This window comes from Phacochoerus africanus, chromosome 14, assembly GCF_016906955.1.
Source record: "Phacochoerus africanus isolate WHEZ1 chromosome 14, ROS_Pafr_v1, whole genome shotgun sequence".
In the NCBI taxonomy this organism is placed as follows: Eukaryota; Metazoa; Chordata; class Mammalia; order Artiodactyla; family Suidae; genus Phacochoerus; species Phacochoerus africanus.
The window spans coordinates 58,059,636-58,131,724 of NC_062557.1; the positions used below are offsets into that span (position 1 = coordinate 58,059,636).

Consider the following 72,089-nt stretch of genomic DNA (forward strand, 5'->3'; position numbering starts at 1 on the left):
TTCCTAGAGTGTAGATCTATTTCTATTTTATTTTTTTTTTTTTGTCTTTTGTCTTATTTTGCTGTTGTTGTTGTTGTTGTTGCTATTTCTTGGGCCGCTCCCGCGGCATATGGAGGTTCCCAGGCTAGGGGTTGAATCGGAGCTGTAGCCACCGGCCTATGCCAGAGCCACAGCAACGCGGGATCTGAGCCGCGTCTGCAACCTCCACCACAGCTCACGGCAACGCCAGATCGTTAACCCACTGAGCAAGGGCAGGGACCGAACCCGCAACCTGATGGTTCCTAGTCGGATTCGTTAACCACTGCGCCACGACGGGAACTCCCTATTTCTATTTTATAAATAAATTCATTTATATCCTCTTTTTATATTTCACATATAAGGGATATCATACGATATTTGTCTTTCTCTGACTTACTTCACTTAGTACGATCATCTCTAGTTGCATCCATGTTGCTGCAAATGGCATTATTTCATTCTTTTTTATGGCCGAGTAATATTCCATTGTATATATGCACCACGTCTTCTTTATCCATTCATCTGTCCATGGACATTCAGGTTGCTGCCATGTCCTGGCTATTGTGAGTGGTGCTGCTGTGAACACTGGGGTGCATGTATCTTTTCAAATTAGAATCTTCTCCAGATGTATGCCTGATAGAGCCATTCTTCACCCAACAATGTCGGTGGCGGATCTTTACTCCCTTACTCCTTACGCACAATGTCATGTGTGACTACCTGGGTGGAGCTGAAACCAGCTGGTGTTGTCTAAACAACCCGACAGTGAGTGAAGATTGAGTGTCTGGTCTACACCAGCGGTTGCTTCTATGAGGGAAACAAAGCTTCTATGAGGCTCTGACTGAGGCCGCTGGACTCTGCTGGCTTCTTCCATGATGACAGAGTAAACAGATGAGTAAGCGTTTTGGGCACCCAAGGCCATGCACAGTCAGAACCAGAATCTGGGAGGAGTGCATTTCAAACATCTCAGCCTCAACTATGTGAAGAGAAGGAAAACCAAAGGCCTCTTGAGCCAACATCCATTCAACAGCTATTTAGTGAGCAGCTCCTCTGGGCCAGGAGCAGGCACTGTCACTTGGTCTCGTCTGTCTTCCTTAAATGCAGAAATAGCCACGAGAGCTGCTGGGCTGTTAGCAGCATCGGCAGAGGTTTGAAGAGCACGGGCCCACTGGGGTGACTCTCCTACCTGGGACCAACCCTCATCATGTGAACAAAGCCAGGGAGGCCTGCTGGGTACCACGAGACCACCTCGGCGGTGACCCCAACTGTGCCAGCCAGCCCAGCAGATACCCAGATGCACGAGCCACACCAGGCCAGAACAGCTGATTCTGGCCCAGACCAGAAGGAATGCCAAACAAAGCCCAGTCAGCCCTCAGAAGCATGAAAACCAACACTTTGTCATTTAAGTCACTAAGTCTGGGGGAGATTTCTTACACAGCAGAGGCTGCCTGCTACATTAAGACTCGTAGAGCTGTGCTCTGGCACCAAACAGAGCAGCTTCAACGTCCCCCGTGGTGGTGGACAGACTTGCTCACGCTCCTGGCCCTCCGGGGCCTGGAAAGCAGGCTTCAATCATTGCTTCTGAGGGAGGAGAATGGCCAGAGAGATGAGAAGATTCCTGAGGTTCTGTGGGAACCGCCTGACTCCACGGAGACTGGCCGTCGATTTCTGAGACCCTTGGGGGTCCATGGAGAAGCCTCCAGGTCACAGCCTGTGTGTCTGTGGGGTGTTCCGAGATGCAGCCAAGAGCAGGGCCCCCAGACTAACTGCGGGCACACCCCCACATGGGCCTCTCTATCCTATTCAAGTTAAATCCATCCCAGCCACTTCTGTGATCCTATCACCAAGCCATGTGGACGTGCCTCTGGGTGTGCCCTGGATGTCATGCCACATAAAACTGCCCTGAAACCTTCTAAGTTCCCACTCTTGGTTTCTCCTTGCTCGAAGCAGCCCTGTCACAGCATGGAACCTGGCACGGGTCCCTCCCACGGGCGCCCCACGCTTCCAGCAGCATCATCCCAAAGCCGCCTGGCCCCGCAGTTCCTACAGCCCCTGGCCTGGAACCACGAGCTTGACCTTGAACATTTTTCTTTGAACACCAGACCAAATGGCACGTCCTCCATTCCCAGCGCAAGGCCCATGGAACAGCAAACAACAGGAAAACGTTTACGAAGACCAGAACCCTTGCTTGGGAAGGGCACCGAGGAGTGAGAATAGCAGCTGCAAACCTGGAGCACCGCCTGGGCTAGAAAGAGTAGACGCACGCTGAAGCACGGTTCTGGCACCGAGTGTGAGCCACGGCCTTGATGGCAAGGCTGGTCCGAGCTGCCCCCAGAGCCCTGCCCTGCCCTGGGCGCTGGTCCAAGCCCTGCTGGGAGGGGCTCAGAGCTGGGGCGGCAGGAAACGCACCCCAGGCAGCAGAAGGATGCGGATGTGCCCCCGCCTTGAGCCACCCCTTTCTTGACAACTTGCAGACACCAGGACCATAAAGAGTGTCCCTTCCAGAAACTTCCGCCGGGTGCCTTAAGGGATGTCCCGCAAAGAATCTTCCTGATGGAGGACCTTGTGGCCTTAAGATCTTCCTCCACAGGTCAGAACACAGGCTGACATACCTTGCTTTGCTGTCTGGAAGTGGGGAAGATGAGGCCGGCAGCTGACTTGTCAAAAGACTATGAAGACGGTGTATGTACATGTATAACCAAGGCACTCCGCTCTACAGCAGAAATGGGCACCATGCTGTAAATCCACCATACTCTTATTTTAAAAATAGTCTTTAAAGAAAATCACCGTGAGGCCTGGGTAAGTACTCACACTGCTGACGCCATGGACACCAAATCTAGTTGTTGGGAATCTAATTACACTTCGCAGCATGTATTTTTTCTTTCCTTATTGGCGTCCTCCTCCTTCTAGGCTATAAGCCTGGCTTTCTGTTTTCTGATTCCTGATTGACTATAGTCCCTGGCATAAATTCACTACTTTATTAATATTTGTTGAACACACAGGCAAAAGTGGAGTTAGAGAAACACACAAATCTCGAAACCTCCGTGTATTTCTGGACTGTCTGCACATAGAGACTCCAAATTTATACACACCGTGATTCGGCTGTTAAACGTTGCTCTGAGTTGTACCTCATGTGTTTATTTGTTTGGGGTTTTTTGGGGGTTTTTTTTGTCTCTTTGCCATTTCTTGGGCCACTCTCGCGGCGTATGGAGGTTCCCAGGCTAGGGGTCCAAAGCGGAGCTGTAGCCGCCGGCCTACACCAGGGCCACAGCAACGCAGGATCCGAGCCACGTCTGTGACCTACACCACAGTTCACAGCAACACTGGATCCTTAACCCACTGAGCAAGGCCAGGGATCGAACCCACCACCTCATGGTTCCTAGTCGGATTCGCTAACCACTGGGCCAGGATGGGAACTCCCCACAGCTGATACGTTTTTAAGTTTCCATCCTAAGGCTTCATCTAGCTTCCACTCCATCACGTGGACTTTAAGACAGGTTTAAGGTACATAAAATCTGAAGCCGCAGAGTCACAGGATGTCTCCGGAATGCCTCCTGCAGTGATAAACCGCCTCTGAAGGTCACAACCACCTTCTCTGATGCTTCCTGACGTGCGCGCAAGAATCTGGAGACATTCCCTACCGCCAGGCAGGAAGCCTGCTTGCCTTATAATCTGATTAAAGACTTCGAGCCACGCAAATGAAGGCACACTATTGTTATTTTTCCCATTTTTTGTTTGTTTTACAGCCGCAGCTGCGGCACATGGGAGTTCCTGGCCTAGGAGCTGGCACATGGGAGCTGGAGCTGCCAGCCTGCACCACAGCCGCAGCCACGCTGGATCCGAGCCGCATCTGCGACCTACACCCACAGCTCATGGCAACGCCAGATCCTTAACCCACTGAGCGAGGCCAGGGATCGAACCTACGTCCTCACAAACACCATGTCAGGTTCTTAACCTGCTGAGCTACAACAGGAACGCCTAGTATTCCCATTTGAACATGAAGAACGTGAGATTTTGAGTCTAAGGAACCTCCCGGGTCCATTAGTAAGGAAACCAGAACCGGGCTCGCTTGCGGGAGCCACCAGCTCAGGCTCAGACTTCGGTTCCCCCAGGCCACTTTCATCTCCTCCACGGTGGCAGGTTGCTCTCACAGGGGACCCGCTGACACGAGCAGCCGCCTGGAACAGGCTCCAGGTTTTGTGTGAACTTACGAGGAGGCCTCTGATGAAAGGCGGCACGGTACGACCCTTCGGTCATGCTCCAAACATCTGAGGGGCCGAGCTGTGTTTACACAGACCTGGCTGTTCAGAGCTGCTTCCCGAGGGCTCTGGAGGGCTTCGTCTTTGCCAGAGAATGTTCCTGCAGTGTGTCTCGAGTGAGAGGGAAGCGTTGCCCCCCCCCCCCCCACACACACACACAGCAGGGGTGCAGCTGCCTGGTCCGTGGCCCTCCCAGGGGTGGGGGAACACAGCTTTCATCAGATGCTTAGAGCAGCCCCTTCACTGCACGGGCCTCCCTGCATATGGGTGGGGCCACCACAGCCAGGCAGGCACCCAGGATGTCCTCCCTGGTTTGTAGATGAGCCTGGAGGTGGGGATGCTGGATTCTGGGGCTCTTGTCTTGGCCACAAACTCCAGCCATGGGCTACTTCCGGTCTGAGCCCTGACCCTGCTCTCAGCACCTGTGACCTCAGGGCCGAGGGACAGAGTGAGAGCGAGGTGCTGCGGGGGGAGCACCCTCTGGATGCAGGAGATGGTGGGAGGACCCAAAGGCGTCCATCCCTGGACAGTCCCTTCGCGAACAGGGGACCTAAGCAACCTCTGTCTGTGAGTCTGGTTCCTTCTGACGGAACCCAAACCCAGTGGGAGGGGTGCTTGGAGACGAAGGAGGGATTTTGCCAAGGGAAGCAAACGCGAGAAGAGCTGAAATCCCTTCCCCAGGAGAGCAGACTTGGAGTGTCTGGGCTTTCTTCCTTTCTTCCTTCTTTCCTTCCTTCCTCACCCAACCCCCTAAGTTTCTTTTCCTCTTTTTTTTTTTTTTTTTTTTTTTGTCTTTTTAGGGCCGCACCTGCAGCATACGGAGGTTCCCAGGCTAGGGGTTGAATTGGAGCTGTAGCCGCCGGCCTACGCCAGAGCCACAGCAACACGGGATCTGAGCCACATCTGTGACCTACACCACAGCTCACGGCCTCTCTGGATCCTTCCCCCACAGAGCGAGGCCAGGGATGGAACCCACATCCTCCTGGATGCTAGTCGGGTTTGTTAACCGCTGAGTCACGACGGGAACTCCTTTTCCTCCTCTGTTGCGAAGGAGACATATTTCTTCGCGGTCCATGTCTTAGCCAGACTCACTGGCTGCCAACCCTTATCTCACCCGCCCCTAACTCGACTGCCCGCAACCCTCCCTCCTTCCGTAAACCTCCGACCACAGCCCGGTGCCTCTTCCCAAAGCACGACTCCACCCCCGATGCCTCCTTAGGGCTCGTCAGTGACTAGACTCCCTCCCAGGCACGTCCCCCCACCCCTCCCTGAACCCTCCATTCCAACCACCCGGAAAGCACACTCCCTTTCCACGCCCCTGTCCCTCCTGTTCCCTTTATACTTTTTGTCACAATTTGTCCTATTTATCTGTCTCCACTTCTAGATTTCATGCCCTGTATTAAGCTTCCCCAGATCCAAAAAAGACCAAAAAAGAGCCCCCGACCTCCATCTCTGCCTCCCAACACCCCTTCCTTTGTCTTTCCTGGATGGCCCTTCTCCCCGTCTTCTGTGGGCCATCTCCCACGACCCCTTGAGCACGAGGGCAGCCCCGTCCCCTCTTCACGTCACTGTGATGTGCCCAGTGCCTCGCCCGGCCTGTGAGGATGCTGCACAAGTGTGATCAGATCGGTTAATGTCGTCCCCCCAACCCCTCCAGTGATGCTGCCGCCACGTTCAGGTCCTTCCCTGCCGCCACCGTCTTCTGAGTCAGTCTCAGTCCGTTCCGGCGGCTATAACAAAGCCCCACAGACTGGGAGCTTATGTACGGCAGACACTGGTTCCTCGCGTCTTTCTGCCGTGTCCTCAAGGCAGAAGGGTCACTTTTATAAAAGACATGACTCCTCCTGGTGAGGGCTCTGCCTCCCAAAGGCCCCGCCTCCTAACACCATCACTTGGGGGGCAGAGGTCAACACATGAATTTGGGGGGGACACACACATTCAAACCATAGCAGCCAATGAACACGAGAGCCCGATAGGAAGACCATCCTTCTCTACGTTCCATAGTCTGGTTCACAGACGAGTGGACTTTCTCTCTCCTGCCTACGGAGTCCTTCTCTACCCCCTTCCAGGGTCCTTCCCCAGGGAGGAATGAGGATCACTGACTCGTGGAGCCATGAAGTTCATTCACAGCAGTGGGGTCCCGGGATTCAAGCCACTGCTCTTGGGCCACTCGCTCTTTCTGGTATTTTCAGCAGCTGCACAGAGCTGGCTAGTTACCCTCAGTCCTGAGCAAGAGTCAGTGGCTGAGTCAGGAATTCTCTTGAGGCCCTACCGCTGAGAATGTGGTTCCCAGATGTCGATCCTAGGGGAAGGGCCAGGAGAGAAGAGACCCCCATCTTGTCCTGAGCTTGAGAACCCGCTTCCAATTTTGCATCAGGATATTGTGTTCTTAATCGGCGCACCTAACATCCCATTAAAAGGGAAGCATGAGCTATTTACAACCGCCAAGACATGGAAGCAACCCGAGTATCCGTCAGCAGACGAACGGATAAAGAAGTATGGTACCTATACACGATGGAATCCTACTCAGCCGTGGAAAGAATAAAATCACGCCACGTGCGGCACCATGGACGGAACCGGAGATGATTGTACGAAGTGGAGTCATACGGAGAAAGGCAAAATATCCGGTGACATCTCTTATATGTGGAATCTAATTAGAAATGACACAAACTTATATACAAGACAGCAAGAGACGCACAGATTTTGAAAACCAACTTCCTCCCTCTGATGCGAAGAAGAGGGGCACATCCAGACTCTTGGATGAGCAGATACAAACACTCCTGTATTTACCGCAGATGCCCAACAAGGACCAGCGGTCTAGCTCGGGGATCTCTACTCACTCTTCTGTCGTAACCTACGAGGGAAAAGGAGCTGGAACAGCGCGGATACGTGTCCATGCAGACGCGCATCACTTTGCTGTGCACCTGAACCCAACGCAACACTGCAAGTCAACGACGCGCCCGTAAAACTTTTTTTAAAAAAAGGACACTTAAAAATGAAAATGTTTCTCTGTCGCTTAGAGAGATCTCTGTATACAACTCAACAGCAGGAGGAGAGATCGGCTCTTCATACGTCTCTACATGCCATAGTAATGAGTCAGAAGGTTAAAGAGGGGACCAGTTAAATAAGTGAGGTGTCTCTTTCAGTAAAGGGCCAAAAATAAACCTCTGAACCCCTTGCTGGTTGTTGACAAAGACCTGGTCTGATAGGCCAGGGTGTGAGCCCATTCTCTTCAGATCACAAATGCTGATCTTTTCAGATTATTCCCCTTGTCCTGAAAATTCAGGAGGTTTTTTTACATCATCTGTCCCTCGGGACACAGAGGTTTGCCCGTGTTGTTTTCACAGGTCAACTTTTATTTATTTTTTAATGAATATATATTCATCCTGCCCAAGGACGTCCACCCCATCTATTTAAGTACTTGATTTTATTTTCTCCTCAAAATTATTCTTTGATCAAATATGTCGTTTGGGGTGGTGGTCCCTCTCCTGTTGCTTTAAACTCCCTGTTCGCAGAAAGGAATCCATGGCTCAAAAGCGGTTTGTTAAGCATAAGAGGGTAAGGAAAGTAGTCATGTAAATACTACAGCTCAAGACAACATCATAAATATGATACAAATAGGAAAGAGGAATCTCATCGACGTGGGAGATGCACCACACGTAGCCTGTGTGTCAGGGATCCAATATAGAGGATGCATCTCTAGGTGCCAGAACAGTGATAGGCAATTAGATTTCCCGCAAACAACTCCAACTGGAGGGCTGAATAAAAAGTCTGAAGAGTGAATTTTTTAAATTGAGTGTCACTGGACCGAGGAATTTCTTTCTACTCTTCATGGATTTGCCCTGTCCAGAAAGTATGAAGATTCTGAGTCATTTTCCAACAGTGACCTTTTCTAATAAACCCGCTGAGCTTTTTTTTTTCCCCTAGAACCACAAAATATTGCGTTCCACTCTTCAATGGAATATTTCTATCTAAGGAGTCTAAAACTTCAAAGCCGTCTCCAAAACATAAACAGGTTTGAGTCAAACTCTTTTCTCAAAGTTTGTGAGCCCAATTGCATCGTTTTTGACACATTTCTGCTCCGAGAGGAAGTGGGATAAGCATGTGGAAGCCATCAGAGCCGTTCACTACCTATTTCCAGGGCTTGCCCTTCTGTGTGCCTGACAGCACTGCATCTCTCTGCTGCCTTTGAAGTCAGGCAAAGTGAAGTCATGGCCATGTGACCTGCTTCAGTCTGAGAAATGAGGGTGGAAAAACAACTTCAGAGCTCTCGCTCCCCCGCTGCCATGACAACCTGTCAATGCTCCAGAAGTGGCTGTTCCACTGGCTGGGATCCCAGAGTTAGGATGACATGCAGCAGAGCCCTCAGCTGCCCTCTGTTGGACATGAACTTCGCTGGGTGAGATCTGAGAGCCTTTTGTTACTACAGCATAACTTAACCCAACCTGACTGATAGATCATAATAGGCCTCATTCATCAGTGGATCCCAGTTGGATGGCGCAGAGTATTAAGAGCACATAATATGGGAAGAACAACATCATGAGGGGTGGGGGAAGGCTTTTGTGTGTTTTCGGTTTGCGGTTGGATGCAACCACAGAGGCACCGGCTTTTGAACGCACTCAGAACGTGAGTGACCTAGATTCAAGGAAGAAGAGGCTGGCGACCTTTTTCTGCTGGAAACTTATAGTGCAGAAGAAGAGGCATTTATCTTAGTGAACAATTATCGTGTGAGTCATGGTGAGGATAGGAAAATGTGTGTCGGGAATAGGGTACATGGAACAGCAGCCAGGTAGGCACTGAGGGAGCAGGTGCCATGAAAATAAATATCTGTCTTCTTAGGATCAATGCTATCCGTGCCAATCATGACGCAATAATGCAGGAAAGGCGCTCACACTGGAATTTAAAATCTGGTGGTGTCCATTTGGCACATGTCTTTTCAGCACATGGTGTGAAGGGATCAGCAGGAAATATAAGGTTTTCTTTTCCACACAGACTGTATTGGGTAAAAGGCACTCAAATGTGTATCTGAATTTTGGAATGAGCTCATGGTATTTTAAAAGCATTACTTCATGGCTCTGATAATATCACTTAGGGTCATTTCAGTGATGTAAGCGCTTTGTGCATGTGTGGAAACTGTCAACTATATATTTGGCAATTTAGGAGGATTCTTCAAGAGATGGACACTTGGTGCAAATGAATTAGTAGCAAAGAACTTGACTCTTTCCTAATATTTGATATTTTTTGTCAATTACCAGAGGAAGAGTGAGATGACATGTTATTGGGTAGACAGTGTTTTGAACCTGTAACCTTGGAGTGGCATAGCCAGTGGGGTTCACCACGTGTAGCCTGGGTGTCAGGGATCAGGAGCCTTGCCTTGAGCACAGAGGCAAAACCCAGCCCATCTTGTACAACAGCAGCGGCAACACCTCTGAACCCCTAGAGGTGAACGTTGGGACCCTCCCTTTTTCTCTGCTCTTAGAGGTCAGCAAATTGATTCTTCTCTTTGCTCACCCCTTTTTGACCCAATGGAGCTATTTTATTTCTTAGCATCCCCACAATACTCAGTACACCAGGGAGATGCTCTATAAAACTTTACACATAAACGCTGTAAGGGACCACCCAGCCATACCATAGAATAAAGAGCATGAAGATTCAGAGGATCTGAGCTTCTGTCCGGATTTGCCCTACTCTGGCTCTGGGACCCCGAACCACTAAATAGCTTCCCTGAGCTTTAGTGCCCTGAATGTTCACATGGAACCCTTGTCTGTGGTCAACAGCCACCTGTGGCTGTTTGCTACCGTTCTGGACAGAGAAGGTGCTACACATTTCCCTCATTCCTGAAAGTTCTACTGGACTTAAGCCCCGACAGCTAAAACACCACGAGAAGATGCTGTGCCTGGCAATAATGCCATAAAATAGTCTTTATGGGAAATGCCTAGAAAAGGAGCTTCACTGACAACAGAAACAGCCCATTAAGTGGAAGAGACAGCAAGTGTCTGCGGGAAGGACTCCAGGGCGGCGGAGGAATTAGATTAGCAGAGATGCAGACAAACAACTGAAAAACCTCATCCTGATCATCTTGTCGGAGCTCCCTGAGTCACAGGAAGGAAAAGCGGCCAGCAGCCCCGCCCCACATGAACGTCTCCAGCATTAAGCCAAAGCTACGAAGCAATGCCTCCAAGTACCGTGAGGCTTCAAATGGGACCTGGTGGTTTTCAGCTCTTTAAGCTTCTTCACTGATTTACGAAATTCAGCTTGAGTTGAAGAGGAAAAAAGATGGTTATTTCGCTCAGAGAAAAGAAGACTGGGGCAGGGGGCAATGGGGAGGAACCAGGTAAGAGACGGTAACTTTTCCCAACCGGCAGCCTCTCCTAGACAAGCCTCCGCTCAATTTCCTCTTCAATACATTCCCTCGATGTGTCACTATTCAGAGCCCCCTTGGCCAGGCTTTGTTTCGCCATCTGTACTATAAGCTCTTAAAAGACAATGACCAGTGTTCCTCCCTCCACGCGCCACACCACAACCAGAGCATCTTTTAGGAAATGAGAGGATAGCCCTCCAAGGGCTACCTATCACAAGCAGGATCACGGTCCAACTTCCACAGCCAAGCCTATCTACACGCTTTGAGGAGTCCGATGCAAAATGAAAATGCAGGGCTCCTTATAAAGAATTTCAAGATGGTGGCAAGAGAGCGTTGAACCAAGCATGAGCCATCCTGAGCCCAGGGCCCCAAGTGACTGCACAGCTCTCATGCCCAGGAGGCCAGTCCTGCCCATATCTGACTCTTGCGCGGAGCTCCTCAAATGTTCAGAATCTCTGAAAATGTGACACCCTCTACCTATGCTTGCAGGCTCCCCCACCCCCATCACATTGCACCCTGAGTTCTTAACTTTCAGACAGTCCCTTACAGGTCGCAACTCCAGGAAAGCCTTCCTAACACAACTTTGTAAGCCAACTACACTCCAATGAAATTTTCAAAGGGAAAGAACGCTTTTCAAGGTCCAATCCCTCCCACAAATTCTCATAATGATCTTAGTGCTTTATATGATGATCTAGTTACCAGTCTAATCCACTGGACTGCAAGCTCCATGAGGGCAGAGCCCGGGTCACTCTTGTCCCTCCCATTATCTCCAGAGTCCGATACAGCACGACCACATGGAAGGGACTCAGTGAGCATCAACTGACCGAGTGAATGAATCGAGAATGAACTGCACAGCAATGAGACCCTGCTGTGTGGCCCTGGGAACTATGTCTGGTCACTCATGATGGGGCATGATCACGTGAGAAAAAGAATGTATATATGTATGTGTAACTGGGTCACCACGCTGTACAACAGAAAATTGACAGAACACTGTAAACCACCTATAATGGAAAAAAATAAAAATCATTACATAAAACAAGAATGAATTGCAATTTTCCACATACAATATCTTCAAAGGATTGACCAGTGGAGACAGGAGGGGGTGACACTGGCGGAGGAGGCGTCACAGTTCCCAGTCCGAACCCCAGTTCCTCGCACGGTTTCACTCCACACATCTTGCTCTGCTCTCCACCAGGGATCCAACCAGCCGGCAAACAGGGACACAGAATGAAGCAGAGGTTTGGCTCACTTGCTACTGAACCATCCTGCCACTCCTTCGGGGCCTCAGTGTATCTGCTTTCTTGCCACTGGATTTGACCTTCTATCAGGAAACCGACCAACAGAGATGGTCCTTATTTCACCACCCATGGGTCTTTCTGCCTCACCCCTGAGCATTTGAGCTTTTCCCTGAGAGAGGAACAGTTTCCTCCTCTTATTGAAGGTTCGATAATAAACACATCTCAAAATGTCTCTCCTCAATAAGGTAATTCCTCATTCTGAGTATCAACCATCCAGGACCCCAAAGACTCTTGAAATTCTCCCTAGATAGCTCTCATTCTCTAACGCTGCTACTCCATAAGCTTAGCGCTCATTTTATTGATACATCCCAAGCCCCAGGCAGGCAAAGAAATGTATCCTGAGCGAAGGGTCTTAAAATCCACAAGATAAGACAGCAGAACCCAAACGAAGGTAAGAAAGGGAGGCACCTCGTTCTAAATTCTCTTTTCTCTCTAGAGGAAGTTAGCTATTTCTGTAGCTATAACTCCACTCAGACGACAACCCAAAATGCACACATACGGAAAAGAACCTATTTTAGTTACCTCACACCAGAATGCCCGTCAGTGTCACAAAACACAATCACTTCCCATTTGGGACTGAAGGCCCTTTAGAAGAAATAGCCTGTCAGAGACCCAGGCACACGAAGGATAATCCTACGGTCCGTCTCTAGCAATGGTTACTGCTGGCCAGATGCTAGAAGAGGGTGACTTCTAGGATCGAGTACCTCTGGCAACTGCTGGAGTTTTTTTTGTTTTGTTTTTTGTTTCTTCCATCTGACAAAACAGAATATACACTCAGATATTATTCTTAAATTCTACTTAAAGGCAGACTCAAAGAAGTTTAGATCTAGGACTTTGCAATACTTTGGTAAAATTAAATCATTGTGTTAATGAGACTGGTTGTTCAAATATCATACCCTCATGAATATCTACTGGGGAAAATAATACATTGGCTTTAAAATAATTTTCTTAAAAAAAAAAAAAAACAAAAACCCCACAGCCTTTGATAATGCCTAATTTCTTCTTCTTTTTTTTTTTTGTTGTTGTTGTTATTGCTATTTCTTGGGCCGCTCCTGCGGCATATGGAGGTTCCCAGGCTAGGAGTCGAATCGGAGCTGTAGCCACCGGCCTACGCCAGAGCCACAGCAACGCAGGATCCGAGCCGCGTCTGCAACCTACACCACAGCTCACGGCAACGCCAGATCGTTAACCCACTGAGCAAGGGCAGGGACCGAACCCGCAACCTCATGGTTCCTAGTCGGATTCGTTAACCACTGCGCCACGACGGGAACTCCTGATAATGCGTAATTTCTTCTAAACAGAGCTCCGACCTCATTCTACCACGATGCCCTCCGAGCTGCTCTGTGGACTTGGCGAGCTCTTAGAAAGTCTCTGCTAAAAGGAAAACACTGGCAGCAGAACGGAGGGCCTGTAAGCTCCCAGCAAGATGAGGGAACAGTAGGGTCCCGAGACAGTGAGCGACAGACCACAAAACCAAACCCTTCTGATGTTGGAAGAGAAAGATCTGGGCTGAGGGAGAATTCGGCACTGTGTAGAGCCAAGCTCACAGTATTCGTGCTGCCTCTTCTCCATCCTGGACCCCTAAAGACCGGACGAGCCTTTGGCCTCTAGACTCTCACCTGTCTGAACTCACACAGAAGCCTCAGGATCCTCCTTGACACCCCAAATAAGCACTAGTAAAGTCTGGTCCTCGAGGGAAAACAGACTTTCCATCTTTGGTGAGAGATGAGAGTTATCGCTTTTCCTCATGAACACATGAGTATTTAAAGCTCAGCGAGTACCTTCGAGGCCCTCTGCATAAAAGGCGGAGCTTGGCCATCTCGCCAGCGGTGGGGGGGGGGGGGTGGCACTGCGAGGAACAGGTGAAGGGCCAGGGCCAGAGGATGGACTGACCAGGAAAACTGGGGACTCAACCCCACCTCCTCCCACCCGGGTGCAGCCCTGCATCCAAAAGGAAGGAATCCATCCCCGTTTCAGTGCAAAACAAAAATTAGAACCTGGAGCCAGACCCCACCTCGGCTATTTACAGCCTGAACTCAGGACTCAGAATGCCCGGCGAGGTGTTTATGACAACACTCTCCAGGGACATAAATGGAAATTACTAAAATTATAGGTGACTTGGCTATTTAGGGGCCGTTACACACATTTCTAAATCCGAATGATGCTTGGGTGGGTGGAAGCCCTTGACATTTCAGCAGCCCTTCTGAAAGCCACGTAATATTAAAGATACTTTGAGCCAGAATATGTAAAGCCAGGTCACGTGTTGGCATTTGCAAACTTGTGATTCTTACACAAGATCACGCTCTGAGTCTTGGCTGTTCCTGGATCCCAGCGCTTCAACATTTGCCCTCGTGAAGTAGCTGCAGCATTTTAGACCAGAAGCCAAATGTTTATTTGTGGAATTTGGCCTTGCCCACAGTTTACCAAAATAACAAGAAAACTAGCCTTTTCCTCTGTCTGAACTGTTTTCTTCCTCTCACATTCTTGCAGTGCTGGGAATATATGTTTAAGCAAAAGGACTCCACACTCATATTCCTCAAAAAAAGTACGACAGAACTGTAGTTCACGGAAAAAGTCAGCAAGAGCTTCCCTGAAACATATAACAAATACGACATACGTGGAACTGGTGTTTATTCTTTCACTATTGTCTAAAAATGATGACAACCACCACCTGATTGCTCTAATTGCTAAGTGTTTTAGCGGCACCTATATATCTTTGTTTCCATTAGAAGCCAAGGGAGAATGATGAAACCTACAATTTGATTTCTAAAATGACATACTGAGACCACAGAAATAACCCAAGTACAAGCTTATCATGTTGATGTCACCTCTACCAGCATTCTGAGATGTTCTGTGAAGTTGACGAGCCAAGGTCTGCAGAAAAAAAAAAAGTTGTAAGAAACAAGGGAGAGAGAGACAAACGGGCTTGGGGTTAACACACAGTGGTTAGGACAGAGTCAAGCAGGAAAAGGTGCTAATAAGACAGGGAGGAAGGCGGGCAAGGTGCAAGGAGTGAGAAGGAGCAGAGAAAAGAGACACTTTCCTCTGATAAACCTATCTTCCCATTTCAGAGTTTCTAGTTCAAAGCATTCAAAGCTAGCCTGCTCTCTACATCATACCAAATTGCACTTAAGAAGCCAGGAAAGGAATGAGAAGAAATTAGAAGCAAAAAATCTCCTGGTGTAATTCTAAAGAAATAAATCATAAAGGAAACACTTACACATGTCACCCTTGGTACATTAAAAACCATAAGCAAAAAAAAAAAAAAAAAAACCCCACCAAAAACACCATGAGCAAAATGTAAAGGCAAGTGGCATATAAAGAAGATACATTCAGTTCAGAGAATGAAGCATCATGTAACTGGTATGCAGCAAACTCTCAAAAATGAATAAAAGATAAATACTGGAGGGGAAACAGGCCACTAACAAGGATAAGCGAGTGACAGAGAAATTCAAGGACCCAGTGGACAGTGCTCGAGACTTTCCGCAGGTGACATGTGAACGCAACAGGACCACTGTTAGGTAAAGAAAGAGAACACAGGGTCATCAAGACGCAGAAAGGCCCTCTCTTAGGCTGCTGGGCGTGCAAATACCGTACACTTTCACAAGGGCCATTTGACAATAGACCAGGAAAAGCCTTCTTTCAACATGAGCGTAACGTCTCATGTAAGGATTCCGTATCTAGGAACTTGCCTTAAGGAAGATATTAAAGATGTCTGCAAACCTTTGGCTAACAGTTGTCAAATCACGGCTATACTGTGATACAGAGGAGCCAGGCACAATAAAAATATCCAATAATGGGGAACTGGTCATAGAACGTTCTAGAACCTTGAGCGAAGGGACTATTAAAAAGTCATTACAGTGCAATGGTGAAAAGAGACTTAATGACATAGAAAGAGCACACATTTTCAACTGGAAAAAGCATAAATGAGTTGTGGGGAGCATGACACTGAGAACAGTGTCTCCCACATAATAAGTATCTTTATAAGAGCTACTTTATTCAAGATGCCATTTTTCAAAGGAAAATATGCACATAACACAGAAATAAAATAGCATCAAAGCATCTGGTTAGTTTAAGAGCATAGAGATTTTTGTTGTTGTTGTTGTTGGTCTTTTTGCCATTTCTTGGGCTGCTCCTGCAGCATATGGAGGTTCCCAGGCTAGGGGTTGAATTGGAGCCGCAGCCGCTGGCCTACACCAGAGCCACAGCAACGTGGGATCCGAGCTGCGCCTGGGACCCATACCACAGCTCATGGCAACGCCGGATCCTTAACCTACTGAGCAAGGCCAGGGATCGAACCCACAACCTCATGGTTCCCAGTCGGACTCGCCAACCACTGAGCCACGACAGGAATTCCAAGGAGTATGGAAGATTTTTATTTCCCTCGCTTGCTTGTCTGCAGTTTCTCTTTCATCTCAAAGTATTAGTTGATTTTCTACCTATGTTCCTTTCAAGTTCATAACATAGTGATTAAATTTTCATAGGTTAGACTCTGTGTAATGTTATCACAACATAATGGCTATATTTCCCTGTGCTGCACAATATAACCTTGATGCTTATTTATTTATTTGTCTTTTTACAGCCACACTTGCAGCACATGGAAGTTCTAGACTAGGGGTGGAATCGGAGCTACAGCTGAGGCCTATACCACAGTCATGGCGACACCAGATCCAAGCCGCACCTGTGACCTAGGCCATAGCTTGGCCACAACTCGGATCCCGTGTTGCTGTGGCGTAGGCCGGCAGCTGCAGCTCAAATTTGACCCCTAGCCTAGGAACTTCCATATGCCCCAGGTGCAACCCTAAAAAAGAAAAAAAAAACAGATAAATAAATAAATAATAAAAAATTATGTTGTGTGCTAATAGCTAATGAGATGGAAACCCATTTATAACATGCGAATAGGAAAAAGGAGATTACAAATCAGCAGTGTGGTCCCAAATACATCACTAATTATGTGTTTAAATAGCATTACAGGGGTTCCTGCCATGGCGCAGTGGAAACGAATCTGATTAGGAACCAGGAGGTTGCAGGTTCCATCCCTCCCTGGGCTTGCTCAGTGGGTTAAGGATCTGGTGTTGCCATGAGCTGTGGTGTAGGTTGCAGACACAGCGTGGATCCCGAGTTGCGTGGCTGTGGTGTAGGCCCGCAGCTGTAGCTCCAATTCGACCCCCAGCCTGGGAACCTCCAGATGCCACAGGTGTGGCCTTTTTTAAAAAGCCAAAAATAAATAAATAAATAAATACATTACATATTATACATATTCGTAAATAAAAACATTGTATGCTACCCACATGTGTAAATATATTTTATATATACATACATAGTCATGGAAAAAGGATTGAAAGCATATACCATAAAAAGCTGTCAAACTTCAGTGATTAATTCTGGGTGTTGTGATGATGAGTGATTTTCAATATTTCTGTGCGGGTGTGTTTTCTCTGTTTTCCAAAACACATACTATGCAAACGCTTTTCATTTTAATAACGAAAAAGTCATTTTAAAAATACCACTCACCCCTGAGATTAAACAGAACGTAGGCGATGTCCTATTTTTCTGGGCCACCAGTGTCCAGGCCTTTTTGTCAGTCTGGACCCCCACCACTCACAGGTGAAGCTGGCATGTTGCTCAGTTGTAACACTTGGCATTTCTTTGCTCCGTCTGTGCAGCCACGTCTCCAACTCAAACTCTCCTCGCTCGGCCACTGCCTTCACAACACCGTGTCCCTGCGCAGCGCAGTCCCTCACTCCCCCAACTCCTGAACCTGGGGCTGAAGTCCACCCCCCATTTCCAGGCGTTCACCCTATTTCTTCACACACACCCTGCGCTATGAATCACAGCCAAACCAGTCTACCTACTACTGTCCAAATGCGCTACTTTTCCACCTTCGTTTTTGCTCAGACTTCTCCGACTGCCACCTTCCCAGAAGCCTTGCCCCTCTGTCCTCGTTTTCCTTGGAGGCAGAGCCCAAAATTCACCCACCGCCCCCACCTCAAAGAAAAGACCTCTCTGCTTTCCAGCCCACTCATGTTACACAGAGAATAACAAGAATACAGGTAAGCTTGTTTACCTTATCTGTTATAGTGATTGTATCGCTCTAGCCCAGAAGCCTAGTACATCGTCGAGAATGAAGGTGTGGGAGCCAACAAAGGTTTTCCAAGACAGGACCCCAGCGCAAGTCTGCGAAGACGATCCTTTAATACGTGAATCCATCCCTCCGCCTTCCGGGAGGCGTGCGCATGCGCCCTGGTTCCGCCCTGCCCTGCAGCATCACCTGCGCTCCGGCCAGAGCCCTAGCAGAAGCCCACCAGCCGCACGGTGCTGGGGAAGCTCTTGCGCATGGTCATGCACTTCTCCTGGTCGATGTAGAGCGAGTTGGCTTTGACCGCCAGGTCGTGCTCCAGGGTGGCCTTGGTGTGGACCAGCGACTGCAGGGTGTCCTCCGCGTCCCTCAGGCGCTGCTGCAGGGTCTGGATGGTGTCGTCCACCTCATACACCTCGTTAACCAGGCTGCGTGGGGAAGAGGCAGGGGGCAGGTTAGCAGAGGGCACCCTGGTTATCGGCTCCCCCAGGGCCGAGGCTGGTTCCTGGATTCCCACTGGTCACACCACCCTGAGAACTATTTCACGCTGCAGAGTCGCAAAGGAAGCAGCGCCCGTGCGTGGTTCTCTCCCGCCACGGGGGCTCCTGTTCCCTGAGTCCAGGATCTAAAAGGCACCCACACCGAGTTTTCCTAAACACATTGCACATACACACACACCTACACCAAACACTGTATTTTAGAAAGAGGGGAAACTTTTAAACAGTTAATATATAGGAAAGTTGGAGGAAATTGAAACAGCTTGATTTTCATACATCCACTTTATCACCGAAAATTGTTTGGGAGAGGGGGACACCCAGCCTTATTCAGTGGCTAGAATTCAGCTCACCCTGTCACCAGTCTTGGGGATGGAACGGTTAGTTAATCGGCCACGACTCCAATCAGAATGCCCCTCCCCCCAGCAATGCGCCCAAGTTCCAGAGTAAAACTTGAAATGTCAAAAACCTAATAGAACATGAAAATATTGCATGAAATCAGCTACATAAACTACGACACAAGCCGCAGTTCTGATTGCGTTGGTGATGAAAAATGTGACACGTGTCCCATGAACAGAGACTGGGATTAAGGCATCATTTTTGTGAGAAAAATCTAGCATTTCCTTCTCAGATTATTTTAATCAATATTGCTTTCACTTTCACTTGACTATTAGTGAACCTCTCCTAAATGTCTATTGGGCATTTTGCATTTCTTCCATGAATTGATTCTTGCCATCTTTTGCTTATTTTTCTCCTGGGCTGTTACTAAGGATTTCAAATTTTGGCAAAGAGCTCTTTAAGTATTAGCCATGTTAAATATTTTGGTTAAGCTCGTGGCATATGTTTTTCCTAATTCACTTTTTAACTTTTAATTTTGTTTATGATATTTTTATTCATAAGATTTCAATTTTTAGTGAACTAAATCTGTCTCTTTTTTGTAATCCCTTCTCTTGTGTTTATGTTTTGAAACTCTCTTCCCAAAGAGGAAATAAGCAAGGACTCCTTTACCCTCTGATTTGGCCAAAAACATCCAACAGGTATGACCACATGGTTAATCAAGGGAAAGAATAGGAAACAGTTCATAAAAAGACAATAATAATGACAATAATAACTTATTTATCGACTACCTTACTTTATATATGTACATATATATAATTCTAGATATATATACAGTCAGTTAAAAACACCAACTCCAAATTCACCAAATTTTGACCAGTGATTCAAAGCTAAAATTTTCTTTATTTTGGGATTCATTTATCAGCAGACTGGGGATGCCTGAAATTAACCAAAATGTACAATAATGCAAAGGGAACAGTGACAAGGAATGCCCCTGGACATAGATGGCCCTCAAGACAGAAGAGGATTTCACAATCAGAGAAAAATATTCGGACCATGTTAGAATCATCATACCAAGGCCATTTTGTAGCTTCACGAGCTTTGCACCTGGAAACGCACCTGGAGAGGTCACCCAGCCCAGTTTCCTTGTTTTACAGACGGGGAAGCTGAGCCGGGGGAACTGATGAACTGCCTTCTCCACAGACTCACGGCCCACATGTGCTTACGCATCATGCAGGGTTGTCCAGGAAGCTAAGAAGGAAATCAGGAGTCTCGGCAGCGTAGTATCGGCCTGGGGTCTGTTTCCTGCCCCACGTGCTCAGCTCCCTGAGAGCAGAGCACAGAGACCCAGGAAGCTGGGCTCAGCGCTGGGCCCTTCAGGGGAGATCCTCTCATTTCTGCTTGTAATCCCCACAGGGATCCCAGTGAAATCGGAATTTCAGATAAACATGTCTTTTCTTTGAGTACAAGTATTTTTTTCCTTGTGGTAAAATACACCGGACACTTACTATCTGAACCATCGTTAAGAGAGCAGTTCAGTGGCATTAAGTGCATGCACATTTTTTGTGCAATCATCACCATACACCCGCAGAATCCTCTGCATCTTGCAAAATGGTTAGGGAATTATTATCATTATTATTTGCTTTTTAGGGCTGCACCCTCGGCATACGGAGGTTCCCGGGCTAGGGGTTAAATCAGAGCTGTAGCCACCAGCCTACGCCACAGCCACAGCCACACGGGATCCAAGTCACATCTGTGTCCTATGCCACAGCTCATGGCAACGCCAGATCCTTAACCCACTGAGCGAGGCCAGGGATCAATCCTGCGTCCTCATGGATGCTAGTCAGGTTCATTAACTGCTGAGCCACGACAGGAACTCCGATCTTGCAAAATGGAACCTCTGCTCCCATTCAGCATTAGCCCCCATCCCCTGGCAACCATCATTCTTCTTTCTGTCTCAATGAATCTGACCACTCCAGGGACCTCATACAAAGAGAACTGTGGTATTTGTCCCTTTGGGTCTGGCTTATTTCACTCAGCATAACGGCCTCAAGGTTCCATCCGTGTGTTAGCATGTGTCAAATTTCCTTTCTTTTTAGGGGTGAATAAGATTCACTATAAGTATTTCTATGTAGCATAAGCATTTTTCATATAACTATGCCTTGCAATATTTGGGATATGATTATATCCTAAAAAAAATTAATTGGTGTTTATCTGAAATTCAAATTTAACTAGCTGTTAATTTGCAAAATCTGGCAACTCCATCACAGGAGCCAATATAGTGCCAGGCCCAAAGTGGGCTCTCACAGAATGTGAATTTAAAATGGTCCCAAAGCAGCAGTTTTTGTACTCAAAACCCTCTGACCTCTGCTTTTCGTAAAGGATAAACTCTCTATGTATTTAAGGAGATTCTCCAAATAAATCAACAGTTGCTGGTGAAGGTTGGGAGTGGGGGCTGGAGAGCGAGGTGGGGGCAGAAAAGAGAGCTCGCATTTTGTAGAGATTTGCACTGTTTGGATTTGTGTTAAAACCAGAGTCTCTCTCTCCTACCAGTGAATTTAAACCAAGTGAAACATCTGCCACCAAAGGATAAAGGAACCATTTCTTCACTCTGTTGTCTTGTATTGAGTATCATGAGAGAACAAGAGGAAACCTCGCTCATGCCTGATGACAATGGATAAAGGAGCATCATGCAGGCAATACTTGTAAAAAGGAATTCGCTCTTGTCTCGGGGAAAGAAAGTCAGAATGCGGTGTTGCTTGAAAGCCTCAGGAAATAAAACCCACAGCAAGATGCCGATTCTGCTAACGGGCCTGGTGGCAACACTGGTTACCCCTCCACCGCAGGGAGAACTGAGGAAGATTTCTTTTCTTTTTTTTTTTTTTTTTTTTTTTTGCTTTTTAAGGCCACACCCTCGGAATATGAAGGTTCCCAGGCTAGGGGTCGAATCGGAGCTGCAGCTGCCGGCCTCCACCACAGCCACAATGTGGGATCTGAGCAGCGTCTGCGACCTACATCACAGCTTATGGCAATGCCGGATCCTCAACCCACTGAACGAAGCCAGGAATCGAACCCACAACCTCATGGTTCCTAGTCAGATTCGTTTCCACTGCGCCACAACGGGAACGCCAAGATTTCTATTTTTTTATTCCGTTTTCTATTTTTCTATCATGAGCATATCCAACCATTAAAGCCAGAAAGAAAACAATACATGGTTTCCAAAAAGGCAAAACCCGCTTTCTAGGGTCTTGAACTCTCTGACCCTTAGAGAGGTTTTCTGATGGGACTCGGCTGACGGACACCACAACGTCACACCAGGCCTGCTCTGCCAACCCGCCTTCTGGGCACACCCTCCCTGGTGGGTGTGCCAGTGCGGGGCTCACCCAGGATGGTCACCCCGGGCCACCTGCCTGGCCCATCTCAGGCCATATAACGTCATCCTTGTGGATGCTGAAACGGGAAGCCCTCGGATCACCCCTGACCTTGCACCTTCCTCGAGCCCCCACATGCCAGCACCGTGAGGCCCTGTTGTGCCTGTCTCCCCGCGCCTCTGCGTCCCTCCTCTCCGCTCTCCAGGGGTCCTCCTCCTCTGTCTCTGACCTCAGGGCCTTCGCCTTGCCGCCCCTCAGCCCAGGGTGTGCTTCTGCACTCTTCGCCCCACTGATTCCTGCCGTCTTCAAAACCCCGCTGCACAGACACCTCTCAGGGAAGTCCCTCCCGCAAGGCTGGGATGAGCTCCCTGCCCGAGGTCGTGGGTTCCAACAGCGCCAGCCCTTCTGCGGCCTTCCAGGTGCCTGTCGTGGCCTCTTTGCTGCATCTGCTCCACTGGCCATCAAGTGCAGGAAAGCAACATGCACAGCCCCTCCTGCAGCTGGCAGGTGCACAAAAGATGCTGGTGGATGGGGGCCAACGTCGTGGCCCAGGTGATGGAGGCCATGATGGAGGTGGGAGCGGCCTGGAAGTCCAAGTCCGCAGGGTTTCCCAAGATCCAGAAGCAGACCCCAGGCGGTGAGGAGGAAGCAGAGGCTAGAGGGAGCCAACTGCGGCCAGCTGGGGTGTGGGGGCACCACAACAGGCCCCCCAAAGGCACATGAAAGCAACAACCAGCCTTGAAAACATATCCACACCATGCATCTCCTATCGTCTTAGAACCCATTCTGTTTTCTTACTTCCAGCTGGGGAGGAAAGGAATTAAACGTAAGTGCCAGAGTCTCCTTTAGTCTGGCGTCGGTAAACACAACATCCGAGAACTGATCTAAAAGCACAGTTTGCGGCTGTTGTTTAGGTCAAGTTGGATTTAAGGCGTTTCTGGTTTGAAGATCCCAGAGTATAAAAGATCACTAGCAAAGAAACAGATCTTCCGACGGGCTGTAGGACACGGCTGGCGATGGGGCTTACGAGGGCCGGTGGTTGATAATCACGCCAGCCCACTCCCCAGCCCCCAGCCCTCCCTGAGCTGCTTCCACTGGCTTCAGAAGGAACCCTCAACCCAAAGGTAGGGACGGAGCCGGCGGATATGGGAGGCTTTACCCCTCGCAGCCAAGTGTTAGTCCAGGAGAAAGCTTACCCTGGGGGATCAGCTGAAAAAAATGCACATTAAAATAGCAATGTTTTTTTAAAGAAATTCAACACACTTAGCTTGCAGGTAGTTCGCATCCTTGTTTGGGATTGGCTTACGCACGCTATTGTATACGGAATGTCCAGCCAGGGGGGTCGGCTGTCCAGCACAGGGACTCTACCCAAGGGTCCATGATCATGAAAAAGGGTGGCCGTGAGTGTAAGTGTATCTGAAGCCCTCTGCTGCGCAGCAGACATGACCATGGCACTGTAAATCAACTCTACTTCAATAAAACTTGAAGAAAGAATGAAGGAAAATCAGTGTTTCTTCAAAAGAAATTCAAGCTACTCAGGAGGCAGGCAGTGGACAGCCTCGTTTCCCCGTGGCTGCAGGAAGGCAGCTCGAAGATACCGCCCCGGCCTCAGCTCTCACGGGCCAAAAGACATTTTTCCTCATCTGTCAAGGCCATGGTTCCCTCTCGGTTTCCTTACTCTTGGCAGATGGCAGAGGGCCGTTCTGCTGAAACAGCTCATTTGGGGGGAATTACAGAACTGAAAAACGGTCTGCATTCAAACACAAATAAAACATCCCTCGTTTTTAAAAATATACATATATATCAAGATTAGGTTAAGCAGAACCAGGTCTGACCTGCCGCCAAGGATGCCAAGACGGTTTAGAATTACGCTTGAAAGAGCCCGTTTGAAAACTTCAAATGAAAATAAAAGCCTCGAAATAAAAACAGCACCTTTGCTCTGCCCTCCCTCCCAAGTTTATGGCCCTTATTTTTCTGCCAAAAGTCTGCTTTCAGAATGATCGGTTGCAAAAATAATCCCCTCCCCTCCATAATAATCCTAAATTTCCGAGGCCGGTTCTCTGGGGCCGCATTTTTGGCAACGACATTTTAACACGAAATCTTTATGGAAACAAAAGTAGGTTTTGTCCCAAAGTCGGTAAAAGAGCGGAGGAAAGAGACACGCTGCAGAGGCGACAGGAAGTCGAGGAAAAGCCGGTTGTGCTCGGCTGTGAAGGGGAAACAAGAGTAAAACATCATTCAGCTTTCGGAAGCAGCCGTGAAATGCCTCACTGTCCCTGAGGGCAAGGTCACATCCAACCCCTCCTCTAAACCCTCTGGAAAGCAACCCTGTGTTGGTGGCTGATGGCAGTCGAAACCATTTCGTTCCTCCCATGTCTATTTCTGATGACTCTGCAGAAATGTCTCGAGAGTGAAACTTCAGCTCAGCTTCCCCTCATCATATTTGCTGAGAACCACAGGTCATGGCTCATCTAGCTGGCCAGAGGGGTGAGCGCTCACTACCAGCGCCCGGTGATAGACAGACGCTGCAGCCCGGCTGCCTCTGGGGTGGAGGGTGGCTTAGCCTCAGAGATGAGCTGTGTGACGTAGGGGTTCAGCGGAACCCCCTTTGGGAAACACGTGGCCTGCGTGCCCTCCTCTATGGCTGTGGGCTGGGTGACAGCTCCACTAGGAGAAAGGCAGCTACTGCAGGAAATAATGGCCAGGTGCATGTCCCCTAGAGCATCCGCCATGGACAACACGCACGCTCTCCGCGCAGGGCGTTTCGCAAGAGCGTCTCCACTGGGACCCCGGTTCACCCTCTGGGAGAGAGAGATGAGGAGCCAACACCTGCTGTGCTGGCTCCTCCCACACGAGGGCTGGGCAGGCCCGGTGAGCTCAGGGGCACTGCAGGGGGACGCCAACGACACATAGAGCGGGAGATGGGGCAGCAGACGCAAATCGCCGGTTTGGCTGAAGAGGGCTGGGCAGGGAGAGAGGCCAGCGTTCCAACGATGCCTCTCGTTCCCCCAGCAGCTGCCAGCTGGGCCCGTCACTCAGCCCGAGTCTGCCTCCCTTTCCTTATTTGTCAAATGAAGATGACGCGAGGTCACAGGATGAGATGGCGACACGGCCAGAGCGGCTGTCGTGACCACTGCCACCACCTGTGTCATCGTTTCCTCCTTCCTGGCCTCGGCAAGACCACCCTTTCCGACCTTCCGGGGAACCCGCAGCTTCAGCCCGCCGCGTGCTCCCTAGATAGGCGCTCGATGCCGTTTCGCCCCTAGGATATAAGGGAACTCTGTGCGGGACCAGGTAGAAAACGAGGCTCGTGGCATCTCCCCGCTGCACTGGTTCAAGTGCTGCCCCCCTTCCTTCCTCCAAGAGCTATATATTTGCTTTGCTTCTGCAGGAAGGGTTTAGGACCTAAGAATAGCAGTGATGAAATCCAGAACGAGGCAGGCAGGCAGGTACTGAGACACTGGAAAAGAAAACAGAATGGAGGTGGGGGGGACCCATTCCATAGAAGCCCGTCCTCAGAGGACTCTGCCAAGTGAAAATAATAAGAATGAAATACACCCAGTGTCCAGCGGATGAAGTGTGGTGGAGACGCTGGGTGAAGACCAGCTGTTTTCAAGGCCTACCGTGAACAAAACACACTGAAACGAGCCAAAATGAGCCATCGGGGTTTTGGGAACCCTGAGGATGCTCTCATCAGCAGAAGCAGGTACTGAAGCCCCAAAAGCAAACAGACGTGTCAGGGGAGTTGGTACTGAAAGCACCTTTTTCCCAAGAGAAGCACACAGCAGTTGACCCTTCTGCTGCTCCTGAGACAGGGGATCTGGAACCCTGGAGACCCCAGGGAGGTACCAAACAACCGGACGCCACCTTGACCCCCAGAGTGAGGCTCAGTGTCTAACACTGTTCCTGTGTGTAGTGGTTTTTTTTTTAAATTATTTTTACAGCCTCACCTGCAGCATATGGAGGTTCCCAGGCTAGGGGTCGAATTGGAGCTGCAGCCCCTGGCCTACACTACAGCCACAGCAAGCCCGGATCCAAGCCACATCTGCGGCCTACACAACACTGAATCCTCAACTCACTAAGCGAGGCTGGGGATCAAACCTGCATCCTCACAGAAACGGTCTCAACCTGCTGAGCCACAACGCGAACTCTTCCTTCTGTAATGGGGAACACAAAAGTGACACCTCGGCTGGGCCTAAGCGGACGGCTCAGGGCATTAAGTTCAGTCACAGCGTTGTGTAGCCATCACCACCTTCCACCTTGAGAACTTTTTCCCCTCCCGAGCTCAGGGTCCACTGAACCCCATCACGGGCACCCTAAAGGCGGCCCCAGTAGGGTGGCCATCGCCACGCCCCTCCGCAGCCCAGCGGCGGGGCAGACGCACCTGCGAAAGGAGCTCAGGGCCGAAGACTGGCTGGGGTTTTTCCAGAGAAGCCCGAGCTGCCTCTGCCGCCCCCCACCAATCACCGACACACACACCCGCAACCCCGCCACCCCGTCCTCCCACCCCCGGCCCGCCCCCTCACCGCAGCTGAGCCATGTCTCGGCACAGCTCTATGTTGGGTCTCCGCGTGCGCTCGTCCAGCCTGGTCTGCGCCACCTTCAGGAAGGCGGCCTTGTCCCTGATGGCCTTCTTGATGGATTCGATGGTCGTCTCCGTCTGGAAAATCTCCTGCAGGGTCTGCACAAGAAGGCACGCCCGAGGCTCTAGAGCTGTGCCCTGCTCCCAACCCCGTGCCACTGTGGCCCGGCCTCCCCCTCCGGACTGGGGCGCGGTTCTCTGAGGGCCTCCTCCTGCCAGCCCCATCCCCACACCTGCCCGCACCCCCGGAGAGCAGCTCCTCCGGACTCAGAGTGTGAGCCTGTTCACCACGGAAATGGGCCAACACTGCAGATCCCAGCTCTGCTTCCCCCCAGATCACCGGCTGTAAGATATTCACTGATCCACGTTTGCAAGTTAACTATGAGAAAACGGAGGCCAGGCACCTCGGGGGCCCCACATCCTCCCATATCATGGGTCCCTGCCTCTTCCCAACGACTCTTCTCACTAGCCTCAGGGAGACACTTTCCTGCTTGTGCAGGATTTGCCTTAGGTTCAAGCTTTGGGGTGTCTCCCTTGCAAGGTGGGAGCAGTGTCAACTTGGTAATCTCCATTTTATATTTGTTTTCCTTAAAGAGGGTCTCCCGGTTGCATTCACCTGGCTCCCTCCCAGGTTCCTCCTCCTCTGACAGGTGAGCCTGCCCCCCCCAATTCAGGATTCTGAAAGCCCTTCCTTCTCCTTCTCCTGTGACCTTGACCTCTGCACCCCCATGTCTCCACATTGCCCATTACTCTCCTCTTCCTCAGCCCCTTCCTGTGGCCTGGAGACGCTCCCAGCTACCACCCAAATTCTGAAACCTCATGCCTTTCTCACCACTCTCTCACCCAGTCCCACCCAGGACCTCTCCAGCTGGCATCTTCCCAGCCCCTCCTCTAGTTCACTGCCAAATGTATTCAGCAACAGTCTTGCCCATCCTCTCCTTGTCCCACCACCTAACCTCATGGCAGCCCCCATTGTCCTCTCTGGCCCGAGTTGCTCTCATGAAACTTAGAGTTAACAACGAGGCCTCTCCAGGGTCTCCCTTGCCTTGAAACCTGGGTCTTGCTTATTTCTCTGGCCAACTGCCGTCCTGATCCCTGATTTTCTCTCTAACTCCTTCTCCTCCTCACTCTGATACAGGTGCTGCCTTCCACCACTTTTGTGCTACTTCCTTCCTCCCCGCAGAGACCCCCTGTGACCACACAGCTGCAGCACCTGTGAAGGCTGGAACCCTTAAATCTCTTCCAAGCTTTCGACAACCTGCTGAACATCATTCACTGTACTTATCACCAGGGAACCTGCTCAAGGGCTCCCTAACCCACAGAGCCACCCCCATCTCTTGCCACTGGAAAGAACGGCTCCTTCTGCTAAACAAACTGGAACTGTTATCTGAGCTCCAAAGGGTTCTTTCTGCACTTTCCTGATGGAACTTAGCGTTTTCTATGTACATGTGATGATCTTCTACCTACACGCCCCGTCTTACACAAGGATGTAAGCGGGAGGGGTCAGCTGGTGTGTGTATACCCCAAAGTGCCTTGAATGTAGCTACTGTCAGCTGAATTCTATCCTCCCGCCAAAAGAAATTCATACATTGAAGTCCAGACCCCCCAGCACCTCAGCATGTGATTGCATTTGGAGGTAGGGCCTTTAAAGAAGTAATTAAGTTAAAATGAGGCGATGAGGGTTGGTCCTAACCCAATCTGCCTGGTGTCTTTATAAAAACAGGAGATTAGGAGATAGACATGCATGGGAAGGAGACCGAGGGAGGACACAGGGAGAAGGCAGCCGTCCACAAGCCAAGGGGAGAGGCCTCAGAAGAAACTAGCCCACTGGATAAATTTCTGTTGTTTCAGCCGCCCCATCTGCAGTGCTGTGTGACGGCAGCCTGAGCAACTAAAACCACAGCAAATAAAAATGCGTTGGACAGAGGGACCCATCAGATCAGCCTTCTAAACGGCCTTTAGGTGGTCTCTCTCTGCCGGGGGGAGGGGGTCTCTGGCCACTGACCATGTCTAGAGTCTGGTTCCCACCAGCTTTCCAAGATTCCTTCCCAGGACACACACGGTCCTGCCAGCCAGACCAGTCTCTCTATAGACCTGACCCAGCCTCTCACTGGCCACCTCCTGAGGCTTTGTTCCCGGCCTTCCATCTGAACATTCGCTTCTTCTTCCAAACACCGCCCCCGCAAACAATGTCTGTACTGGTTATCTGGCAAAACCACAATTTGTAATTTCCAATCATTTTTAATCGAGCAGGACCTCTTCACATGATGCACAACTTCTCCATAAATACGAGCTTCCTGGACACAAAAACTACAGTTTTTCCTTCTCTCTGTCCATCACAGAATGCTGGATGCTGTCTGGCCCAACAAATATTTGTTTCCCAAAGAAGCCTCCATGAAAAGGAAATAAATTACGGCCACCCAGGAAAACATGGCACCTGTAATCAGATACTTATCTCCTCAGAGCAACAGGGCCAACAGTGTAAAGTTCTTTAAAAAAGGAACAAAACACTCTATGCAGCATAATCCACAGAAGTAATAAGAACCCCTAGATCTATATTAAATAAAACAAGAGCTCTTCGTTTATCCCCAAACCCACGGATTCTGCCTAAATCCTTCATTTTATTGTCATTATAAAACACTTATACTTAGAGCCCTTTTAAAAGTTCCATATCAGGAACATTTTGAAAACCATCTAACAGTTTCCTGGTTTGGGCTTTGCATTCCAGAAAAAGGGCCTGAAATAATTTAACAGAAAACATCCCTACCATAGGTTCTAATAGTAAATTCACTTCCTAGTTACATCAATGATGCATTAAGCTTTAATCATAATATCTTTGCATCTATTAAATACTAGGAACCTTTCACGCCATCGTGCATTCGGTAGGCCAAAACCCAGTGGATTCCAACTTCATTTTGACACCTGGCTACCTGGCTAAGATAAATGGTGTGCTTTGTACTGGTTTTAGTTGGTCTTAGTCTATAAGGCCAGGAAGTCGTGCTTGACAGTGGAGCTCTGTGGTCCCAGCCCCCTGCTCTGCCTACCGAGGTCAGCCTGCCACTGCTTGGCTTACCTTTGCCAGGTGAATCTGCATCTTATTTTTAGCATCTGCAGTCTCGGCGATGCGGTTGGTGAAAGCCAGGTTCACTTTGTTGAACTGATTCCACATCTCGTTGGCTGTCACCACCAGGAGGTTCTGGACGTCGTCTCTTAGCTTCGCAGAAGCAGCTCGCTCACTCTGGGAGCGAAGAATATTGTCATCAGTAAATTTGGCCCAGGACTCAGGCACGGAGACCCTAAAAAAAAAAAAAAAAAAAAAGGAGAGATCCAGACAGTGATGACAATGCTGAAGCGAACGAGACAATCTCCTTGCCACTGTTCATCCTGCCAAAGAGAAAAACCCCAAATCACGTGATCCTGGTTTTATTACAGAAAATGTAAACAACAGAGCAAAGCTTTGCTTTTTTTTTTTTTTTTTTTTTTGCCGCAGAAAGTTCTTAGGCTAGGGATTGAACCTGCACTATAGCAGTTTCGATGCTAGATCCTTAATCCACTGCGCCGCAAGGGAACTCCAGAGCAAAGTTTATGTTAAACCTTTCTCAATTGCTCCCTGTTTTACTGCTTACTCTCTGCAAATCCACAGTGTAAACTAAGTCCTCTGCCAACGTGGAAAGGCAAGGCTTTGATGCAGGCTTTGACTATGTCAGTTCACTAGAAATGCGTCTCACTGGCCCCATATGCACTAGGAAAAAAAAAAATTCAACCACTAATCAAAGGAGTATTAATGAAAACAACCACATACTAGCAACCCTTTGTCCAAAGAGCAAAGTGTGAAGAGAATGATAGTTTTCTGGTGAACCTGTTTAGAAAAAGATGCTCAGGCGTCCTGCAGGGAAGGAAGCTGAATGGGGACAACCAGAAATGGGCTGGAGGGCAGCACAAGCCAAAAGCCTTTCAAATGTGCATAACCCAGAAAGTCCGCTTCTAGAAATTGTCCTTAGTGAACTGTCACGGGTGTATACCGTGACATGAACATCAGGCATACAAGATCATCTTTGGACTTAGGGGTACACTGCGAAATGGGGGCCCCAGGACGACCTGTTAACACCCATCGTCACGCGGTTACAAATCTTTTCTCTTCGGATGAGAACTTTCACGATCTACTGTCTTAGCCACTTTCAAATAGACATACGCATCGTTAACCGCAGTTACCACGCTGCACTTTCCATTCCAGGGACTCAACACATGGACTCCTTCCTGAATGAGTGGTGCTCGCTGGGCAGAGGCCGTGCTCATCTCTGTATCAATCCAATGTTAGCGTAGGTGCCACCAAACAAGTCACTAAAGAAAAGGATCCGAAGGGGATAATCCAAAGAGGTGTATGTGAGAGGGTTCGTTTTTCACTATACTAATGCCAAGCTCCGGAAAACCGGAAACACCCTGGAATGTCCCAAAGGAAAGAAAAAGTTGAGTAAATTCTGGTACCTTTAAAAAAATAATCCAGAGAGCATACGTGAACACGAGTTGTAGGAGAGTGTGTTCACAAACCAGGTTTTTGAGGTATTACGACGTGAGCCATCAGGTTACACAAACAGCACGTGTGTCACACCATTTTTACAAATATAAATACGTGGGAGAATGCTTCTCACCTTGGGCAGCTCTGCGTGGTTTCTTGGCTTGGTGATGTAACAGGCTATCAAAGGAGACCCTTACTGCCTGCTAGACCTCGGAGCTCAGGCCACAACGACCTAAAATAACCTAAACTATGCTCCCTACCAGAGGCAGCTAAGAATTCATGATGGATATAGAGGCGGCCGTTTATGGAGGGCTAAGTGGTCAGAGTCTGTGGTTCGATTCCAGGAAGAGGAGAGGAAGATGCTTCCTGCTCGCCACACCCACTCAGGATCTCAGGTCTGCATCTAATTCACACCTGAAGAATCTACAGGTTAGTGGGGCTGCTGCTCCTATTTCAGGAGGGCTAAGGGGGGGCTGCTCTGGGGTGACACCCCCCCAGGACGAATCCAAGTGGGAGTCACTATGGGGGGGGCATGAGTGTGGGATGGAGCTTGGGAAAATTTTGGGGGGTGATGAGAACATGCTTTATCTTGATTGTAGTCGTGGTGATATAGGCCTTGAAATTTGTCAAAACTTATCAAAATGTGTGCTTACGACAAATGCATTTTAGAATAGATGAATTTCATCTCAATCAAGGTGTGGTTTTGTTTTGTTTTGTTTTTTGTTTTTTGCTTTTTAGAGCCACACCTGCAGCATACAGAAGTTCCCAGACCAGGGGTCCAACTGAAGCTACAGCTGCCAGCCTGCCCACAGCCACAGAAACATAGGATCCAAGCCGCATCTGCGGCCTGCACCTCAGGTCATGGTGACTTGGGATTTTTAACCCACTGAGTGAGGCCAGGGATCGAACCGTCATCTTCATGGATCCTAGTCGGGTTTGTTAACCGCTGATCCACCAAGGGAACTCCGAGGCGATTTTTTTTTTTTTTTTTATAAGGAAATGGTTGGAAAAGACCATCTACCCAAGATTGCATCCCGGGCCTAACAAAGCAGCCGTGGACAGGGCTGGTGATAAATTATTACTGGTGATAATTTATAAACAAACACTGGTGATAAATTATTAAACATCCAGTTGTTTCTCAGCTTGTACCCCTCCCCGCCATGCTGGGCCCAGGGCATCCGATAGGCTGGTAATATTTTATTTTCTTTATGCTCAACTGTGTTCTCTAGGTTTTCTGAATCAAGCAGATGCTGTGTTCACAGTTAGCAATATAAACAACGAATAACTTCTTACAAAAGAATACAGGATGCAAGTGACGGCAGAGATGCCAGGCTTAGCGATACCTGCTCAAGACAGGTGTGCCTCACCTTTCCACGTGCTCCCACGACTCCCAATTCACCTGTGTGCCGAAGCACTCTGCAAAGTGACAGGGTGACCACCCCTGGAAATCCAAGGCGGTGCGCGTCTGACTTACGTGGCATCCACTCTCTCCACCCCGCGGAAGTAGCTGATGCCATCCGACGTGTTCCGCAGGTGGTGGCACTTGTCGTCGATGCGGTAAGCCGCCTGCTTGTCACTCAGGTCCTTCTCCAGCTCGTGCTGGGAAGCTCTGCTAGCTCTAGGACACAGAGGGGAGACGGGGCTTCAGGCTTAGGTAACAATTTCCCACGAGGGAGCGTGACTGCCCAGCCCCCACCCTCACCCACGGCTGCTCCCCGGTCTCCCCTCCTCCACACAAGGGAGCTTCCCCTGGGCAAGTCCATACACGCGAGCACATAGACCCCGGCCCGCACTGCCCCTTCCGTGGGCCGAAGAGGTGTAGACACAGAGAAGTTGGGGTTCTGGAGCCCGCGGGCTGCAGCCCCTCCTTCTAACACACAAACCGCCCAGACGGGAGCCTCGGGCGGAGCAGTCTGTGGGTGCCTGCGCCTTCGCGCTGCCTTTCCCTCTTCTCCATCCTAACCCCTTTCTCCTCCGTTCCTGGCGTGCAGCTCTCTGAGATGCCAAGAGATATTTGCAGCCAGCCGCCCCCCATCTGTAAGAGACCTCCACGTGGGGTTGTGCCAGGCCCCAGAGGTTTGCCAGGAGATAGAAAGTGAGGGCCAATGAAGCAGTCAGAGCTAGAAAGAGATGGGGAACCGGGGGGGCCCCTAGGCAGCCACCCTCTTGGGAAGGAAGGGGCCTCCTGAGCTCCGAGGCACTGCTGCTCCCTGCACAGACGCCCCTGCAAGCAGCGTAGCCTCAAAGAGACGGGCGGGTGGGCAGACTGAGTGACAGGCGGACCACACCGGGGCTGGTGGCGCAGTTCGCTCAACAAAGAGCTGTGCACGCCTCCCTCGTGCTCCGAGTACTTCTGGCACCAAGCAGACGTTGCTTCGCTGAAGCGTCCCCATAAGAAATAAGCAAACCGTGTGATTTGTTAGCGGGACAACATGGAAAACAAGGCAGGAGGGCGGGGCCGGGCGAGTGAGCGGCGATTTTAAATACGATGGTCAGGGTGGGACTCCTCCAGGAGGGGACGCTTGAGCCAGGGCTTGGGGAGGGAGAAACAGACCGGCGAGGCTTTGCTGGACGTTGCAAGGAGCCAGGTCTCCCCCTGAGTGAAATAAGAGACACTGATGTTACAGTTTTAAAGGATCATTCTGGTGCTGGGTTGAGAACCACCTGCAGTGGACAAAGAGACGCCCATTGACAGGTGCAGCCACGCAGGTGGGAGATGGTAGTGGCTGGGGCCCACGGAGGGGGGACGACGAAGGACAGGAGGACTGGTCAGAGTCTGGATGTGCTTTAAAGACGAGCCATCAGTGAGGGAAAAAAGGCTGAAACCGAGTAACTGGAATAGCAGAATTCCATCCATTCAGGTGGGCAAACCTGTGGGTTGGGAGGGCTGGGGGACAGGTAACATCCAGCGGAAGGTACCTAGTGGGTTGTTGGAATTGGGAAGAAAGGTCTGGGCTAGAAATAACAATGGGGGAGGCACTAGCATACAGACAGCACCCGAGAGAGCCAGGGAACTCTTTATCACGGGGCCTGAAGTGCTCTCAGCCTGCAGGAGGCCCTCCGTGAAGCCTGCGTGGGATTGAACGTGCTGATTCCAGCCACGTCTTCTCTTTAACTTGGCCTGTGCTTGTGGCGAAGTCGCTCGGCCTTGACCTGTCAGAGCTCTTTGTTTTTCGTTTGTAGAGTGGAAATCGCATGGCTGCATGCAAGCCATCTGCATTGTGTGGATTCTGACTCAGCATCTGGGTGCAAGGGATGAAAGGCCAGGTCTTTGGTCTCCTGCCTCAGGGTACTGGGTTGAAACTCTGGGATTCGAAGGCCTTTCTCAGGCCTTTCTCGTTTGTGGTCCGGGACCAAGATGCCCTCCAAGCTTCCTCTCTAGGGCTGACACTCTTGACCTCCTCTCACTGACCTCAGAACCTCATCTGGAAGGTCTTAAATCTATTACCATTTCATAGCCCAAGATGGGAGAGATGGAGGCCGCTGAGTTGGTGCCTGGTGAGATTCCATTCCCAGCTGAGATGCAGGCTGATCTCATTGTTCCGCCCAAGGCAGGCGGACTTGAAAACCCCTCTCCCATCACCTTTGCTGCCTGAAGCCCAGGAACCACTTTGGGGATCCAGGCCCCCAAAGACCCACCATCCCAGGAAACAGGGTGGGCATTCTGCCCACTGTGTATTAAGGGAGAGCCAAGCCCTTTAAAGGATCACCAACAAAGATTCCACGCAAGGGCACAGACAGATTCAGAACTTTCTGCGCAGGCCAGGATGGACCAGTCTGGAACACGGAGAGAGAAGACCCAGAGGGTGAGCAGCAAATTTCGGATTATGGGGAAAAAAATGCGGATTAGGAACTGGACCCAGAAGGAAACAGAACAATCACTGGAGCCACACCCAACTGTTCCTGCAATGCCCAGGGTGCAGAAACCAGGAATCAATATCGGAGCTACCATGTCTGTCTTAAGGAAACTGTCCAGTTAACCAAGTCATGGGCAGTAGGTGATCCTTAACCAATCTTTAGCTCTCCTCGCCGATTTCTGATTTGAGGAGTCCTTCCAATCACAGCTGCGGAGAGATCTTGGCCATCTGAACCTCACCGACCATCACAGAGCCAGTCCTGAGGGCAAAGTCAGCAGAGTGAGGGAGCAGGACCACCCCCAAAGGGAAACTAATTTGGCTGCATCACAGGTTACCCCTGACGACGTCAGCATAAGCAGAACCATCATCTCCTTGGTGACACCCTCAACACTACTTCTTTCCATGGCCGTCACCAAAAGAAGGTTGATCTTTCCATTCCCAGCCAGTGCTGTTTCTCTGCTGCCAGCTCTTATCAGTGCTCCATACCTTCCTCTGAGTAGGATTCTTTGCCCCCAAGCCCCACCATGCCTACTGACGACCTACTCTCCCCTCTTGCCAAGGGAAGAAGAATCTGTCTTCTGAGGAGGATGGGAGAACAGCTGCAACGCGATGGATGCAGCAAGTGCAATGCTGCCGTCAGGGCAGCAAAGAGCACGCACCGGGGTTGCCGGGTAACGAGAGAAGGCGGGACTTTGAAGGAGAGATGGCGCGGAAATTGGAACGTGTGCGGCGGTCCATCCCTTTAACAGCTGGTGGGCTGAACGTATGCAAGTAGGTCTCATCTCAAAGGATAAAGTCCTTTGCATTTAGAGAAATCTTAGCCATACTCCAAGATGGGGCAAAACTCCTTTTGAAAGCGTTGCAAAAAGTATTTCTTTAAGTAAAAATGTCGAGCAAGAACTCCAAGGGCTCCGTCTTCACCTCTTAAAAAAAAATAGATGTGGGAGTTCCCGTCGTGGCACAGTGCTTAACGAATCCGATTAGGAACCATGAGATTGCAGTTCGATCCCTGTTCTTGCTCAGTGGGTTAACCATCCGGCGTTGGCGTTGCCGTTGCCGTGAGCTGTGGTGTAGGTCGCAGACGTCGCTCAGAACCTGCGTAGCTGCTGTGGCTCTGGCGTAGGCTGGCAGCAACAGCTCCATTAGACCCCTAGCCTGGGAACCTACATATGCCACGGGAAGCGGCCCTAGAAAAGGGAAAAAGACTAAATAAATAAATAAATAAAATGAAGTTAAAAAAATAGATGTGCATCTGCATGTGTGTCTACGTATAAATCCTGACATAGGAGACTAAGAGACGTCTGACGGGGAAATGTGGAAATAGGGTTTCAGGAGAGATCTTAATTGTATAGACAGGTAAAGCTCTTACGCCAGCTGGGCAATGGCCTTGTCCAAATGCAGCTTCATCCTTTCTTGACAGCACAGAATAATATCAACTTCCTATTCAATTGAAAAAAAAAAAGCACATTAATGTTTTGATTATTGAGCATTAACATTCCAAATCAGCAATGTAGCAAAATGTTTCTGGGAAAAATTGTGAAGGAAAGCAAGCAAAACAATTTTATACCCATTTATTTACCTATAGGCTCCAGGATATCGCTGTCTTAATATCAGACTGGAATTGACCCTTAACAGGGCTAAAGGGAGATTATATTATGGAACAAGTTGGGACAGGGGTAAAATTGTAGGAGATTTCTTTAGTTGTTATCTCTGGCCCTTAATAAAACAATCAATCCACCCATCAAATTCTGGGGACAGGTAAGGTTGAACTGAATGCATGGCTTCCTATGGTACTAAGTATTCTTCCACAAAAAGCAAATCTGGGTGGGAAAAGGACAGCCTAAAAGGGACTTCTTTCTGGCAGTGCGTGTAACCCCCCAAAGACCCAGGTCTTTGTTCCAAAAGGAGGCCAGCCTCCACCCTGCGAGGCCAGCCTTCCCCTCTGTCCTGCCCCTGGCCTGCAGCCCAGCTCCTAGAGGCTGGCACTGCACACTGATGCTGCTAGGACGGATACACTGTTACATAATGTGTGTTGCCACAGAGATTTTTTTAAATCAATATTTACTTCCCTCTGAAATTCATATTCACATTAGAAAATCCACAAACTCAGAATAGCACCAAGAAGACATTTTTAAAATGCCCATTAAAACAAACAAGCAAACAAAAAAAAAACCGAAAAACAGTACTAGAGTTCCCATTGTGGCTCAGTGGTAACGAACCCAACTAGCATCCATGAGGGCGTGGGTTCGATCCCTGCCCCTGCTCAGTGGGTTAAGGATCCCATGTTGCTGTGGCTGTGGTGTACGCCAGTAGCAGGAGCTCTGATTCAACCCCTAGCCTGGGAATTTCCATAGGTCTCTGGTGTGGCCCTAAAAAGACAAAAAACAAAACCCATAAAAAAGTAAGTGTCCATAACCATTGTTACTATTTTTTAAGTGAAAAGTGATCCCATCATGCTGTTTTGTGGCCTCCCTTCTCTTATTTTTATTTTTTCCTTTTTACAGCTGCAATATAAGTGTTCTTATATTTAAAATGCAACTCTTTCCCATTATATAGGTATATGTATTCACCGGTTTTGTCCTTGCCTTTATATTTTGCATGTGGTTTATTTGATCGACATTTCTGATTTCTACGATGTCAACCTATCAACGGTTCCCTTTGGGCTTCCGCCTTGGTTAATTTAATTTTAAAGTCCTCTTCACTCCAATGTTAATTATTACTCATCTCTATAGTCTCCTGATTCTTTTATTGTTTAATTGCTTAAGGTAAAAATATTAAGCTTCAGGTGTATTTCAGTGACAGCCCTCCTGCCTGATTCTCTGATACTCTGAGTGGATGGAGTAAATGAAAAGCTAAATTCCCACGACACGTTATCAGGACCCCCTGGTCTTACAAAGATTTCTCACATGTTCTCACTGTAGTTATGTGTCCATTAGATTTTAGTGTCGTTCAGTCTTCATCTTTCTCTGTGGTTTGGTGTGTGTGCGCGCGCGCGCGCGCGTGTGTGTGTGTGGTGTGTGTGAGTGAGTGGTGTGTGTGTGCAGCTATTCTGCAGAGGTGCTGACACAGGATACCTAAAAGACTGCCTCACAAACATGACTTAAAACCCCAAATCCTAGTGAGCTTTGATGTTCTGTATACACAATGCACAGAGAGGCAATTCCTGGACCTTTTAGTGGAAAAAAAAATTATGGTTAATGAGACTCTTGCTAGAAATAAAAACTCCTTCAACACTAACGGGTACAGGTGAATTTAGATAATGTCATTTAGCCAGTGTCATGGTTGGAGGCAGAAGGCTTCGTGGGAACGGAGATGCCTGAAACCAAAGCTGTTTGGAACCACCCCCAGGGTTAAGCTCCCGAGTTCCCTGGACTCGTACACAGGGCTGGTCTGGACACCGCCGTGGACGCAAATGCAGGGCCCAGGCCTCAGTCCCTCAACTGCCCACGAGAGGAATGTTTACAGGGAGGCGGGGGTGAAGGCAGAGGCAGAAACGTGAGAAGAGCCTGGATGTCATGGGACCCATAGCTGCCGCCTGACAGGGGCAAAGGTCATGGCAGAAAGCCCAAGAGCCACACACGAGGAGCCGGCCAAGTGGGTCCATCTCTTCTGGATCCTGAACTTGGGCAGGAACAATAGAGCCTATGAATAACGAGGGCAGTGACTTCTCTGGGTTTCTCAGCACCTCCGTGGCCAAAATGAATCCATTGTGGCTTCCTCTAGAGAGATAGGCAACAAGGAATCACACCTACGCGTTCCAAGGACTCTGGACTAGTCCTACAATCCGAGCAGGTGAAACCTTGGCAGAGCATCTCCTTTATGGCTCTCCTAAAGGAACTGTAGGCTTGGGATGGGGTGTGGGGTTGGGGAGGCGGAACAGAGACGGCACGGCCTTTGGCTTCCGCTCACCTCAAGCAAAACCCCCTTGCTGCCCTGCACTCCTGGGTCTTGGCTGGAATAGTGGTTCAGGACCTGCTAGACATCTGACAGCCCTGGCTCAAATCACGGCTTGGCAAATGCTACCCCTGGGACCAAGGGCAAGTTATAAACCTATCTTTAAGCTAGGCCGCGGGGTAGATAATTAGGTACTAGCAGATGGTAAGTGCTCAATAAGGGGAAGGCCTTATCACATGTCATGAGTCAGAGAATGTGACTTTAGAACCTAATCCTCACGCACCATGTGGGCGCCACCCTACTCTCAGCCAAGGAACACTGGCCAGGCCGCAGGAACACTGAGCTCTGACCGTGAGCTCACGGTCACGGACCACGTGTGAGTGACCAGCACAGGGGGCTGTGTGCTGACCCTCAGCAAGCCCTCTCACTGTAGACTGCAGTTAAGGATATACAAGATAGGGAGTTCCCGTCGTGGCTCAGTGGTTAACGAATCCGATCAGGAACCATGAGGTTGCGGGTTTGATCCCTGGCCTTGCTCAGTGGGTCGAGGATCCAGTGTTGCCATGAGCTGTGGTGTAGGTCACAGACGCGGCTCGGATCCCGCATTGCTGTGACTTTGGCGTAGGCTGGTGGCTACAGCTCTGATTGGACCCCCTAGCCCAGGAACCCCCATATGCCGCGAGAGCGGCCCCAGAAAAGGCAAAAAGACGGGAAAAAAAAGGATATACGAGACAGGGACCTGGTCGTTCAACCCAGACCCGGCTTCCAGCAGATCGTGGTTCTGCTCACCCGTGTTAACTGAGCCTTCTTCAGTTTGGGGAAAGGGGGTAGGCTGGCCACACTCTTCACAGGTAGAACAGGCCACCAGAAGCAAACCCGAAAAATCCAAAGCCAAGTACCGATGGACTCTGGCCAAGAGCCTACAGGAGCAGGCTCTCCATTTCTATATGCAGTGTGGGTTTTGGTCACAGTCTCAAGTTGTCACTTATCCTTGAGTCTGGGAACAGGGGTGTTTTCCTGAGAGATTTGCATTCACAGTCTGTTGAACGTGACCCATCAATTTGGCTGTGAATCTAAAAATGCTCTTGGAGCTCCCGTCGTGGCGCAGCGGAAATGAATCCAACTAGGAACCATGAGGTTGTGGGTTCGATCCCTGGCCTCGCTCAGTGGGTTAAGGATCTGGCGTTGCCATGAGCTGTGGTGTAGGCTGCACATGTGGCTCAGATTCCGTGTGGCTGTGGCCGTGGCATTAGGCCGGCGGCTTCAGCTCCGATTAGACCCCCTACCCTGGGAACCTCCATATGCCAAGGGTGTAGCCTTCAAAAGACAAAAGACAAAAAAAATAATGCCATAAAATAAAATAAAAATGCTCTTAAACATTGTCTTTCAAAAAAAAAAAATACTACCTTTCCACATCTGTATTTCAGAATAAACATCATTCAAAGGGGCCTGCTGTCTAACACAGGAAACTCCACCCAGTGTTCTGTGATAACCTCTGTGGGGACAGGTATGTGTATATGTGTGGCTGAGTCACTTTTCTGTGCAGCTGAAATTAACACAACATTGTAAATCAGCTACACTTCAATAAAATTAAAGAAAATAAACCTCCTTGAGCATTTATTCAACAAAAAGGACCTATTCAAATTCATAGATACAGAACAATTCTAATCTTGAGGATACATCTGTGTGTCTTTAAGTTGAGTGGTGTCTGTCTAAATATGATTTTCCAAAAGACTGAAATATTCTGAAATTGATAGTCATTTCTGTCTGACTGGACTTTCTTTATACTTTATACTTGACTGCATTTTTCCAATTCTCTCCATAAAGATCATATTCCTTCTACAACCCCAAAAATGTATCTTTTCTAAATGCTATAAACTTCTGATCGCTAACTCCTTCAGTGTCTTAAGGAGTTTTTTAAACATCACTTTTTGGTCTCTATACCTTAAGCATTAAACATATGTTAGCAGCTAAGTTTCTTGTTATTGAAGGATCTGCCCCATATTTACCGTCAGCAGCTCTGTTTCCACTTCATCGTGAACTAGATCGATGCCCATTCTCTTCTCTCGATGGAATAGACATTCTCGGGCTACCTGCATGTGACACAAACAGTGGAAAACATAGATACGTATGGACCAGCACCTGTGACCACCTGGTCCTAAAACAAGTCCCTAGATGCTCCCAGTTCCAACTGTTCAAGCCACTTTGTTGGAAAGCAAAGACAAAACTCAACGCGACAGCTCTGTGAACCCCTGCCACTGGTGAAAAGGGACAGAGTGAGATCTTCCTAGTTTGGAAAAAATTCCCAGTTTGGAAAGTTGACAAAAACGAAGCAGACGGCATCTACTTCATCCCCAGAGATAAGCACCCGAGAAACTTATGTGCCATTAATTCCTTCCAGAGAAACAGCTCAATAACCTAAAACAAAGCCTTCAAGACATTATTTCCATATCTTTTCCACTGAGAAGAGTGAGGAAAAAAACAAGTGATTAGCTTTAAAGATACAAAATATCTGTATAGCCAAAAAATAATCATCATTGTCCAAGCGATTATGCTGAAGAACCATTTTTCGAATTCCTAATCCACTAAAGAGAAGTAGAAGACAATTTGGAAGTACAAAAGACCCAGAATAGCCAAAGACATCCTGAAAAAGACAAATGGAGCTGGAGGAATCAGGCTCCCGGACTTCAGACTATACTACAAAGCAACAGTCGTCAAAACTGTATGGTACTGGCACAAAGACAGACATATAGATCAGTGGAGCAGGATAGAAAGCCCAGAATTAAACCCATGCACTTACAGCCAACTAATCTATGACAAAGGAAGCAAGACTATACAATGGAGAAAGGACAGCTTGTTCAATAAGTGGTGCTGGGAAAACTGGACAGCCACATGGAAAAGAAGGAAATTAGAACACTCCCTAACACCATACACAAAAATCAACTCCAAATGGATTAAAGACCTAGATATAAGACCAGACACTATCAAACTCCTAGAGGAAAACATAGGCCAAACACTCTCTGACATAAACGACAGCAACATCTTCTCAGATCCACCTATCAGAGTATTGACAATAAAAAGGAAAATAAACAAATGGGACCTACTCAAACTTCAAAGTTTCTGCACAGCAAAGGAAACCCTAAACAACACAAAAAGACAACCCACAGAATGGGAGAAAAATCTTTGCAAGTGAATCAACGGACAAGGGATTCATCTCCAAAATCTATAAACAACTTCTGCAGCTCCATACCAAAAAAAAAACAAACAACCCCATCCAAAAATGGGCTGAAGACCTAAACAGACAATTCTCCCAAGAAGACATACAGATGGCCGAGAAACATATGAAAAGATGTTCAGCGTCACTCATTATTAGAGAAATGCAAATCAAAACCACAATGAGGTACCACCTTACACCAGCCAGAAGGGCCATCACCCAAAAGTCTACAAACCGTAAGTGCTGGAGAGGGTGTGGAGAAAAAGGAACCCTCATACACTGTTGGTGGGATTGTAAATTGGTGCAACCACTGTGGAAAGCAGTATGGCGATGCCTCAGAAAACTCAAAATAGAACTCCCATTTGACCCAGCAATCCCACTCCTGGGCATCTATCCAGAGAAAACCACGACTCAACAAAGACACATGTACTCCAATGGTCATTGCAGCACTATTTACAATAGCCAAGACATGGAAACAACCTAAATGTCCATCGACAGAGGACTGGATCAAGAAGTGGTACATATACACAATGGAATATTACTCAGCCATCAAAAAGACCGAAATACCAGCATGTTTGGCAACATGGATGGACCTAGAAACTATCATGCTAAGTGAGGTCAGCCATACAATGAGACACCAACATCAAATGCTTTCACTGACATGTGGAATCTGAAAAAAGGACAGACGGAACTTCTTTGCAGAACAGATGCTGACTCACAGACATTGAAAAACTTATGGTCGCCAGAGGAGACAGTTTGGGGGTGGGGGTGGGGGTGGGGGGATCTGCTTGGGCTGTGGGATGGAAATCCTGTGAAACTGGATTGTGATGATCATTATACAACTACAGATGTGATAAATTCATTTGAGTAATTAAAAAAAGAAAAAAAAAGAGAAGTAGAAGACGATGCAGCCACACTCCTGCCACTGTTTGTTTATTTTTAGCAAAACGGAAGTGACCAGGTCCCTCCACTTTCATCATATGCTTTTCAGGACTGACTTGAAACAGCAGCCCCAAATAGTCTCTGAGGCAAAGTACGTTCATGACCCCGGTGGAAAACAGCTTAGGTAGCCGACCACTAAATTAGGTCTGAAAGAACATCATGTAAATGTTCAAATACTTTCTTCCAAGAGTATTTTGTAACATGGTGACTAGACTGTTCAATTTTTAAAAGGCATAAAATACAATCGTGTGGACACAGTCCTCTGGAGATAAGGTCAGGGAACAAACTCTCCGAGTGACTCTCTAAGTTACATTTCCTAAAAGATGGACACGTGGGTTGAAGGGGACTCTGAGTAGTTTCGTGTGTTTCACGAAACTGCTTTCCGGGAAGTTTCTAGTCATTCGTCGTCCGCTAGCCACACAGCAATGGTCCGCCGTCCACACTTTCACCAACCCTGCACGGTATCAGCTCTCATTTTTGCAGACTTGATAAGCCAGGGATGGCTACTTCACTGGCTCGGTCTGCATGGTTATTGCTGAGTTTTAACATTTGTTTTCTCATATCCAGTTGATCATCTGTACCACATCCTCTTTGGAGATGTCGTTGTTCAAGTGACTGAGCCTCTACTTGGACGTGGCCCCTTCTGACACTGTGTGACTGTAGATGTTTAGACACGCAGGACGTCTGGGCAAAAACGGCAGCAAAGAAAAATGCAAATCACGCCCATCTCATTGAAAGCGGTCACGGCTGGAGTCCCCGTCGTGGCGCAGTGGAAACAGATCTGACTAGGAACCACGAGGTTGCAGGTTCGATCCCTGGCCTTGCTAGTGGGTTAAGGATCTGGCGTGGCTGTGAGCTGTGGTGTAGGTTGCAGACACAGCTCAGATCTGGCATGGCTGTGGCTGTGGTGTAGGCCGGCAGCTGTCACTCTGATTAGACCCCCAGCCCGGGAATCTCCATATGCCGTGGGGTGGCCCTCAAAAGACAAAATGCAAAAAAGAAAAGAAAAGAAAAGAAAGCGGTCACCGCTGAAAGGAGTGTTACTTCATCTCCTCTGGAAATGGAGTAAGAGCTAAGCGGCTGTCATCTCAGGACGCTTTAAAGTAAGTGGCGATAGGGTGGGAGGTAGAACAGACCGGGAAGCCTCAAAATGACCCAGAGCTCCGAGAAAGCAGGAAGGGCTTCTGATCCCCCAAAAGGATGCATGATGAGGTCATTTAAAAGGGGGTCGTTAACAGCCTACGGAGCTTTCTCCGGATTTCTGTGGTTGTGGGTATTCATGTGCCCTTGTGTTCAGTGGGGAAGGAGCACAATAAGAAGTGACGGTGTGTGGGGGTCTCAGCAAACCCCTCCACCCACCAGACTCCAAGGTCCTTGATTCTCCAACCTCTTCTAGGACAGATGTCAAAATCAGGCCTACTCAACGAGACTGTCCCCTGGAAAATGGTGTCAGCCTTGCCCATCCATGTCCACACAGCTTCTAAAACAACGTCTGCCCTTCGCCCACCGTCCAACTCAGAACATGCTCTTTCCATGGCAGTGGAAAGAAGGGTTAGAGGGCCCATCCCACGCACAGGGGGTCAGAGGTAATTTGACCCCACTCCGAAGTCTGGCCAGAAGCCACCAACTAGCTGAACGGGCTGCCTGCAAGACCACAGCTGGCTTAAACCTCTGCCTCATTCCTCTATGTAATCAAACTCACTCCATCTCCTAAGAAGGTCTGTTTGATCGTCTCACTGTGCTCCCAAGTGGAATCAGAACACGCAGAGAAGGCACTTCACGGCCCAGATGAAAAGAACAGCTTATTTTCTTCCTCTCAAACAATGTTTACGTGAATCCAGGGGCAGCAATGACCAAGCAGCCGCCTTACAAGACGGGAAGATGGCATTTCCCACCATAAAACGTGGCGTGTCCTAAGAACGCCACTTTCATTAGCCTCCTCAGCTTTACATTCAGAATTCTTTCTCCTTAAATGGTTGTTCTGTATTGTTGTAAACACGGCAATGGCTTTATCACCACTGAGACAGATGGGGCGTGAAATGTAACTCAACAGATACATAACCTCAGAAATTCAACTCCCAGGTTTTCCTAAAAATGCAGGGTCCGGGAGTTCCCACTGTGGCTCACTGGGTGAAGAACCCGACTAGTGTCCATGACGATGCGGGTCTGATCCCTGGCCTCGTTCAGTGGCTGAGGGATCCGGCGTTGCCCTGAGCTGTGGTGTAGGTCGCAGAGGCGGCTCGAATGTGGGACTGTTGTGGCTGTGGTGTAGGCTGGCAGCTACAGCTCTGATTTCACCCCGAGCCTGGGAATTTTGATATGCTGAGGGTGCAGCCCTAGAAAGAAAACATAAAATGCAGTGTACTTCCACGAGGGCCTTATATTTACCTGAAGAGGGGCTTCCGTCTCCATCAGAGCCCTCTCCAGTTTCTTCTTGACATCAGTTAGTTCATTTGTCTCTCCAATCATTGCATCCAACTCATGCGTGATTTCAGATTTCCAAAATCCTATGTCATTGACCCGTTCTCCCAGATTCTGGGTGGAGTCGGCCTGGGTTTTCCTGGTTTGCTGGTACTTGTCTTGGATCAAGCGAGATGTGTCTACTCTCAGCCTCTCTGAGTTGTGTCGGGAAGTGTTGGACTCGAGATAGTTGGTTAAGTTGGACCTGTACCAGTCGTCAGGAGTGTACCTGGTGAAGAGGGTGGTTCTGTTGGAGACGAAGGGGAGCATGGCGCTCTGGGACACGCTCTGGGCTCTCGTGCAGTACGGGTCCAGCGCTGGCGAGTTGGAGGCCGCCCTGTAGTAGGTGCTTGGTCTCCAAGGAAGGCTCAGGCTGTGGGTCAGGTTGTAGTGGGGGAAGCGGTCCCTATAGCTGGACGCCGTGGTACTGATGGCTGGCAGAAGACTGGTTGGTGTCGGTCTGGGGTGGGCATAAGTTGCCGTTAAAGTCGAACCTAGGAGCTCCATGATGCTCAGACACTGCGTAAATCTCTCCTGTTTAAAAGGGGAGGAAAAGGGTAAAAACAGTCCTATAAGTTAACCTTTGGTGGTGAAGACTTACAATTAAAAGGCCACATTTGACTCAATAGTAGAAGCAGTGCGGTCTAACACATGAGAGATTTGCTTTCATTTGATGAACCACCTTTACTAGTGAGAACACGTTCCTTTTCTTTTTCATCTCTGTGTCTCTATATTGTACTAAAAATCACATTTTTGGAGTGTCCGTCGTGGCTCAGAGGTTAGCAAACCCAACTAGCATCCATGAGGTTGCAGGTTTGAGCCCTGGCCTTGCTCAGTGGGTTAGGGATCCTGTGTTGCCATGTGCTGTGGTGTAGTTCGAAGATGCGGCTCAGATCCTGCCTTGCTGTGGCTGTGGTGCAGGCCAGCGGCTTTAGTTCCGATTGGACCCCTAGCCTGGAAACCTCCACATGCCGAGGTTGCGGCCCTAAAAGACAAAAAGACAAAAAAAAAATCACATTTTTTTAGATTGGCCACTTGAATTTTTGAAATATTTTTAAAATTATGAGAAATGATATTGCCTTGTAACAAACTCAGATTAAGAGCCTGAACTATGGTTTTTTTAACAGATTGGGATTGAGATTTGGGGTCTTGCCATTCACCAGCTGTGAGGCATTGTGCAAATTACTTAACCTCTCTGTGTTTCATCTCTAAATTGGGAATGAGAAGAGTAATGACTACTTTGGATTGCTATGAGCAGTATTAGCAGCAAGGGGCTGCCTGGCAGTATCCCCACCACCACACCCCCCACCCCCAGGTCTTCTTAAAACACGCAATCTGATTAACAACGGTGTGGTAGGTAGGTTCGCAAACATAATTTCCTTTAAAATACCTGGATCCCATTTTCCTGGCAATGTGGCACCTCTGAGAAACTTCAATACAGACAAGCTACAGCAGCCACAGGGCCGTGAGGGTTAAGACAGTGCTAGAGTACTTGGAATGCTCAGCCCAACCTGGGCACCTAGTAAATGCTCAATAAATGTTAGCTTTAAAATTAGCACAGAGGAATTTATAACATAAAAGGTAAATAACCATTCTCCACCCCACAAGTAAACGCCCCAAAAATAGACTCTATAAATATGTCATTAATAGTTGTATCTTTCCAGATTTTTCCTTGTCATATACCAAAATATAGCTATATATAGATACATTTTTTTTTGGTCTTTTTGGGTCCACAACAGCGGCATATGGAGATTCCCAGGCTAGAGGTCCAACAGGAGCTGTAGCTGCCAGCCTACACCACAGCCACAGCCATGCCAGATCCGAGCTGAGACTGCAACCTATACCACAGTTCGTGGCAACGCCAGATCCTTCACCCACTGAGCGAGGCCAGGGACTGAACCCGCAACCTCATGGTTCCTAATAGGATTTGCTTGCACTGCGCCACGACGGGAACTCCCAAAATATATATTAGTTTTAAACCTATAGACATATGCAGAGAGTTTATTTTTTAATTTTTTATTATTAGAGTCGATTTACCATGTTGTGTCAATTTCTGCTGTACTGCACAGAGCTTTTTAATACAATAATGGAATTATCTTACTCATTACATGCGTCATTCCAGAACACACATTTTTTAAAAAATATGTGTGTCGTTTGGACCTCTCCTTCCATTAACACACACAGATCCACTTCATCCTTTTTCACCAGGATTCTGGTGTCTGGAACTTTGGGTCACTGTTAGTCCGGAAGGCTAAGGATGCCACAGACTATGACACACTTTTCAGGATCTAAACGTCATTCTGTTGGGGGTTAATGTCTATGGTCTATGGACCTATTTACTGGAAAAGAAAAATAATATCCGATCCAATTCTATAGACCGCTCAGAAACAAACAAAACACAAATAAACAAAAACACATTCAATGATTTTTTAAATAGCCGTCTTGAGGCCACTGGCACGCAAACCACGAAATAAGCTATTTGTAGCATTGTGGCCCAAATCAAAATCCACTCAGACCATATGTGATGAAAGCGCTGCCCACTGCCCCTGGTGGTTTCCGGCATGGCCCTGGGTCCCTGGCTTCTTCCTCATTCTTCCCTCCCTCAGCCCCCAAACACCTAATACCAGCCAAGCACAGTGACAACAAAAGCCTCAAGAACCCTTGCCATTCGGCACCCCCGTTTGAAACTTAAACACTGCTTTTTGAGGAGTTCCCGTCATGGCTCAGTGGTCAACGAATCTGACAAGGAACCATGAGGTTGCGGGTTCGATCCCTGGCCTCGCTCAGTGGGTGAAGGATCTGGTGTTGCCATGAGCTGTGGTGTAGGGTACAGATGCAGCTCGGATCCCATGTTGCTGTGGCTCTGGCGTGGGCCGGAGGCTACAGCTCCGATTGGACCCCTCGCCTGGGAACCTCCATATGCCTCAAGCACGGCCCTAGAAAAGACAAAACAAAACAAAACAACACACACACACAAAAAAAAAAACACTGCTTTTTGAAAAAAGCAAATCCAAAGTAACTTGAAACTTCAGGGTCCCCATGGCTACTTGTAATTTCAACTCCTTCCCCAAATCCCATCTAGAAATAATCCAGGCAGTTTTCGTTGGCCAGGAAACTTCCAGTGGGGTTGGACCACTCTTGCTTGGCTCTTCTTAATTCCTAACAATGAATCTAAAAGCTACTGTCACACTTGGTCCCTCAACCACAGAATTCCAGGTGTAGAATTCCCACATGTATTTCGTTGACACCTGTTATGTCAAAATCTCGAGGCTCCTCAACCCGTGTTTGTCAAATCATCCGCTCCAAGGAGTGACAAGTTCATGAGCCGGAGGAGACTCGGGAACTGACAACATCGACGTGGGTTACAAAAGCATCCCGTGACACTTTTATTTTACTTTATTTTATTTTGCTTTTTAGGGCCGCACCCAAGGCATATGGAGGTTCCCAGGCTAGGGTTTGAACCGGAGCTGCAGCGGCCACCTGCACCACAGCCACAGCAACGCAGGATCTGAGCCATGTCTGCGGCCTACACCACAGCTCATGGCAACGCCGGATCCTTCGCCCACTGAGCGAGGCCAGGGATGGAACCTGCGTCCTCATGGATGCTGGTCCGATTCATTAACCACTAAGCCACGACGGGAACTCCAAGTGATGTTTTTAAATTGAGGATAGGATATCATTTAGAAGGTAGATGCTGCAACATAAAGTCTGCGTTTAAAGCTCCCAGATCCTCACATAGGGCCGAGGGTTTCCCACGACAGCCAGTATCGCATAACCGCAACGGAAGCTCGTGGTCCAGGTGGCCATCTTGTAGGCCATTCAGGAGGACCACATAAAAGACAACAGCACGGCCATGTCTTTTTTTTTTTTTTTTGGTCATTGTGGGTCAAGAAAATTGAGAATGTCGTGGCCTAGGAAATACTTCACTCTAAATGGACTTCTGCCTCCACAGGCTGGAGCAACAACAACTAGACCTCACCTCGTACATCTGAAAAAGCTAAACGAAAAATATGAAACTGTTTTCAGGCAACAGAGGACGCTGACCCCTGAAAGAAGAGAAACAAGGTGAGCTGTCTGCTCACCTGGAGGCCATTTCTAGACTTGGGGGGAAAGCGATGAAAACCAGACAGAGCCCAGCAGCATCTGTGGGTTGAGGAGGAGGTCGGAATCCGGGAGGCTGAGGCGGGAGCAGCGTTCGGGAGTAAAGGGAGTCATACAGAGAAAGAGCTCCGTTACCTACGCAGGGACCCACCTGCGTCTTTGCTGAGTAACAGGCTACAGGTACATCGAGGGACTCCCCACAAACCTTGGCAAAGAACGACTTTGGCAGTGTTGCTAGCAGAACCCTTTCTAGAGCTGAGAGGACAAAGGGGCATTTGGACCCCAAACCTGTCAGAGTGGAGAGTGATCTCCCAGAGCATTCGGCTGAGAACCCAGGGAGGGCACACCTTAGAGGGGTGCTGACCCGTCTCTGGAAAGAAGGCACACGGACTCTAGCAAACTTGAAGGCAGGCCCCCAGAGAGCTCAGACTGGTCCACAGGGAGTGAAAGTGCCTGACGACATCGAGACACGCGAATCTATGACATCACAATGTCCAGCATCCAATCAAAAACCTGCAGATATGGAGTTCCCCTGTGGCGCAGCGGGTTAAGGATTTAGGGATTCAGCGTGGTCACTGCAGTGGCTTGGGTCGCTGCTGTGGGGTGGGTTCTATCCCCGGGCCAGGAATGTCCACCTGCTGCGGGCATGGCCCCCAAACAAAAACAAAATAAAATATGTCTTGCTGAATACAATATACCCAGGATATTATCATTTCAAGGTATAAACAATGTAGCAATTATTATGAAAATATTTGACTTTTTTGTACTAAATTTCCAAATCCAGCATCTATTTTACACTTATGGCACATCTCAGTTTGGACCACAATTTGGGTAGCTGCTGTGGCACAGGCTGGATCCCTGTCCCACAAACGTCCACGTGCCAGAGGTGCACCCCCCCCAAGAAAACTTCCAGATGTGCCAAAAAGCAGAAAAATGTGACCCACAATTAGGAGAGAAATCAAATCCGTCAGTAGAAATGGGCATACAGATGGCAGAGACGTGATGTGTAAGCATTTAAAGGAAAAGAAGAGACATGGAAAATTAAAGAAAAGAAGAGAAAAGGAACGTTAGGGACTAAACACAATCTATAGTAACCATATACACTTACTTCCACAATTTCACTCGGTCGGCTCAATCTCAGACTAGACACTGGAGAAGCAAAGACTGGCGAGCTCAAGTCTAACCAAACCAAAGCACAGACTGTTTTAATTAACTGGAAAAAAAATGGAAAGAGCTTCAGTAACCTAAGGCATGATATCAGATGGTCTAACACCATGCTCTTGGAGAGTCGGGTGGAGAGGCGACGGAGACAAACTCTGTAGGGAGTTCCCGTCGTGGTGCAGTGGAAACGAATCCAACTTGTATCCATGAGGACACAAGTTCGAACCCTGGCCTTGCCCAGGGGGTTGAGGATCTGGCGTTGCAGTGAGCTGCGGTGTAGGTTGCAGACATAGCTCGGATCCCAAGTTGCTGTGGCTGTGGTGTAGGCCGGCGGCTACAGCTCTGATTCGACCCCTAGCCTGGGAACCTCCATATGCCGCAGGTGCGGCCCTAAAAAGACAAAAAGAAAGAAAGAAAGAAAGAAAGAGAGAGAGAAAGGAAGGAAGGAAGGAGGGAAGGAAGAGAAGTAATGGCTGCATACCGTATACTCCCCAAATTTGATGAAAACTACAAACCCCTAAGAAGCTCCACCCACTCCAAGAGGATAAACACACCCCCGCCCCCTCCACCGCTACCATCTCATACCGTAATTAAACTGCTGAAAGTCCACCGTAATGACCAAACACTTAAAATCAGAGGAAAAAAAAAAAAGCACATTAGGTAGGAAGGAGCAAAGGTAAGGATTAACAAAGAATGCTTATCAGAAACCATGCAAACCCGAAGACAGTGAAACATCGCCAAGGGGCTGGAAGAAAGTGTAACCTAGAATTCTGTTTCCACCTTTAGAGATGAAGGTGAAATAAAAGTTTAAAAAAAAGAGTGAGCGCAAAAGGCAAGAGAATTCGGCGGCAGCAGAAGTGCACGAAAGGAGTTGTTGAAGCAAATTCTTCAGGCGGCGAAAGGAAACTATACCAGAGGGAAACTTGGATGTACACAAAGAAATGAAGTGTAAGAAATGGTAAGTATGCCTGCTAATAGGGGGGAAAATCTTTTCTAACTTTTAAATTTCTTTCAAAGACGGTTGTTTAAAATAAAAATAATAAAAGCGGATGGCGATGTTTATCATAAAAATAAGAGTAAATCATACGGTAATAACAGCACAAATGATGGAAGAGCCAAAATGGAAAAGTGTTACTGCAGAAGTCTTATGACAAAAATGGAATAATGTTATTTAAACACATCCTGCCATAAGTCAAAAATGCATACTGTAAACTTTAGAGCAGCAGTTCTCAAAATGTGATCCAGGAAACCACGGGCTTGCCTAACACTTTCTCTGGGGTGACAAGGGCAAGACTATTTTTATGGTAAATACCCAGATGCCTTTTTCTCGCTGGCTCGCTCTCTCACAAAGTCACAGCAGAGTTTTCAGAGGTGACCTGTGTTATCACCCGACTGAATGCAGAAGCAGCTAGGAGAACCCAGCTAGGGAGCACAATCTTAAAACTTAACCGAAAAATGTAAAACATTTGTTTCAGAAAACGGTTTATTAATGAAAAGTGTTTTCTATGTCACCATACAGTAAGCTGTTACGGCCATTTTTAAGAATTCACATTTTTAGGAGTTCCCACCATGGCTCAGTGGTAATGTACCCGAGTAGGACCCATGAGGACTCGGGTTCAGTGCTTGGCCTCACTCAGAGGGTTAAGGATCCGGCATTGCCATGAGCTGAGGTGTAGGTCACAGATCTGGCATTGCATGGCTGTGGTATAGACCAACAGTTGCAGCTCCAATTCGACCCCTAGCCTGGGAACTTCCATATGCCATGGGTGTGGCCCTAAAAAGACAAAAAAAAAAAAGTTCGTATTTTTAATTTCTCGCTTTTAATCTCTAACATGATAACTATCCATAGATGTAATCCACAAGAACCAAAGCTCTACAGAGTATTTTCTCCTACCATTTCAGAATTAAATTAGAAGTCAATCAGAGAAACGCATTTGCAAAATCCTCAAATAGTGGGAAACCAAACGACACACTTCTAAGTATCCTAATGGTCAATGAAGACATCACACAGGTCATTAGAGAATGTTTTGACCTGAATGAGAATGAAACACATCACAAAATTATGCAATGCCCCTAAAAGAGTGTTTAAAGTGAAGTTTGTTTATAGTTTTAAACGCTTCTATTAGAAAATAAGAATGAGCTAAAGTCAGTGAGCAGCACTTTCATCTTAACGGCTAAGGGGGAAAAAAAACCAAGGTTAGCCCAAAGTAGAAGGAAGGAAATAATAAAAATTCAGTGGAGCAGAAAATGAACAACTATTTTAAAAGCAATGACATCTTAACAATAAAATTGATACACCTCTTGCTTGACAGATCAAGATATAAAAAGAGAAGCAAATACTGGCTAGCAGAAATGAAAGCGTGACTATTACCAAAGACCCTACAAAACATTAGAAAATTCATAAAGCAATAACACTAACAACCCTAAGCCAAGGAATTCAATAACAGAGAGGAAATGGACAAAATTCTTTAAAGATACAATCAGAACTGACCAGCAAAGAAACAGATAACCTGAATAGCCATGCAGCAATTAGAGAAATTGAATCTATAGTTTGAAATCTTTCTTCAAAGAAAACTTTAGGCCCAGAGTTCACGGATAAATTCAAATTTTTAAGGAAGAAATAATGTCAGTTTTTAAAAGCCTATTGCTTACTTGGGTGCTGTGCCTTTTACAATGTTTAAATTACTCTCTAAATTCTAAGAGGCCACGAGCAGCACATACTAAGATCATTAACCGATGCTATAAATACCTCATATTTACAAGTAAACTAAACAAATTCTTTGGGGAAATGACTGAAAATAGCTATGGAAAAATTTACCCCCTAAACCATGCAATTGTGTTTTCTCATTATACTTTTAGTCACGACCAAAAAGCATTTTAAGGAATGAGACCTGCTACAAAGTCAAAGTATTTGACTGGGTTCACCGAATGTGACGTCAATAGTTATTTACATCCTGGAAAATGCTATAATAGTCTCCCATAAATATTAACATGCTAAAAATACGATTAATCACACACAGATTGCAAGTACCAGAGAGCTCCATTTAAAACCCAAAAGGTGGCCTCGAGTGGAGAACTATATTTTATTAGCACATTTAGGCAAGACTTCAAGATCATAAGTATTTTAAGGTATTAAAACCTCTAGATCACAGTCTGCAGAAGGCATGACAAGGACAGAAAGTTTCCATGACTTGTTTCACACCTTCCCTCAGATCAGGGGCCAGCACAGGCTTGAAAGGCTGTCACATACAACCCCTGTTCCTTCGGCTGTATATATTTAATTCCTCCGTTTCAAACGAAACAGAAATAAAACACTGCCCCCAACACATGGATAAGGAACAGAATTAGAAGAAAGTAGGTCCAATTTCAATGTTCAAGTAATTTCTCTCCATGCATATATTAAATAAGAGTGCAGGAACAGCTGAATAATCTTTCTCCTAAAAAAAAAGTTTGATAAAGAACTGTCTTCCTTGATGGCAGGATTATATATTACTACACATTGGAGAGCCATGGGGCCATTAGTTACTAAACTTGAAAAAGCACATTCCCTGTGACTCAGCAATTCAACTTTTTGATCTATCCCCGGAGAAACTCAAGTACATACACAGGTAGCATATACAAGAATATATTTCTAACAACTTTTTTTTTTTTGCTTTTTTTAGGGCCGCCCCAGCAGCATATGGAGGCTCCCAGGCTAGGGGTTGAATTGGAGCTGCAGCCTCTGGCCTACACCACAGCCACAACAATGCCAGATCCCAGGTGCATGCGTGACCTCCACCACAGCTCACGCCGGATTCTTAACCCACTGAGTAAGGCCAGGGATTGAACCTGCGTCCTCATGGAGCTAGTTAGATTCGTTTCCCCTGAGCTACAATGGGAACTCCTCCAATAATTTTTTTTTTGTCTTTTGTCTTTTGTCTGTTGTTGTTGTTGTTGTTGTTGTTGCTATTTCTTGGGCCGCTCCCGCGGCATATGGAGGTTCCCAGGCTAGGGGTCGAATCGGAGCTGTAGCCACCAGCCTATGCCAGAGCCACAGCAACGCGGGATCCGAGCCGCGTCTGCAACCTACACCACAGCTCACGGCAACGCCGGATCGTTAACCCACTGAGCAAGGGCAGGGACCGAACCCGCAACCTCATGGTTCCTATTCGGATTCGTTAACCTCTGCGCCACGACGGGAACTCCTCCTCCAATAATTTTTAAAAGGGAAAAGCCTAAACGTCCATCAACAGAAGTATGCATGCTTAATTTGTGGAAAATTCATGCAAGAACTATCACACAACAGTTAAATGACTTAGAGCATTAGAATGATGCCTAAGTAATAAACGTATAAAAATATGCAGAGTGTAAGTAAACACTACATGCTGGTAGGTAGGGAAAGAGAAAGGGCCGTGCAATTTCCAAGGGATACATGTGAGTTTGTCTGTTTTTTTAAAAACAAGGTATGGGTACATGCAGGTTTGAACACTTTATTTTGCGAAATATTTAGAATTCATCATACTAAGTGAAGTTAGTGAAAGACAAACATCGTGTGATATCATTTATATGTGGAATCTAAAAAAAAAAGAATATGAATGAACTTATTTGCAGGACAGAAACAGACTCACAGACTTTGAAAAACTTACAGTTATCAAAGGAGACAGGTGTGAAGAAGGGGACAGAGGGACTGGGATTTGCGACTGGCATATGCACCCTGAAGTATGTGGAATGATTGGCCAGTGGGGACCTGCTGTACAGCACGGAGAACTCTACCCAGTATTCTGTGATAATCTATTTAGGAAAAGAATCTGAAAAAGGATGGATTGTGTACACGTATAACTGAATCACTTTGTTGTACAGCAGAAAGTATCACAACATTATAAATCAACTATACTTCAACAAAACTTTTTAAAAAAATAAATAGAAAAAGTTAAGAAAGGGAATGTATACATACATATGACTGGGGCCCTTTGCTGTACAGCAGAAATTGGCACAACATTCTAAATCAACTATACTTTAACAAAAATATATAGTATAAAAATATATAGGATAGTATAGTATGAGGTTTTATCATATACCTCAAAACATTCTGCTCATTAGTCAAACTATTTGCTTGCTTTTTTCACTGTAACCCAAACAAGTAATTTTACCCATTTCTACAATGTTTATTTATCTACAGCACACCATAAGCATCCAGGGAGAAAACATACAGGGACTTGGTGTAAATTATCAAAATACAAGTGGAAGCTTCATGGCCACAGCTAAACAGAAAAGGCCATGGGCAGTGAGAGAACAACTGCCATGTTCTGAATTTCAGCAACTCTTTGAAAAACGGCCAGGTGACCAGTTGTCCAGCCCACCCCTCGGCCTCATTTTGAAGGGGCCATCCTGGCTAAGGAAGCTGGGATAAAGGAACAGGGTTGGGACATACAAGCACCACAGTGACAAAAAGCACAGCACTGAGAGCAGGTGAGGATACTGTACCATTTAGCAGAGGGTCTGGGGTTCTGACGCCCCCTTTTTGGCTCCGCCTTTAGGAATGACTTCTCAATTCTTGAAAAGCATCAGAAATGTACATTAGGAAGGCATGGGGGACTGGGCAAAGAGTGCCTATGGGTTTGTCTGGTTTTTATTTGCAGGGGTGGGAGCAGAGAAGTGAAGATGGAGGCGGTAGGAAATCCAGGGTTTCCACTACCTCACCCCGATTTCTGAGGCCAGACGCTGGAGTCCGAATTGGGGCAGGGACGCTGTAGGGGTCGTCCCAACTGCAGGCAGGAGCCCACGGGACCACTCACCTGTCAGCGGTGCCGGGCAAGGGGCCGGGAAGCGGGCGGTGGGCGGGAGGGGTCGCAGCCACACCACCTGCAGCCGGAGGAGGCTCGGACCCACCGGCCCCGCCTCGCCCTCCTGTGACGTCAGCGCCCGCGGGCCACTCAACGGCCGCGCCTGCTGGCTTGCCGGGAGCCGATTGGCCGGTGGAAGGAGAGGCGGGCGGGCGGGAGCGGGAGGGAAGAGGGAAACCCTGCGGGCGGTTGCCATGGACGCTCTCGCGCCTAGTAACCACAACTCCCCAGGAAACCTGCACGTGGAAGGAGCCAAGGGGTGAAGGATCCTCGCCTCCCTAGCGGCACCTGATTCCCGAGCTCTCCCAGCGTGGTGGCCCATTCTAAGTGCGGGATGCCAACAAGCCCCATTTCCACTTGTCTTCTGTCCGTCAGAGTTTCTCCATTGATGGGACTATCCAGGGGTCTTCTCGCCCATCCTCATCCTGAAGAAATGATTCGGGCTTTCTGGAAAGAGTAGCCCTTACTGTTTCGACAGGTGCTGGGCCACGTGTCTTCCATACATCACTGGACTCCCGCCTGTGTCCAACGGGTCAGGTGCCACGTCCAGTTGTTAGCACCTGTGTGTTACCGCCTGGGGCTCAGTGTTCCAGCCTGCTTTCATGCACTCTATGCAGGAGAGCCTGTTGCCACCACCTTCCACTGTGACTTTTCTGGACCGTGAGCTCTTAGACTGGACAAATGTCTCATCCATCCAAACTTTGTCCTATAATGTTGACCACAGCCTGCTTTTTTGCAGCAGGGAACCCAACATTCAAGGCAGAACATGGAAGCCCCTTTGTCCCTCTGCGTCCATATTCCCAGCTGTGATACAAGCACAGGCGAGACCTCTCTCCTTCACTCATTCAGCTGTTATTCAGTAAGTGCCTGCTACCATGTGCCAGGCACCGGGGAGAAGAGGACAAATAATACACAGCCTCTGCCATAGCGGAGTCATGCATCTAGAAAGGGGAAGATGGGTGAGCCCCTAAGTGAGGACAGTGGCTCCATGTGCTGTGCTGGGCACCGTCCAGGGCAGAGCGAGGGCATCATGGAACCAGTTGCTACAGGAAAACTGAAAATTGAGTGAGAAAAGGCATTTCAGGTGGCTGCAGAAGCAAAGGCACAGAGACAGAGGTGGCTGGGATGAGCAGCTGGCCCTTCCCATCTCCGCCCTGGACGTACCCCTTTGTTCCTCTCCCTGAGACATGGCCAATGCCGTTCTTTTAGTGAAGACACAAACAAACCAGTTATTTCCATATGGCTTGGAGAATGGCAGCAATTAGCTAGACATGGTTCATGGGTGTGCCATTTGTTCTCCAGAGTCGCACAGACATAACTGATTTATCTGTGTCTTCAGTAGAAGATTCTAACTCAGTTGTGATTTGATGACAGTTGCCCTTTGGTGGATCCTGTCTAGGCACTGGGGGGGCAGGGGTGGGGAGGGCCTGCGAAAGGGTGGCTGGTGGAAAAATAAAAAAGGAGAAAAAAAGAGGAAGAGAGGTGAGAAAGGCATCCAGAGGTGTGAGTGTGCTGGGGGGAGGGGGAATGTCCAGAAAAAGACACAGACAATATTGCGTTTAGAGCCAACTCTCACTAACCTGCCTGTCCCTACTAAATTCCTTCAGTTCCACGATTCCACTTTTATGGCTATTTATACAGGGAAAATGGGAATACTTGCATTGTGAAGGTGGGAGAGGTGACAAAAAACTTTGTGGCCTCAATTTTAGGATAACAAAAGTCCTTGAAATGTATTCTTTATCGTTGTTCTTGGAAATTACTCAGAAACAAGTTTGGGAGATTTTATTCCAATTTGTGCCATCAGTGTCAATGGCACGCTTTTCCTTGTGTGCTGGGTTGAGAATCAGTCATTTTGGCAACAGTAAATGAATCTGTCTATAACTGGGTTGGGGATGGAAATGGACAGAAGGGAACGCTAATATTTACAGAAAAGTGCTTCATGGAGGATTTATTGGCAGCATAATCGAGCGTGTGATACATTCATTGAGAATTTTATCATTTACAACAACAGTGGGGTAGCATTGGCTCTCACTGTTATGTTTTGCTTCTGTTACTAGGTTACTCGTAGGGGTGTGGCTCCGCATCAGCTTTTTTCACCGTATGACTTTTTCATGGCATGAAATTGCGGGACACGCCTTGTTGGCAGTATTTCCAGAGAGTCAAGGTACACAGACTCCATCAAGTTCAGATGTCCAAGCCTAGCTCCCTTGTTTATTAGCAAGTGAGGGGCTGTGCCCAAGAGACCAAACAACTTGCTCAGGGTCACATTACTGTGCGTGGCCTCCTGATCGAGTGGAAAATGATGGCCTCCCACAGGGCTCTCTTTCTTTATGCGTCCCTCAGAGCCACTATCTCCTTGTCACGTGTTGTCACACAGTGCCTCCCCCATTAGACTCTGTCCCTGGGAGGGCAGGGACGATATTTTTCCAGCCTTAGTCACAAAACCATTTTGGAAGCACTTGCTCTGTGCCAGCTTCATCCACATCATTTATGACCCTCATGATAACCCCAGAAGGTTGATGATACGAGTCCCCTTTTATAGGGACTTGCAGGTTAAGTCACTTGCCCAAGTCACATGAGCCAGGAGATTATAGGGTTAGGGTCCAACCCAAGACTCTTTGACCCCAAAGCCCATGGTCTTTCCCCTACACCAAATAGCTATATTCCTTCTTGTATAGTCTTCTTTTCATTCCCAGCACCAACCATGGAGCTTGGCCTATGGTGTAGTCCTAGGGCGTGTTTGTTGAATGAATGAATGAGTGTTTGGAGAAAGAGGAACCAGCTTTCCTCCCTGGCACTTACTGGTGATGTGATATTGGGCGAATCACCCCAGGTCAGCTGTATCTCTCCATAAAATGAAGATACGGATGCTTCGCTGGTCTGAAAGGAAGAGAATTAATCAGATGCTCTGTTGAAATCCTTCCCAGAAAACAGGTGGAGTTTCAGATGATCGCCTATGAGTATTCCCAGAAGAGCTAAGAATATTTAGCCCAGCCAAGTGCAATGGCATCTACTTCCATAGGGCTTGGCAACTGCACTGCTGCTCTCTCTCCCTGAAAGAAGTAAACCTCAAGGGAAAAGCAGTCCAGCTTGGAGTTATCTGGTGCGCTATGGAGTATCAATCAGCAAACACCCCAGCAGCGGAGATGGCCAGATGATTCATTGCTCTCTGTGACCCAAAGTCTTACATGATCTGGGGCTCCTCTGAAATTTAATCTTAGAGGTCTATTTAGAAGGTCTTGGTATTTATTGGCAGTCCGACATCATCGATTAATCATCCTTGACAACAAGGATGACTCGTTTGAAGGGCTGCAGGGATCTGACCCTCTAAAAGAGACAAGGACCCAAGACCTATGGTTTCAAATGGTTAAGCATCATACAACGGTCAATGTTGGATTGTGGGTTATACCTCATGCTATATAGGAAAAAACAGGGCTCCATCGAGGCTGGCTTAAAAAGTCTGACTTTTTAGGAGCTGAGGCTCTTTTGTGACATTCTCGCTGAGATTCTGCAGACTGTATTATTTTTAAGTAGCTGCTAACAAGTGGAGAGAGACTAACAGGTCTGAGTAGGCTGGTTTTTATCAATGATACACATTATTTCATCCAGATAAGCCTTCACTAGTTCAGAAAAATTAGCTTCTGAACTCCGCGACCATCAGGAGGTTGGTAAACTTTTGTCAAAAAAGAAAGGCCACGTCACATGGAGTCCATTAACACCCCTGATTTACAGGGCCCGGATCACCCACGCAATCACTGAATGTCTTTCAGCCTTCGGCGTGAAAGGCAATGGATTAGACAGGTGACAGGCAGCCGTTTGCTGGAGCTGGTTTACACTGGCTCCCAGGAGCCCGCTGTCAAATTTGCAGGAATTCTGCAAGCCAATTGTTTAGCAGTCATTATGGAAAATTAAATATATCAATGTGTAATTAAATAAATTAGATGAAACAGTGATAATACTCAAAGCATCGCTTTCTAATTCTTTGACAACATTTTACTCTTTTTTCATCCTCCTGGGTTTATTTTCATCTGTTGCGCCTTTCCGGTGGAAATACTACACAATGAGCGTATCTCTTCCCATTTTCGTTCAGCAAGGTCACATTGGTAAATTTGAACTGACTGTGATGGGAGACTTCAAACCATGGAAATCATTAAAAGCTAAAAATCCAGGCTTAATTTATTGTTTTCTTGATTGTCCAGACTCAAGAAAGTCCTCGAGAAAATGCCGTCATGCAGATTAAACTTAAAAAGTGTCTTGTGGAGTTCCCGTCGTGGCGCAGTGGTTAACGAATCCGACTAGGAACCATGAGGTTGTAGGTTCGATCCCTGGCCTTGCTCAGTGGGTTAAGGATCCGGCATTGCCGTGAGCTGTGGTGTAGGTTGCAGACGCGGCTCGGATCCCGCGTTGCTGTGGCTCTGGCGTAGGCTGGTGGCTACAGCTCCGATTCGACCCCTAGCCTGGGAACCTCCATATGCCGCGGGAGCGGCCCAAAGAAATAGCAAAAAGACAAAAAAAAAAAAAGTGTCTTGTGTCTGTAGCCATTACCTTGTGACGAACAAACAGACAAACAAAAAACTGAAGCTCCCTTCTTCCAGTATTGAAAACAAACATCTGATTCAGAAAAGAAGTTATTCCTATCATTAAGGGAGATTTCAACTTGCATCTTCCGGTGTGTCTTACTCATTAACATAAATGAAAATATCAACCAATATTCACGTTGAAACTCTTCTTGTTTCACATTGAAACTCTTCTGGCAAGGCTAGCCAGCGATATAAGAGGGTAGCAAAAAATCAATAAATGTGTTTTGCAAAAATCACTTGGCTCCGTGGAAGTGAAATCCAGAGTACTGAGTATTTTACTACTATTTATACGTCGTGTGCTTTTATTGGGTGTCTGTATGAGATGATGGGTGTTTGCTAAGTCAAGCCACCATGCCGTACACCTTCAAGTTACACAGGGCTATGTGTCCATTCTTATCAATAAAACTGGGAGGAAAGTTTTTAAAAATTAAAAAAAGAAAAGCTGGAAGGAGGTAGACGAGTATGCACGCTTGAGATGGAAGAAGCAGCTAGATCCCTTTGGTCTTGGGTGTTCCCTCCCCCCAAAGGCTATACACAAGGAGAGCGATATAGAAAGAGTGGGGAAACCATGAGCCAGGAAATCACACAGACCAGGACCGTGGCGTCCTGATCTTGGGGGTGCTTTCTGAGTCTTTGGAAAGCCTGTCCTTTCTAGTGATCAGTGGAAACGGAAGGGTGTTGACTGGGCTTGCTCCAGGTTTAGATGACAAGGGGACTTCTGACCTAGCCCAGCCCACCTGGGCCCAGAAAGAGACAGGAGCGCGGGGCAGATATCTTGGTGCAGAAAGGGGGTAAACGGTCCAGTAGGGTGTGGATAAGAGAGAGACCAAACTACACCCCTCCTGAGTGAAGACAGAAGGCCGGGACTTTACAGACTCCAGCAAACAAAGAGAATCCCAGCAGCTCTCCACGCCCACCCCCTGCTTCTCTGGAATGCTCATAAAAATCCCAAGTGCTCCTCCTAGGCCAATAATTAGCTCACCAGAGTCAGAATACAGGGACTTTGTTGCTCCACTAGAACATTCCCCAGTGAAAAGCGGGACACAGCAGGATGTCCCAGAGAGCGTTGAAAATGCCCACTTCAGGGTCTTGGAGCAGGAGGATCTGATTCATGAAGTCTAGGGCGGGACCTGGAAATCCAGGCAAAGTTCATTACAAAGGAAGACCTGATGTGCATTTGACAAGGATCAGATAGCCCCTACTTGAATCTCTATGAAAAAATGCGGGGCTGGAGTTGCCGTAGTGGCTCAGCAATGAATGAATCTGACTGACATCCAAGAGGCCACAGATTCGATCCCCAGTCTCATTCAGTGGGTTAAGGATCTGGCGTTGCTGTGGCTGTGGCACAGGCCGGCGGCTATAGCTCCGATTCGACCCCTAGCCTGGGAACCTCCATATGCCGCAGGTGCAGCCCCAAAAAGCCAAAAAAAAAAAAAAGGCGGAGATTTCTACAGGGGAGGAAGGCACACATTTGCCCTCTGAGATGGATATTTGGATATTTGTGTATTTAACCCGCCTTGGAAACAAGTTGCCACTATTTTGCTTGTGAGGTTTTCATAGTTATATTTCTTATTTATATTCAGCTTAAATTTGTTGTAAGCTTTCAGGAGAAAACTTTCTCTCTCGTTCCCCATTTACCTGCCACATACTGTCTTTGGAGAGAGGGCTCAGGTCACTGAAGTCAGTAGAATCCCCGAAAGTGACATCCCGGAAGCTCTGCAGAGGCCAACGAGTTTGATCATCTTGCCCGGCGTCACCCCAGTGGCTTGGGGGACCCAGAGAACTGACTCGAATGGTTTCATCTCATGGGCTCTGTCTCCCTAGTCCTGGTCTGCACATGGCCCTTCTGGCTCAGCCGAGCAGGTGGGGCTTACCGGCTCTGAACTCAGCCTGCCTGGGCAGCCCCCTCTCCCCTCAGATTGATCAGACCCCCGCTACATAGGATCCCTCCAGCACTGCCCTGAGGACTCCCTCAGGAAGAGCCTGAGGTTAATCTTTCTTCCATTTAAAAAAAAAAAAAAGCAAATTTCATCATGCCTCAAAACACTTTCATCTAAATCCCTGGAGCCTGCTTTCACGTATCTGCACCTATACATTCTCGATCGATAGACAGATGGTAGATAGTCAGACGCAATACACTCTTGCTATATAGATACAGGTACATACAGGTAATGACATTTCCCTTCCTCTCGGCACAATCCTGCGGTTCCTGTGGAGTGAGGAGGGGGCTGGGAGGTTTGGGAACCTTCACAGCCCCAGGCAGCTATTTCCTCCCGGCAGGAAGGGCAGCATTGCATTATCTTACAGCCCAGCCACGGCAGGAGAGGACTTAATTATATGTGGCTACAACTCAGCCACTTGGCTGAGTTCATCAGTTCTTACAGAAAATGACCAAGGGAAAGGTGACAACTATTTTTAAATAACTAGACTGGAAATAAAATTTTTTTTTTGTTCTTCTCTCTCCTCTCAGCCTAAGGCAGAAAGGCCCAAGGACTAATTCAGATCAGGGTTTATAGGGAGTCCCCGGGGCTAATTTTTCTTCCCCTTGTTCCACACCCCTAGAGGTCATATGCATTTCAAGCACACGGTTTAGGAATAATCATGGAAACCTGATTCCTGCCACACACGCCCAGGAAGTTTAATTTATCCAGCAGTGCAGAGTTTCCCTGGAGCCTCTAATTGAGCCGGGAAGGGACAGCCAAGGATGCAGGCAAGGAAGGAGGCTGGCAAGGTGAGTCCGCCCTGACTCCCCAGGTTGCTGGCAGGAAGCACGGAGCAGCAGGAAGGGTCTCTCCTGGGTCTTAGGCACCATCCGAGATGCAGCCCAGTGGAGACCACTGGACAATTGTGCTGACCCCCTGGAGGACCTGGGACACTCACCGAGGGGCAGGCGGGCCCTCCTGGGTTTCAGGGCATCCTCTTCTAATCCTCCACTTCGGGACACACTCATTTCATTTCTGGGCACTGATCTGCCCAGAGGGGAGCAGAGTCAGGGACTTCTACTGGCTCCTGTCCCTGTCACAATCACTCTTCTGACTTTGAGGAAGGTGTTGCCCCCAGGGTGTAAAACATCCCAGGTGCCAAACAAAGAGATGATTCGAAGACTTGGTCGCGGGCTCAGAAAGTGTATTACTGATAATTAGGTAGTGAATTCTGCTGCCAATCAAGTGGTTTCCCACAAAATGGAAGGAAGACCTAAACAGCTGTCCATCAAGTGATTTCTGGTGATAGCTGATCTTGCTATCTTTGACAGAGAACTCAGAAGGTGTTCTATCTGCAACTGAGTAGTCTTGATAGACAAACACCTCTTCCACAAGTCAGAAAGAGAAAGACAAACACCATACGATATCACTTCCATGTGGAATCTGAAACATGGCACAGGTGAACCTATCTACGGAACAGAAACAGACTCGCAGACGTGGAGAGCAGACTTGTTGCCAAGGGGGAAGGGGTGCGAGGGAGAGGGACGGAGGAGATGCGAAGATTTATATTTAGGATGGATAAGCATGGAGATCCTACTGCACAGTACAGGGAACTATATCCAATCTCTTGGGATAAAACGTGATGAAGGTGGTATGGGAAAAAGAATGTGTGTGTGTGTGTGTGTGTGTGTGTGTGCGTATCTGGGTCACTTTACTGTACAGCTAAACAACATTGTAAATCAACTACACCTTAACAAAAATAAGGTTAAAAAATTCAAAAGAATAGGTGTGTGTGTAACGGACTCACTTTGCTATACAGCAGAAACGAACGCAACATTGTAAATCAACCACACTTCAGTAAAATGAATTTTTCAAAAAGAATGTTCCTGCCAGTCCCATCTAATCTGTATGAACTCGGTTTCTCAACACCAACAGCTCCAAAAACGAGACCTTGGCACAGAACTGGTACTGAAATTATTAGGCTCAGTCTAGCATGATATGCACTAATTAAAATTAGTGAAAACTTCCCATCCATCTCTTCCAGAGGCGCTTTTCCAATAGAATTTTGCTATGAGGGTTTAATAATAATTTTTAATGGCCACGCCCCCAGCATATGGAAGATCCAGGGTCAGGGACTGAATCTGAGCCACAGTGGCAACCTATACACCACAGCTGCAGCAACACTGGATCCTTCAACTCACTGCACCAGGCTGGGGATCGAACCCTTGCCTCCTCGGTGATCCAGGCCACTGCAGTCAGATACTTCACCCATTGCACCACAGTGGGAACTCCCAATCTTTGCTGCTCACATCAATAGTCTGTTTGACTAAAAATAACCCCAATATTTAAGAACATGTTTGGGGGTTAAGTATTAGCCAGGAGTGAATGAGCAGGATGTTGGGGGGCAATGCCTCAGCCTCGACCAAGTCCACGAGAAGGGGCTCAGGCCAGTCCAAGACAGTCGCTTCAGGACCTCGCGAAAGATGGCAGTTGGTGTATTTGCACCCGGGAATTCTGTTCCACGATCACACACTTACACAGACCACCCTAAATGCCACTTCGATGGTTACTCACTCCGAGGAAGGAAGAGCAGGCTTGGAACAAGAAAGGCTGTCAAATGACTTCATTTTTATTTCTGTCTCATTCTGGTATCAATGTTTTGTTCCACAGGAAGTGAAAAGGATATACGCTTGCACTTTTTTTTTTTTTCTGGAAAAAGTCCATCCTTGCCCTCTCATCTTGTTCTGCAAAGACGAATAGAAATCTAGAGAATTCAACAAGTATACGGGTTGATCTGGTCTCTTTACAAACAAGGAAACCAAAGTGAAGCCCAGGGAGTTTCAGCAAGTTGCCAAAGTCACGCTGTTGGAAGATTCTGGACCAGACGGCAGATGCTCTGACTCTGGTGAAACCTGGAGGTGCCATATGTGCAGGCCACCAGTTGACAAACCTCGCTCACATATTTAGAGCTGCCAAGGTTTCATTTGGTACCGCCAGGCATTTGTTCGGTAATGAACAGGAAAAGAGGAAAGAAACCATGCAGGGAAGAGAAGAAAGCTTAAAATGCTGTGTAATTTAATGTCTGCAAACGGAGGTGAGACGGCACTGCAGTCATTCAAGAGTATCGTTCTCAGGATAAAATGAAAATCAGGTCACGCTAAAAGGCTCTTGGAAATGAAAAGCATTGTAGTAAGACAAATGTAACAGGAAGTCTGGGGGCTGTAGTTGAGAAAGTCGTCCACAATGTAAAAATTAAATGACCCCATGATGGAACACAGGAGAGAAATAATAAGAAAATTGGAGCTTCAATTTAAAAGAAACAAGATCATCTAATGGGGCAGTCCTCGAGCAGAGCAGGAAGGGGGGGAGGGATGGGGGCAGAGGATGCAGATTTGCATTTCAAAGCCATTTGTATCCCTCTCTCACACCCTCCCCCCGCCCCCCCAACCTTGTCCCTGAAACGTCCAACACCAGAGCTTCGGCTGCTTAATCTGCCCAGAACATAAACCCGCAGCCTTCTCTTCGGTAACAGGGCAGACCTCGAAGACCGCAAGCTTTGGACGGAGACTGCGGCCCTGTTTCCGCCCCCAGCTTGCCTCCGACTTCCCGCATTAAGTGATGCTCCCGGGTCCAGAGCCGTCCAGGGGTTTTATGGAATGAAGCAGCTTGTTTTCCCTCAGCAGGCCCGGCCTACAGCACAGTAGGATGTCGCTTCTTCCTCTTTACCAAGTCAGACCCTCTCTCCCACCTGTTTTCCATCCTGCAGGGACTTGCTAAATCTTCCATCCGCTGGTGCTGCCTGGCCGGCCTTCTCAGCCCTTAGAAGCCTTATGCCTTTGGTTCTCCGATAATATTATTTCAGAGCAGTCTTGGCTGGGGAGGTGGGAGAAACAAAAGATACACACAGGTATGTAATCTGTCATCTTCTGCAGGCTCTTTATGTTCTTCTATCGTTGTCTGATTTCAGAATTAAGCTCACAGAATGAATTGGGAGGTTTTATGCCTCTTTCTAGGCTCTGGGACAGTTCATATATATTTTTGGCAGAACTTGTCCAAAAAAAGGATCTGGGCCTTGTATCCTTTCAAGGGTAAGATTTTTGACTGTGTTTTCCATTTTTCTATGGTTATTAGTTTATTTCAATTTTCTCCTACTTCTTAAACTTTTTAAAAACTTGCTGTTTAGAGCTTTTAGTCTCCAGATCTCTTACCTTTTGTCTCATTCTTCCACTTGTTTGTTCCAGAATATAAAAACCCAGGATGTAGCAGCATGATTCACAACAGCCAAAAGGTGGAAGCAACCCAAGTGTCCATCAGTAGATGAATGGATAAGCCAAAGTGGTACCCGCGTGCAGTGGAATATTCTCAGTCACAGGTAGGAGGGAAATTCTAACACCTGCTACCACCTTGAGGGCATCATGTTAAATGAAATAACCAGTCACAAAAGGACAAATACTGCATGACACCACTTATAGGAGGCATTGAGGGCAGTCAAATTTATAGAGACAGAAAGTACAAGGATGGTTTCCAGAGCCTGGGTGAGGGGGGATGGGGAGTCAGTGTTTAATAGGAACAGAGTTGCAGTTTTGTAAAGAGTTCCTGGGATGGGAGGTGATGATGGTTACACAACAATATGAATGTATTAATGCCACTGAGCTGTACATTTTTATTCGTTTTATTTTATTTTGTCTTAGGGTCGAGCAGGTGGCATATGGAGGTTCCCAGGCTAGAGGTTGAATTGGGGCTGCAGCCGCCGGCCTATACCACAGCCATAGCAACGCCAGAGTTGAGCCGCATCTGCAACCTACACCACAGCTCATGGCAACACCAGGTCCTTAACCCACTGAGCGAGGCCAGGGATTGAACCCTCATCCTAATAGATCCTAGTTGGCTTCGTTAACCGCTGAGCCACGACAGGAATTGCCAGAACTGTACATTTTTAAATGGTGAAGATGGGAACATTTATGTTATTGTGTATTTGACCACAACTTTTTCTTTTTTGGTCTTTTTTTGCCTTTTCTAGGGCCACTCCCGTGGCATATGGAGGTTCCCAGGCTAGGGGTCCAATCAGAGCTGCAGCCACTGGCCTACAGCTCAGCCACAGCAACGCAGGATCTGAGCCGTGTCTGCGACCTATACCGCAGCTCAGAGCAATGCCAGATCCTTAACCCACTGAGCAAGGCCAGGGATCAAACCCACAACCTCATGGTTCCTAGTCAGATTTGTTAACTACCGAGCCACCACGGGAACTCCTGACCACAATTCTTTTTTTTAATTTTAATCTAAATTTTTTATATCTGGGAGAATTTCTTGCTTTGACCATTTGACGTGTGGCTTTATTTTTCATATTTAGTGATTTATTTCATAGATTGAAGGTTTTTTAATTATTCTATTTTGAATCTATAAAATTCCTTCTTGTACTTTCTGAGCATCAGTCATTACTATTTTGCAATGCTCCCGCAATTAGCCCACCATAAGATCATTGGTATCTGCATTTTAAAGTATTTTTTCTGCTTTCACTATTTTGGGGGGGTTCCCCCTTGTTAAGCCTGGTGGTTCTCTTTTAGAGGGTTGTTTTTCTGGAAAGGCCAGTGGTTCTGTGCTTCCTCGTGCGCTGGGGCTCCCTCTCTGCCTGTGCACGTGGTTTGCTCTGGGTGCCTCGCCCTCGGGGACTGTGAGCAAGGGTTTTCTGGGTGTGGGCAGGTGTCATCCCTCAGGGGCCTCTGGCGACACGTCCTTCCTTCTGAGCCCCAAGTACTCACTATCACTCTCTGAGTCAGTGGGCAAAAGTCATTGCTGCTTTTTTTTTTTTTTTAATAACATATATCTCCATGTATTTAAGGCTTCTTTATTTTCTCTAGCAATTTTAGAGTTAGGATTAGTTTTCACTGTACATTTGAAATGAGGGATTTTTGATCTGGACTTTGAGGTTTTTTTTGTTTTGTTTTGTTTTTGGCTGTACCAGCAGCATAAAGAAGTTCCTAGGCCAGGGGTCAAACCCGCGCCACAAGAGTGACAGCGCTGGGTCCTTTAACCGCTAGGCGACCAGGGAACTCCAAAAAAGGTGTTGCTTCTTGAAGTCAGAGTTGGGAAAGGGGGTTGCTTCACCCAGCTGGTCTTCCCAAGGCAGCTTGCCACTATCGGTCTGAAGTCAGCCCAGGGGTCTCCTGCCTGAGCCTGTGTTTCTGTCTGAAGATTCTGGATTTCCTCTGCACGGCAGCCTTCCACTGGAACGTCCTGTGCTTCTGGCTTGCCCCCCACCCATCTTCAAAAACTGCCCTCCATCCTGATTGGCTAACGGGTCCACAGTCTTATTTTTTTCATGTGTTTATTATTTCAAGAAACACTCATCCAGACGTTTGTCCACCTGCCCGGTGTGTCCTTTATCCGTCACCTTTTTAGAAGCCTCTCTGGGTAGGACCCTGTTTCTTCTTAGGCCAACAACCCTCCTTTGGGTGGATTTAACACCTTTTCGAGGTGCTGAATGTTCCCCACGCTGGGGCTGGACCAGGAGAGTCAGTTCCCCGGGGACAGATGCCCAAACAGACAAAAGGGACCCTCCTGGCCAGGGGAAGCCGCTTCCCCCAGGCTGCTAGGTAACCGGAGCCCGCTGTCCCCGCCCCCCAACCCACAGCCTCTCGAGCAGGTTCCCTGGCGCACAGGAGGCCCCGCTGCTGCGTCCTGCCTCTGGGAGCAGACGATCCAGAGGAAACACTGGCAGTTTTGATACCAACGCCATAAAGAATCCATGCCCGGCCTTGGACTCGAGAGGCACATAGGCATCCTTTTGTTCCAGAGCAATTAGTGAATTCCAGCAGAGCCAGCTCTGGGCAGTGGACAGAGGGAGTTGCCACAAAATGGCCTTTGTCCGAAGTCCCAGCAAGCATTCCAGCCAGTGGGAGTGAGCTCACACAGAGCCCAGAGAGCCGGCTGTGGATGTACCCAATCGCGGGCTTTGACAGCGAAACTATCCCAGGAATTCACGGAGCGCCGTCCATCCAAGGAGGAGGAAAGCTAACACCTCCTCAAGAGGAGGTGCAGCTCCCAGAAGAGCTGCTTTTACGGCTGAGGGCTTCCTGCTCGGCTCAGCTCTAGATCCCTCTAGAAAGCTGGGCGGGTTCTTTTGTGAACACGCGTAGATCCAGCCGTAGCGAGGCACCTTTCCGTCTTCACTCGCCCCGCACCTCCACCCAGTTCCCTCATGACACAGAGGACGACTTATTTGGCCCTTTGATTCACCCCTAAGGAATCGTAAGGCGGGGTTCCATCTTTCCAGTGACACCCATGCATCAGAAAACGTGCTCACTGTGTGGCTCTTATCAGCCCCATTTCAGAACTGGGCAAAATATGAGTCCAAGAGCTGAGGTCGCTGGATGGGAAGCAGCTGGCAGAGCTGGAATTTTCATCTAGGTTCACCCGTGTGCCCTGGGTATCAGATCCACCAATGCGACAAGCAGAATTCTGTCTATGGTATCCTCAGCTTCAGGACGGGCAGGGCGACAGAACCTCTGACAGAAATTCTCCAGCATGAAGTGGCGGAGAGTGTGGAGTCCTCAGAACAGTACCTGGCACTCCGTACACGCAGGAAATGGACCTATTTTAATTATGTCAAGGGCCACAGAGGAAGAGGCTGCCCAGGATTTGGAGGGTCATGCTTCAGAAGATTGGTCCAGCTTGGAGGGATTTGCGGTGATGCACTTGGTTTTAGTCTCATTTTGAGCTAATCATCTACATTCAGAAGGGGGCTGGCCGGGGAGTTCCCTTTGTGGTATCAGTTAAGAGGGTGCCCATGAGGGGATGGGTTCGATCCCTGGCCTCACCCAGTGGGTTGAGGATCCCGCGTTGCTGGGGCTGGGGCGTAGGCTGGTGGCTGAAGCTCCGATGCGACCCCTAGCCTGGGAACCTCCATATGCCGTGGGTATGACCCTAAAAAGACACACACACACACACACACACACACACACACACACAGAAGGGGGCTGGCCAGACTAACGATGCGCTTTTGACCACCTGGGCATTAGCTGGACACGAGTACCTTAAGGGCCAAGCAGCACTAGGCAGAGCGGAGAAGACGGACAGGGCACAGCCTGGTGGCCTAGCGTCCAGCCTAGTTGGGGAAACCCTAGCTTTCCTTTCTTCTAAGAAGACAGGATTCTCTCCGCCCACTCTAGGGAGAGGGTGGGCTCCTAAGAGCCTTGAACGGACGGCGTGGGGTCCAGACCTCAGCTCCCCCTCCACTCACCTCCATTTCTTCATCTGCACAAATAACAAGAGGAAGTGAATCCACATCTACGCTTTCTTATCACTCTAGAAACATATGATTCTGCAGCTTTTATTTCTTTGTGAGAATTAACTGTGGTTTGTCTCAAGGCCAGACTCCAGCCAACCACCAAGCAAATCAGCAAATCAAAATCTCTCCGTGATGCCTGATGACTTCAGCGGAACTGAACCTGCTCTGAGCTCTCAAACTCCAAAGAGGAGGCGCAAAGCCTTTGCAAAATAATAGCAAAATACAGTAAGACACACTCAGGCGCCTCCTAGGCAGTAAATCCATCTTCTTACCTTGTATGGGATGTTTTTTGAGTGTTTCACCTCCAATGATTCATTTCCACTGGACTTTGGCATATAATTCTCATGAAGCTTGAACTTTTTATTAGTGGAAGGGTGGGAACAGGGTGTGGGTTTAATGCCGCCGCTGAAAATCATCTCATGGGCTTGTCCCGACCCACCTGGAGTGATTCAGAACGTCCTCGTGGTCGTCTTCACGACAGTGTCCCTTCACTGGTCACTGGGTCCCGGGGGGCTCGACGCGCCCTTACAGGACTCCCAGC

General features: G+C 48.0%; 1 protein-coding gene across 1 annotated transcript; it reads right to left on the reverse strand.

Moving 5' to 3' along the window:
- Positions 1-17,222: 17,222 nt before the first annotated feature.
- Positions 17,223-56,801, reverse strand: TEKT3 (tektin 3). Its single transcript, XM_047758798.1, has 8 exons — positions 56,712-56,801; positions 45,604-46,209; positions 41,069-41,152; positions 36,535-36,605; positions 32,783-32,926; positions 29,866-30,088; positions 26,737-26,891; positions 17,223-18,437 (listed from the first exon to the last, which is right to left on the reverse strand). Exons 2-8 carry the CDS (start codon positions 46,180-46,182, stop codon positions 18,221-18,223), a joined length of 1,473 nt encoding a protein of 490 aa, XP_047614754.1. The 5' UTR covers positions 46,183-46,209; positions 56,712-56,801; the 3' UTR covers positions 17,223-18,220.
- Between the last annotated feature and the right edge of the window lie 15,288 nt (positions 56,802-72,089).

Coding starts and splice junctions, on each gene's coding strand:
- TEKT3 (XM_047758798.1), bottom strand. CDS start 46,182: ATGGAGCTCCTAGGTTCGACTTTAACGGCAACTTATGCCCACCCCAGA. Junction 26,892..29,865: donor TGCAGATTCACCTGGCAAAG/GTAAGCCAAGCA, acceptor CTTCTTGTGCAG/ACCCTGCAGGAGATTTTCCA. Junction 18,438..26,736: donor CGAGACATGGCTCAGCTGCG/GTGAGGGGGCGG, acceptor TTCCCCACGCAG/CCTGGTTAACGAGGTGTATG.